This window comes from Triticum aestivum, chromosome 7A (genome assembly GCF_018294505.1).
Source record: "Triticum aestivum cultivar Chinese Spring chromosome 7A, IWGSC CS RefSeq v2.1, whole genome shotgun sequence".
Classification (NCBI taxonomy): Eukaryota; Viridiplantae; Streptophyta; class Magnoliopsida; order Poales; family Poaceae; genus Triticum; species Triticum aestivum.
In genome coordinates this window covers 607,279,546-607,351,634 of record NC_057812.1, presented here as the reverse complement: position 1 = coordinate 607,351,634, position 72,089 = coordinate 607,279,546, and the positions used below count along the sequence as shown (strand labels likewise).

The following is a 72,089-nucleotide window of genomic DNA, read 5'->3' as shown; positions in this document are numbered from 1 at the left end:
AATCTATATGTCAATTTTATTCAAGGTAGAAAGTTGCAAACTTAAATCTATATGTCATAACCGAATTGCTTGAGCAGCTGAACTGATCTGATCATCCAAATCGATAAAATATACACGTAAATAGATGAGACGAACATGGTTTCTATCATAGGATTTGCAAACAAACAAAAAAGTCACAAACAAAAAAACCCTAGATGACTTATATGGCATACCTTGGTGTCATGTAGAATTACGGAGTTGCAAAATAAACGGGGCTGTTTTGTGGCATCTTGCTATGCAAGGCCGAGAGGGATGGACGACGGCAAGGCTGCGATTGCCTGTAGGGGCAACGTCGCCTTGAGCCGGCGGCTGCATGATCGCTTCAGGGGAGAGATTAGGGCTTCGGCCGTCTCGTGCGTGCATCAGGTGCGTGTGTGTATGCTAAGATCTGGAGCGAGGCACCGAGCCACAAGGCCACTGTGATCGAGTTAGCCGAGATGCAAACGCAGGCTGCGGGCTACATGATACAGCAAATAATGGGCTGCTTCTTTATAGTTTAGAGTACGTGGGTTTATGAAAATACAAAAGAAATTGTGGCAAGCGGGGGCAAAGTATTCGGCCTAGTGGGGGCACCCACGTATTTGGAGGACTATGCATACGTGGATGAAAAAATGAGTGGGGGCAGCTGCCCCCACAACCTATAACGTGGGTTTGCCCCTGTCAGTCGCAGTAGGAAACTCTGGAATTACTTCCAAGGTTCCTTTCCTTTGACCTGATGATGAAGATACTTGTTATCTCGTCGAGTTGCATTGTCCTCCCACTTACCCTTTTGCAAGAACTATTCTCTTTAAAAGCATACCGTTTTGTGGCAAAAATCCTTTGCCTCGGTATAGTGGTGGGGGAATACCCAATGACTTGCGATAACTTACAAAGTAGCACTTGTCTAATTTGGAATAGGTCTGTAACCTTTTACACAAGGCCCATATTCCAAATGTTAAGAAAAGATATAACATGGTTGGGCGTACCATACCATGTCGTCATTTCAACAGACCTGATGGAGATCTTTTCGGTGTAAAAGCCGCAGTCACTAAAGCATTACTCTTTAAAAGTGATAATGGCAAATTTATTTATGTCATCTTTGATCTTACCATGTCATAAATGGTTTGATTACATCTTCACAGACATTCCACTCATAGTGGTGTTCCGGGAGTTCTAAGTTATGAAACTCTTTTCACAACTCATCAGACATTCGCTAAGCTTGTAACTCAAATATTCCTTTCTGCAATAAAATTGCAGAAACATAATTTCCTTGTTACAATAAATTATACTTCATTTTTGAAAACCTTTCAAAAGATCCAGACTTACGTCTCATCAAGAAAATATCCATATATCTGCTTGAGTCATTTCTGAAGATATATAAATCCACTACTTGCAACAACATTTATTGAACTACACACATCAAAATGTATGATCACCAATAAGTTTGTTGCTCGTTCCTTATGGCCTGTGAATGGTATTTCAGTCACTTCACTTTTCGGAGAAAAGTTGCAAGTGCCAGATGATTCAAAATCAAACGACTTCAAAATCCATCATAATGGAATTTTTCCATGCGGGTTTCTCCAATGTGACCAAATATAGTGCCACACATGTGCGGTATTCTCATAGTCTTGCGACATTTAGCGTCAGTGTTATGGATGTATCATTTTACCATCAATATTCATAACATACATCCCGTCTTGGATGGAAGCATGGCCCTTCATGTTATTCATAATACTGAACAACAATTGTTCTTTTATGAACAACTCTTTTGCAATAACCATTGTGCAATGGGCTAGAGTGTAAGAAACTCTAAAATGAATTATGAAAGTAAACATAGAGGTAATATATTAATATCATTATTCATAACATACATCTCATTCATAATGAAAGTATGGCCCTTATGTTTATTCATAATACTGAACATCAAAAGTTCTCTTATGAACAACCTTCTTGCAAGATACCTTATGCAAAGGGCTAGAGTGTGAGAAACTCTAAAATGAATTATGAAAGAAAATACATAGGTAATACACCGATGGAAGGTATAGTAACTTTTACTATGTTCCCAGCATGTATTAAAACCTCATTCCTGGCCAATCTTTTAGGCCATAGTAGTTCTTACATCGAGTTGCAACAAAATGCAATCGAGTGGGTATCTTTGTGATTAACTCACAATACCCTAGAATTAGTGATTAACATGTTTAACCATAACTCCCAAGAACTATGTCTTTGACCAGCCTTCTATACATCAAAAACTTGTATGACATTCATACATGAGCTAGATATTCCAGTCATCTTTCTTTCTGCCTTTATACATCTAACAGTTTAACTTTTAGTATTTCCTACTCGCAAAAGAAGCACCCAACTTAAGAGTGGCGTTATCCCCGGACTTCCTAGGCATGTAAGTATACTAACACCCTTTCGACACTTCCTTTCTCTTTAAGTTGTTGTTTTATTCACCTTTCATCATATGCAGGCGTTCTTCTGGATCCCTCTCTTATCAGTCTAATGCATAATAAATATTTTACTAATAATTTGCAAACAAACATTGCTTTGGATATTTCATATCTTTCAGCCTTTGTTTGTATCTGAAAATTAATTTTCAGTTCCATGAATATCACATAACTATCCCAAAACTTTCGAAGTTCGGGTTTCATGGAAGCAAACATATTGCACTTGACCGTAATGGAATTCTAGCTTTTGGATCGAAGGACGAGAGTCTCATCATCCATTGCCTTTAGCGGGAGTATACGAAAGGCATGTGATAGGACAAAGTCCTTCTCGGCACTTTTTAGGACAATCCTCACATTACGTTACCAATCATAAAGTTTTAACCAGATATTTAATAGCTATTCAATTTTAACAGGGAAGATGAAAACGCGAGCCATTATTCTACAACTATTTTGCAAAAAACACTTAGACAGTGTTCATAATTAATTGCATTGAGAATTAAACATGTTAATTCAACAGTGCGCTCCCACTCAAATCAATATCTCTCAAAATTGATTATGAGTGACACAAGACCCACATATCCATTCAACGCCATTGAACGAGATGAACACTGATGGCGCGAAATTCAATCAGTAGGCAAACTTGTCGATCACATCTCTATGTGACTCTTGTTCCTCTTTCGATGGGCGTGTTCCGAGCTCAGGGAGATCCTTACAAAACGTCAAGACAACCAAGTGATCTTGCTGTGAGGTCTCAACTCACTCGCCTCACACTTCCCTAATCGTTCGTACCCAGGGAGATCCTGCAATACCCCAAAAAGTTAGGTGTCGTGACAGTGCTACACTTGGGAGAACACTAACCACTTGATATTTTTTTGAGAGATCACCCTAATAAAAGCGACTACCGCGCAATCAAGAAGGGTGCATCAGGAGGGATAAACATCTCAGGCAATTCATAATAGTATGATATGGTATAGCCTCTTCTGACGGAGAAGTCAAGTATTTCTTCATCTTCGGCATTCGCGTCGGTGTTCACCTTCGCGAAGATTGCCACCACCTTGTCGATGCACCAGATAATATCGATATCTCCATAGCGGATAAAATAAATGCATTACTTAAGGTTGACACGCAGGTCATTAAAGTGCAATCATATGGCTCCAGCCATCATGTCGAATCATGACATGCAGGTCATGTTAATTACATCATATAGTCATCTCATACATAATCAAATTATTATGAGCATTGCTATACCACATCACATGCACATGCAAACCCTCCTGCAAAACCAAGTTAGACGCCTCTAATCGGTTCATGCAAAAACTTGCTTTTCGTGTCTTCTAAGGTTTTGAAACAAACCGAAGCTACCAACGTCCATCATCAAGTATGATAATTCAAGTCACTAGATCAACTTTGCGGGGTGTATGAAACACGACATAATAAAATCTCGAGCGCCATACTGAACTTCGTCATACGCATGACCCCCGTGCAGATCATATCTGCATTGCCCTTTTGTTTGCAAAATTTCATCTTTCTTTCTAACTATGGTGGATTTCAACGAATTGTTAGCACTTCGTTGATCAATCAGGATCGCGGATTGCTAGAACATTGAAAATCCACCATGCCATTATCAAGATCAGAAATATGCAAATTCCAGGGAATCAACAAGAACATCGGGTAACAGATTTCATCTGCTACCCACACAAATAATTTTTAGTAATAGAATTCATCTACTACAAATTATATTGTGCAACACTCATACATCTCTACGTATTCTAGATCACAACCTGCATCTATGCATACCACGGCTCATGATGCCACTGTAGGTTAACGCAGTAGAAAACAAAATATTTCCGACCCACGCACCAACCCAGGACCACTATGGAGACTGCATACATGGTTTGATCTTTTTCGTTACCGACTCGTAGCGCAGCGGAAGTAGAGTCGATGACGAACGGTGGTGCAGATCCCCGCAGCTAGGATTTACAACCTCCAACCACGAGGATGTATACCCTCATCCGCCCCACGGACAGCCCTCCGGGAGGCGGTCGAACAGTCCCACGGACGGTGTCGCGGACAGCCCTTCGGGAGGACCCTCAAAACTAGGACGGTCACTCGGATAGCCCTTCGGGTGGACTCACAGAACTCGGACCGTCACTTGGACAGCCCTTCGGGAGGCACTCTCGAAACAGCCCATCGGGCAAAAGGATCGAAACTGCAACCTCTCTATGGGGTTGCATACATACGGTGTCATCTATCCGATAGGGCTTCGCCATCCAGAACTAGTTCCTGCCGAAACCCAGACAGCCTTTCGGCTCTATGAAACTATTTCGCTGGGAGGGAGAGAGAGAGAGTCAGATCATGCATGGCATTTGTATGAGAGCAAGAGTGTGTCTTTAGGCATCCTCCTCCACCCCTATTTATAGGCCAAGCCCAAGGGTGGCTTCTCCAAGAAGCCAAAGGGGATAATACCAAAAGGCCCTGAAGGTGGCTTCTCCAAGAAGCCAAGCAAAAAGCACTTTCACTATTCACGACGACATTTTTCAGCGTCCGTTCGAACTGAAAATATTTATGTGGGCTCAGAACATTTCCAGTACCCACTAAAATAATTTTCATCGCATTCCGAACCAATTTCGGTTTAGTGAATTTCATCTGCGAAAAGCAAACAAGAACGCGTTTTCACTATTCATGAAGACAATTTTTCACGTCCATTAAATCCGAAAATATTTATGTGGGTCTTAGATAATTCCAGTACCCACTAAAATGATTTTGGATTCATTCCAAAACAATTTCAGATTAGTGAATTTCATGTGTGAAAAGCAACCAAACCGGTACCGACAGCTCCAGAATAATTCCAGCTTTTATCCCGGGAAATTCCAGAAAGTTTCCAGAATGACTTTGGCACCCTCCAACAATTATCAGGCATGTGCCGAAACCAATTTGACTTAATAGTATATCCCGAAACAACTTTTCGGTTTCACCAAAACTCATCCGATGACCTCTCTCTGCGAAACTTTTCCGCCGTCCGAAACTTTTTCGGTGACTTTCTCTCAAACTCCCTGTCTAGTATTCAGCGGATAGATTACCCTTAAGCGTGTGACCCTATAGGTTCACTGAAGCATAGACATGACCGGAACACTTTCCGATCAATGATCAACATCGGAGCCGTGGACACCCATATTGACCCCTATACCCACATGAATGAATATTCCAGCGAACCTCCAGTTGACGTGTGCTATTCCTGTTGCTTCATGATATGTTACAAATATCCAAGGTGAGACATGTTGGCATCCCCGTGGATCAACAACTTGTCCACTATGCCAGTTACCTCATTACCGATATTGTTCTCTTTTCTCGTTCCCGTCTTCCGGCATCCCCATGATCAAATCACAAAGTGTCTGGCCAGACGATGATGGATACCATAACACCGAGAGGGCCCAGAGATATCTCTCCATCGTCGGAGGAGCAAATCCCAATCTTGAGCTATCAAGTTACTTGACATACTTTTTCATGAACCCGTAAGCCGCCGTAATAGCCACTCATTTACGGATGACGTTTAACAAACCTCAAAGTTCATGAAGCAAACATGAAGAAACTCGATACTCTCATGGTCTAAGGAATCATGCAAACGTTAACCATCTCTGTGTTATGTACCATTAACTTGTGACGAATGAATCTCATAGCATAACATCAATCCGGGTCGATTCAACAGAAATGTTCTCTTAACATTGTGCCCTCAAAGTTGTTGGCATAGACATGCCCATGATCAGGAAAACAGAACCATCATGCAACACTTGAGCTAGTCTTAGAGGCCAGACTAAGAATACTTCTTACCGTTTATTATTCCACACGTGCATATGAGTCTTCCTCCGAGCCTCGTGTTATTGCAGACTCGAGAACCATAGCAGTTATAGCATGGAACATAAACATAATTATGAACTTGGAGATAAATAATATCATTTATTATTGCCTCTAGGGCATATCTCCTACAGCATCAGCGTTGCCGGGTGAGAGGCTGCGGTGGATCGGTGTTGCTAGGAATTGGTTTGGTTGTGTCAGGTGTGGGCTTGAAGCAAGCCTCTCTGGCCTCCTACCCAGCATTGGGGGTAGACTGAAGAGGGGTAATTAAACAAAGATATATGTAAAATTGCAAAATCAAGTGCTTTTTTCTCGCATTGTAAAATTATTTTGTTTCTTCCGTTGCAACGCACGAGCACATTTACTAGTTAAAACCTAAACGCTGAAGGAGCTCTAGCAGGTAATCCCAAGCTACAGAAACGAAGCCCCGAGATATATCTAGTTTGATGAGGAGCATCGGCTTGGTCTTCCTATGAAGGCTTCTAACACAGTTTTGCACATACAGGAAGGAGTCGTGTATGAATTTCTTCTTCTGAAAATCACTTGGCGCCAGCGATATTATACTCTGGATCACTCGTACCAAACGGATCAAAAGCACCTTTGCAAGCAGCTTGCTGATCGAGTGAATGAGGTTGATCGGCCGATAGGGCCCCATCTCATAAGGGTCGTCCTTCTTTGGGAGAAGGGCTATCATGGTCGTGTTGATTGCTGCTACATTAGTTCCCCAGGTGGTAGAATTTATGAAAAACTTGCATTATGTCTTCTTTGATGATTGCCTAGCAGGGAAAGTCAATTTTCTTTAACTTTGAGCAAGTTCAGAGCAAAAAATATCGACATCTACAATATTAAACAATAAAAGTATGGAAATTCAGTTCATGATGAATTTAGTCGTACCGTTTGATATTATGAGTTTTGATATATCTCTCTATAAATTTTATCAAACTTAAAAGGTTTGACTTTTCAAAAAATTAATAAACCTTATATTTTAAAACAGCATGAGTATTTTTATTTAAGAATATCCAACAACACCAAAGGCGCAACAAAGCGTATCTAACCCTTATGGTAAATATCTTTTTTGAATGGTCCATCAGCTCAGTCATCTTCTCAAAATTTCTGCTAAAAAAAGAAACATAGATCATTTTCTGGAAGATAACATCCTGACCAAGGATGTTATTGTTGAGAAGAGGGTGGTTGGCAAATGATCAAAGCCATTTCCTCCCATAAAAAGAAAATGGATTATTGGTTGTTTTAGTGTTATCTTGCAAAATTTGTTTGGCAGGTTATTTGTTGTGATTTTGAGCTTTACATGACTCCATTGAGTGTGGCCAGTCTCTTTGGAAATTGGTTGAGGACTTTCGCAAAAGAGCAGAGAGGTTTGGTACTCAGTGGGCTGCTGCAGTATACTAGACTGTCTGCAAAACTAGAAACACAACACTTGCTCTTGACGGATATTTCCTGGTGATCCCATTGGAGTGATTTTATCAACTTTATAATTCATTAATTCTTGGGCTTTTCTTCAGAAGGGAAAGGGCCGAAGAAGACCTGAAGAGGGCGTGAATATTATCAAGATTGTGATCAAGGAGGTGTATGATTAGAAGACTAGGATGGGCTCTAGTGGCAAGAAGAATTGAGGGCTAAAGAAAGTGAAATGGACGTCGAAAGTTTGTAATATTGAAGCGTGTTTTCTCGGGAGCTCCTAAGCCGCGCCTTTAGCGCCCGTAACGCGTACTGGCGCCCACGCGCTGCCTACCTGGGCCTGGCCCAACAAGGCCGACGCGCCTGTGCAGTGAAATTAACTAAAAAACAGCAAAAGGTGCACTTCCCAGGATCCGAACTAGAGACCATGTCTTCCTGTACAAGTGTGCCTAACCACTAGAACAACTTAACTTTGGTGTTTTATTGAAGTGCCAAAAGTATAAGAACGCGCAGCCGAGCTATTAATAACTTAATTTTATGAATTATTTACATTAAATTCGTGAATTTGAATAGGTTCATCATTTTTGAAGAAAGGTCCACAAAATTGAAAAAAGTTCATGGAATTTGGAAAAAAGTTCACCAATTTGAAAATAGTTCATCGACTTGAAAAAAAAGGTTCATTGATTTGAAAAAAGTTCATCCATTTTGAAAAAAGTTCATCCAGTTTGAAAAAAGTTCATCAAATTTGGAAAAGAGTTCATCGAATTTGAAAAAAGTTCATGGAATTTGAAAAAAAGTTCACCGATTTGAAAATAGTTCATCGACTTTGAAAAAAAGGTTCATCGATTTGACAAAAGGTTCATCAATTTTGAAAAAAAGTTCACTGATTTGAATTAAAGTTCACGAATTTGAAAAAAAAAAGGGTTCACACACTTAGAAGAAGAAGAAAGGAAAAAAGAAGAGGGAAAAAACCGAACAAAATCGTTCGTAAGAAAAAACATACGGAAACAAAAGGGTGTAAAGCTCTGACGCAACACAAACAGGTAAAGTGGTTGAGTCGCTCTAGCAGCGTGCTTATATGAGGGAGGTCACCAGTTCGAATCTTGCCCAGCACTAGCAGATTTTTGCGTTTTTAGAAGAAAAAAGGAGAATGGGCCGGCCCAGTTCGGCAGGAGGGTGTGCGCTCGATTGCATAAATAACTAAAATGGGCGCTATAAGCGCCGTTTAGGAATTGCATGTTTTCCCCACCTTCTCATTTTTTGCGAGGGGTAGTTTTAATTTCCTGGGCTCCGAGAGACATTGTGGCATGTTTTTTGTTGTTTTTTCTCTTATTTTTTCAAATTTCTATGGGTTGCTTGAGCGCCCTTCTTAATGACTTTGACGGTTTCTTTAATGGAAAACGACTAGTAGGTGTTAGACTATTACTTGGCTCTCAAGTTATCTAGTCCTAGTTGTATTGTAATTTAGTCTTAAATTGTAATAGGCCTAGTTGGCTTGTAAACTCTTATATATGCCGCTATATGCGGCCAGCAAATCAGTATCAATAGTTCTATTCAAAGCTTACATGGTATCTTAGAGTTCCTGGTCCTAGGATATGGCTCCGCCGCCCGGCTACTTCGAGCGCCGGGCCTACCCTCGCCCGCGCCACCGCCACGGCTTCCTCCTCCTCTACCCTAGCTCTACCACCACCACCTATGCCCCCCCCCCCGTGATCTCCTTCACCGATACAATCTCCGATATTAGTCCCTATATACCCATCACCCTCGATCTCAACTTTCACAACTATTACCATTGGCGCCACCTCTTCGAAGTTCACCTCGGGCGTTGCAATCTTCGCTCCCACGCTGACGCCACCATCGTGCCGCAATCCCATGATCCCCAATGGGTCAAGGATGACCTCGCCATCATCCAATGGATCTACATGCACGTCTCCACTGAGATCTTCAATCTCGTTTTCCGGAACGCCGCCATCGCCGCCGGTCTCTGGGCGGCTCTTCAGCAGTTGTTCCAAGAAAACGTTGATGCTCGCACCAATCTACTCCATACCGAGCTCAGGAATACGGTGCAAGGCGACTCCTCTCTCAGTGTCTACTGCCAATGCCTCAAGTCCATCGTCGATGAACTCCGTGAACTTGGTGATCCCGTTGAAGACCGGCAGCTCATCAACATCCTCCTCATTGGGCTCAGCGAAAAGTTCGACAAGCAGACCTCCTTCATCCCCATGATGCGGGCCCAACCAACTTTTGCCGAGGTGCACTCCATCCTCCAGTGGGCCGATCGTGCTCAGTCCAACAAGGACGCTCGCCCTCAGCTCTTTGTCGTCGTTCCGCGTGCTCCGGCACCCGTGGCGCCACCATCAACAGCGGTCCCTCCCTCCCCAGCAGCGCCCGCTCCACCGCCGGGCTAGCGCCCCAGCCCTAATTATCGTGGCAAGAACCCCATCTATAGGCCGCCTACGACGCGCTCGGTGTCTACTCCTCCACCTTCGCCGGCTCCAAGTACGCCACCAGCATCTACACCTTGGCGTCCTCCACATGATCCCTGGATGGGGCTCGTCCAAGCTTGGACCATGCCATGGTCCGCTCCGGCTCCCCTAGGCACTCCACCGTCTTATACCGATGCCTGGCAGCCTGGCGTGCGGCCCCACACTGGTGCCCCAAGATTACTCACGCCTCGCCCGCCGGCCCGCGCCTATCATGCTGCTCCAACTTATGGCGCTCCCTACTACGCTGATGGAGGTCACTACTACACCCCACCGTCGGCCCTACTGCCCTTGCCGTCGTACCAGTCGGCTCTCCTGCCGTCGCCTCCATCGTCGGCCCTACTGCCCTCGCCGTCGTACCAGCCGGCTCTGCTGCCAACATCGACCTCTGCTGCACCGCCAAGCTGGGACCAAGCCGCCTTCATCCAGGCCATGAATAATTTTGCCACCCAAGGCAACACAGGTACTGATTGGATTTTCGATTCCGGTGCTTCTAGTCATATGTCTGCATCTAATACGTTTCTCTCCTCTTACACTTCACCCCTCTTTAAATCCATCACCCTCGGTGACGGTTCTTCTATTCCCATCTATTGTGTTGGTCAGGCTCAACTTCCCTCCACCACTAAACCCCTTCTTCTTCGTGATGTACTTGTTGCTCCTGGTCTTATCAAAAAATTAATCTCTGTCCGTCAATTCACATGTGATAATCTTGTTACTATCGAATTTGACCCCTTTGGCTTATCTGTGAAGGATTATCAGACCAAGGTCGAGATCGCGCGGTTCAATAGCTCCGGCGACTTATACTCTCTCAATGGTGATCCTGTCGCCGCTTCTCCAACCTCCATGATGGCATCTGTTGATCTCTGGCATCGGCGTTTAGGGCATCCCAACCCTGCAGTTTTAGGATCTGTTCTAGAGAATTTACCATACCTTGTAATAGAGATTCTCACGATTCCTCCATTTGTGAGTCATGTCAATTAGGCAAGCATGCGCGTCTTCCTTTTAGTTCGTCTAGTTCTGCAAGCACTTATCCCTTTGAATTAATACATTGTGATCTTTGGACATCGCCTATTGCTAGTGTCTCTGGTTTTAAATACTATCTTATCATTTTAGATGATTTTACACACTTTGTCTGGACTTTTCCTCTTCGCAACAAATTCGACGTTCACGCCCTCTTTCTCAATTTTCAGCGATACGTCTCTGTACACTTCTTTCTCCCTATTCGCTTCATGCAATGTGATAATGGTCGTGAATTTGATAATATCAAAAATCGCACCTTCTTTCTTAACCATGGCATTCTTCTCTGTTTTTCTTGTCCCTACACTTCTCAAAACGGCAAAGCTAAACGTTCTTTGCGTACTATCAATGATATTATTCGTACCCTTCTTCTTCAATCTTCCATACCACCCCAATACTGGGCTGAAGCTCTCCACACCGCTACATATCTTCTCAATGTCCATCCTACCAAAGCCAATCCCAACATCACACCATATTTTTCTCTGTTTCTTTGCCATCCAAAGTACTCCAACATTCGTGTTATTGGTTGTCTCTGTTTCCCTAACACTTCCGCTACCGCCGCTCATAAGATCTCTTCCCGCTCTCTCCCGTGCGTTCTCCTCGGGTTTTCGGATGAGCACAAAGGCTATCGCTGCCTTGACTTATACAACGGCCGGGTTCTTGTGTCTCGGCATGTCACCTTCGCCGAACATATCTTTCCATTTGCTCAACGTACTACTCCATCCGACACCACTACTTCCACACCTAGCCTCCCTCCTACCCGTTTCCCTCTCTATGCTCCTCTCCTGACGTCTCAATCTCTAAATACCTCTTCTCCACCAAACCAACCAAACGCCACTATTTTTTTGATACACCGATGACTCCCACACATGTCGATCCGCCACGATCCCCTCCAGCACCATCACCCACACATGCCGATCTGCCATCATCCCCTCCAGCACCATCACCCACACATGCTGATCTGCCATCATCCCCTCCAGCACCATCACCCACACATGCCGATCCACCACAATCCCCTCCATTGTTCGCATCTTCCGCTGCGCCGGACACCAGTATAGCTCCTCTTCCCATTCATGTTGTTCCCACTATCCCATCAGTCAATGATCATTCTATGCGCACTCGTTCCAAATCGGGTTTTCGTCAACCCATCGACCGTCTCAACCTTCATGCCACACTGTCCCTGTCTCAAGTTGCCAAATCATACAAAACCGCGCTTCTCGATCCTAATTGGGCTGTAACTATGCAAGAAGAATTTTTGGCCCTTACTGAAAATAATACCTGGCAGCTTGTTCCTCGCCCTTCCAACGCCAACATTGTCTCTGGCAAGTGGGTGTTTCGCCAGAAGTTTCACTCCGATGGTACTCTTTCCCGCTACAAAGCACGTTGGGTATGTCGTGGCTATTCCCAACAGCATGGCATTGATTACGATGAAACCTTTTCTCTTGTAGTTAAGCCTAGTACCATACGCACTATTCTCAGCCTTGCTGTCTCCTCCACCTGGCCTATTCACCAATTAGACGTAAAAAATGCCTTTCTTCATGGTTCTCTTCAAGAGACCGTCTATTGTCAGCAACCTCTTGGTTTTGAAGACCCTTCCTATCCCAACCATGTTTGTCTTCTTCAAAAATCTCTCTATGGTCTCAAACAAGCTCCCCGTGCATGGTTTCAACGCTTTTCTTCATTTATTCAAACCATAGGCTTTATTCCCTCTCTTTCTGACGCCTCTCTCTTTGTCTATCATCATAATTCTGACATTGCCTACTTACTTCTTTATGTTGATGATATCATTCTCACTGCTTCTTCTCAAACTTTTTTGGACCGCATTATTACTCATCTACGTTCTGAGTTTTCTATGACCGATCTTGGTCTTCTTCACCATTTTTTAGGTATTGCAGTGATTCGTGATTCATCTAGTCTGTTTCTTTCCCAGCGTCAATACATTCTGGATCTTCTCAATCGTGCTGGTATGCTAGACTGTCATCCTTCCCATACTCCTGTCGACACTAGTTTCAAACTTTCAGCCAATGGTGATTCTTTCTCTGATCCTACTCTTATCGCAGTCTTGCCGGTGCTCTCCAGTATCTTACCATCACTCGTCCTGAAATCTCTTTTGCTGTCCAACAAGCTTGTCTCTATATGCATGATCCTCGAATTCCTCACTATAATCATATCAAACGCATCCTTCGGTATCTCAAAGGTACTCTTGATCATGGTATCCACATAAACAATTCATCCCCCATCTCTCTCACCGCGTATTTTGATGTAGACTGGGCTGGTTGTCCCAACACTCGATGATCTACATCCGGTTTCTGTGTTTTTCTTGGTGACAATTTGATTTCTTGGTCCTCGAAAAGGCAGGTAACCGTCTCCTGCTCGTCCGCTGAAGCTGAATATCGTGTTGTTGCACATGTTGTGGCTGATATGATTTGGTTTCATCAGTTGCTCTCGGAGTTGCATCGACTGCTTGCACATGCTACCATTGTTTATTGTGATAACATATCATCTGTCTACATGTCTGGAAATCCTGTTCAACGTCGCCGGACTAAACATATTGAGATTGATATACACATTGTTCGCGAGAAGATGGCTCTTGGACAAGTTTGGATGCTCCATTTTCCTTCTACGGCTCAATTTGCTGATATTTTTACCAAAGGACTGCCATCTACTTCATTTTGTAATATTCAATCCAGTCTCAACATTGTCGAGCCTCTCGTTGATACTACGGGGGATGTTAGACTATTACTTGGCTCTCATGTTATCTAGTCCTAATCATATTGTAATCTAGTCCTAGTCGTATTGTAATAGGCCCATTTGGCTTGTAAACTCTTATATATACCGCTATATGCGGCCAACAAATCAATATCAATAGTTCTATTCAAAGCTTACAATAGAATAGGCCATCTTTTAAGAAAAAAAGCTTTACTTCTTCTGCGAAGAATCCCAGTGCCATGGACCCGTGGTAGTAGGAAGTTTAGAGCATTTCTAGCCGCGCCCCCAACAGGCCTCCCCAGGCCACTTTTCGGCGCCGACGCCGAAAAAATGGCCCAGTCGCGCCCCCAGGACACCGAAAATCGCCGGTTCGGCCCTTTTTCTGCCTGGCGGTCACAGGCCGAACCTGGCGCACTAGGGAGCAGTTGGGGGCTCCGGCGCAAGAGAAAAGCGTGGCTGGCCCACACCGTCAGGGGAAAAGTCAAGCTTTTCTTCCCCGACTCGCCTCCCACCCCCCGTGTCCTCGGCCACCAGTAGCTATATCCCAACGCCGCACGCTGCCCTACACCGCTAGATAGTCATTCCCCACCGGAAAAATAGCAGCGCTTCGCCGCGGCAGCCCCTCCAACAGCAGGTGGGCGTTTCTGGCCGTCGTTTCCAGCCGCGGAGGCGTGGTTTAGCGGCGGGTACACGCCCATCGAGCGCAAGGTGTTTGGAGATTTTCCTGCCTCGGCGATGGACTCGAATGACGAGGAAGCGCTAGCCGCGCTGCTGGAGGGGGAAGCCGAGGCCGACGTCCAGGAAGAAGAGCATCTCATGGTGCTCGCCGCCCTCGCCCAGCTGCTGGCGAGCAATGAAAAGCCGTGGCGAGGTGGCTCGGCGCTTGGGCAGGTGAAAGCAAAGAACCGGCATCGTCTCGAAGGCTACTGCATGCTCTACTCCGACTACTTCGCCGATGCTCCACTTCACGGCGAGAAAACATTTCAGCGCCGTTATCGGATGAGCCGAAAGCTCTTCCTCGGGATTGTGAATTCCATCCGGGAGTTCGACAACTACTTCAAGTGCAAGATGGATTGCACCGGCGCTCTTGGATTCACCTCCATCCAGAAGTGCACGACAGCGATGAGGATGTTTGCATATGGAGCTCCCGGTGATTCACTCGACGACTATGGGCGCATGGCCGAGTCCACCAGCATAGAGTGTTTCTACAAGTTCTGTCGGACAGTGGTGGCAGTGTTTGGACCACAATACTTGAGAACACCCAATGCGGAAAACACTGTTCGGATCCTAGCACAAAATGCAGCAAGAGGATTTCCTAGGATGTTTGGAAGCATCGACCGCATGCATTGGAAGTGGAAGAATTGCCCATTTGCTTGGCAGGGGATGTACAAAGGCGCCAAAGGCGGTTGCAGTGTGGTGCTTGAGGCGGTGGCCACACAGGACCTCTGGATTTGGCACTCCTTCTTTGGTATGCCAGGAACTCACAATGACATCAACGTGCTGCAGTGCTCTCCTGTCTTTGCCAAGCTTGTTGAAGGTCATTCTCCTCCGGTGAACTTCGAGATCAATGGGCGGCACTACAACAAGGGGTACTATCTAGCTGATGGCATCTATCCGAGATGGTCGACATTTGTGAAGACGATCTCAAACCCTGTGCCAGGAGGCAAGAACGCCTGGTTTGCGAAGGTTCAGGAGGCTTGCAGGAAGGATGTCGAGCGGGCATTTGGTGTGCTCCAATCTCAATTTGTTGTTGTCCGGTACCCCGCTCAAGCCTGGTCGAAAGATCAAATGTGAGAGATTATGACTTGCTGTGTCATCTTGCACAACATGATCATCGAGAGCGAGCAAGAAGACCCAGTGTTTGACATTGAACCATACTACAGACAGGGTCCTCTAGCCGAAGTTGATCACCAGCTACCGGCAACCTGGACTGCCTATCTCAGTATGCGTCAGGAGATCCGAGACCCACAGGTGCATCATCAACTACAGCAAGATCTAATAGAGCATCTATGGAGGCTCAAGGGCGACGCCGGGCGCGACGTGTGATGAAATATGAGTTTTTATTTGTTGAACTATATAATTTGTATTGAACTATTTGTTGTTGTACTATTTTGTTGAAGTATTTGATATTTTTGTGATGAAATATGTGATAAAAAAATTTATGTGCATAATTGAACGCCGAACAACGGCGAACCACGTCGAATATGGGCCTATTGTCGCCCATATGGACCCTTTATTCGCCGAAATGAGGCTGAAAATTGGGCCAATTTCGACGCCTGAGGGCGAGCTGGGGGCGACGACTGGGCGCGAAACCGCCCCCAGCGCCGATTGCATCGCCGGCTCGTCCCCAGGGGGCGATTTTTATGCGTCCTGGGGGGGCCGAATGGCTGGAAATACTCTTACGGTATAAGTAATTCGGTAAGGTACATCTCAAGACAAGTAGCTACGTTAGTGTCCTGACTTACTGAATTTCTCTATTATTATTACCACTAGACTTAAGCTCGAAGTATCATTGGGATACGACAATTAGTTAATTCCATTATTTCGTAGGCCTTTCAGAAGATCAAATAGTATGCCATTTCCACTCTCTAAACAAATTGTTCTTTAGCATCCTAAGGACGACTAGTGATAGCGATATCCTGACGCACTGAGAAGTTTCCAGCAAGAGGATGGAAAAACAAATTACGGACCTAGTACATCATGCTTGGTTTGACAAACACTAGTGGCTGGGACGCGCCCCGGGCGCGTCTCTTGACGCGGTCATGTGCGCACCTATCTTGCTTATCCACATTGACATGTCTAGTGTAATCCTTGATGGCACTAATGTAAATTTATTTGAATTATCTGAATATAGGTGAATACGCTATCTTTGCTGACTTCAACCTCCAAAGGGGTTCTAGAATTTATGACAAACTTGCTATTATGAGGATCACAAGTGCTCAAACGCGGACATATAAGAAAAATTTAGGTATAATAACAACAAGAGAAGTTGAAAGTAAACATATATGGTTTGGCCTCAAGTCCCATCATCCTAGAAACTTCTGAATCATCATCCTTGTGATAACTAACTAAAAATGATAAATGGTTGTGGGTGAGGAGCTTCTCAGCCTTGCTCTAGAAACATATTTGTATATGTGAATTCGCTAGTCCCAATCATATGTGTACAGGCTTTTGATCCTTTTGTCTTGCTACCCGTCCATATCCAAGTTAACAAATTATGGCACAAACACCGTATAATTTGTCAATATGATGGTGTGCACTTTGTAGGTGCATAGAAAGATCAGGACCTGATTGTTGCATGGAAGCATGTCAAAATGTACAACGCGACACTGATCAAGGTTGCTTACCTCATGCCGTTGCTGCCGGCGCTCGCACCCAAGGCCAGTGTGCTCGATGAAGGCTCACAACGTCTGAACCAGCATAGCAAATCCACAAAAGACCACTCTCATGGCGCAAGAAAATGTCCAGCACTGAAAATGATGTCTGAGGGTAAGAAACATAAAGGGAGCAGGGCATGAATTATAAGTGTAGTTACAAAAGAGAAAAGAAGAATTGCATGAATTCCAGCCAATTAGTGAGCTTCTATCGGCCCTTCATATTTCATGATATGCACCTAGATCATCTTATGTAAGGCAAATAGATGAGAACAAACAGTCAAACAGAGCACACAAAAAAGGGTATTGTCATAAACTTCACAAACTGACAACATCTAAAGGCTTAGAACCATAGAACTGGAGCTCATGAAAATCAAGATCTATATATCTTCCTACCTGCCCCGACAATAGCGTGAATATCGCCATTGAATGTAATGACATGCCGATCAGAATATGTGACTTTTTAAGTACAACTGTCAAGCAATCAAAGCACCCATGTCAAGTACAATTAGCTACTCAAAAAAAAGTAAGCATCAGACATAAGATCCTCCTAATATAACCCTAGACGACATAACATCATTGCATTGACAAATAAACTTACTCGTTGGTTTGTCTACTCGCCGGTTTGTCAGTGCTTGTGGAACATCTCCTTTGTTGGCATTTCCTCAATTAAAGTTTGATTGACATGACGATGAGGGCCTGTGAAATTTTGCTCAAGCAAAATCTGTGTAAGCCATTTTACAGAAATTATTATGGAATAGAGAGCCGAATCAATAGAAATGTCATAAAACTTCGATGGAGAAATTTAGGAAAGTGTAAAGGTGTAACTAAACGGAATTACTCTGGGTGAAAATCAGAAGAGGCATTACTAAAACGCATAGCACATTCAGCATGTCATTTTGACAAATCGTGGTGGGCATTCTTCTAAAAATCAATAGTGATGCTTCAAAAGAAAATCACTAATGCATCTAATTAGAGTCTCAACAACACATTAGACAACGTGCTAGAAAAATGTCGGATAAGAGATGATGAGAAGTTCCAAAACCCTTATAGGCTAAAGAAACAAAATTATGTCACTTATTTTTGAAATGGATATTGAAGTTGCAGTTCTAGTTCAATGCAAACATATTTTATCAGTTTGTGTTCAAGTACACTTCAGGGCTCTTGGACAGAACAACTCTATGACAGAAGAATGCAAGAACTTACATCACTGTCAGTCATGGCACCCCAATGAGTATCAAGAATCTGATTCATCGAGAAGCTTTCATAAGATTCCACTAGATGAACATCATCCCAGTAATAAGAACATAAGAGTACATAAACACCTATCTCCTGCCTTATCATGATAAAGAGATATGCCCAAGAAAATCAATAGGGGATATTTAAACAGGACAACAACTACAGCGTACCGCAACAAAATTCTACTACAAATTTGCAATAGCAAGACATAGTTTTTCTCACCTGTCTCCCTGCTCATTGTGATCCATGAAATCAAGGTTCCACTGGATGACCCGCCTCATAGTTATGTAACCTCCCGTCGCGATAGCACGCAGCAAGTTGAGCATCGCCACCGACTACGCGTACGTCCTGATCATCCTATCTGGGACAGACACGGCCCTTCAGATCAAACGCGTCGCCCTTGACGTTTTTTCTCCTGTAACTGGGCAGCTTAACCCCATCCTTCTTTTCAAAGTTACCAGACCTCGGCTTGGCGAACTGGCCAGCCATCCGCCCCACCTACTATGCGCAAAGAACAGGAAACAGATAGGATCAGATCTCACAAATCAAATGACCAATAGGCGTATCTGGTTCAATTCAATTTGATTTGGGCAATCGATTTGCACCTTGACGATGGGGACATGGCCGCCGAACACGAGGACATTGCCCATCTGGAGCAGGACAGGGAAGGTGCCACGGATGTTGTTGGCCTTGAACTCCTTGAAGCTCTCGGCGCAGTCCCCTCCCTGAAGGCGCAGTGGCCGGAGTAGCGGCGCCGTGCGACAGACAGGAGGCACACCAACCATCTGTTTGTAGGCAAGCAAACAATACATGGTACAAACACAATATTTGTGTTACTGCATGAACTTAATAGAAGCATCATCATGAAGTTAGGGATAGGACTGCTGAGCACGTTGCTTCCCTCACGGCCAGCAACGCCAGCGAGGCCTTGGCGAAAACCATGTTCTGTTGTCCTTGGTTGATCTGCCTCTTGCATCTGAAAACGTCAAACAATACATAACACTTTCAGGGAAAAGTTCAGGAAACTATCCAGGGAAAAGTTCAGGAAACTATACGAATTTTCAATACGTGATTTGGGAGTACAAGCACTTGAATCTCTTCTTCTTAATTCTTATTAAATCTGAAAATGGTGTAAACAAACACATGGCATCCAACGGGCAAGTACACCCCCGAAATCCACACATAATAGGAGCAAAAAAAAACGTCCATGGATCAGCCGAGGTCGGCGCCATCGACAGACTCTGTCCGGCTTGAAGACCACCCCCAAAATCCAAACGAAATGGCGAGGTCATGGCGGGGCGCGCGAAGGAAGCCGCCGCAGGGGAGAGTGGGTTGGGGGGAGGGGGCAGTCCACTTGTCGCCAGAGGATGGCCGCAACTCTCCGTTGTCGTTGCTGCGATGAGCCTTCCTCGCCCGTCAACAGATGGCATGTGATGGCCACCTCCGCGGATCCGGTCATAGATAGGGGGAGACGGGTGGTAACCCTAGCTGGCCCGGCCGGTCATGGATAGAAGAGAGTTTGCGTGGGAAAGAGGAGAAGACGGCGGCTGCATCTGGGGAAGGAAGACTTGGGAACGACACTATTTTTCTGGCCAATACACAGGTGCGTGCGTTTTTGTCTCGCTTGTCCAGCGCCGACGTGGCATGCGCGAGCACACACTCCATCCGCGCACCTTAATGTGTTTAATATGATTGGTAACATTGCACATTTTTTCAGAGCGTGGTTACGTTGCCTTGAAAACCAGGCGCTACTTTCCTTAAAGAAACAGCAAGTGCTAAATGCGCTATAAATATACTGGCTGGAAGGTAGAAGCTGCAGTTTGGAAAATGGAGGGTGCAATCATCAGCTTGACCGAGGGCGCCGTGCGAGGCCTCCTGTGCAAGCTCGGCGGCCTCCTCGCGCAGGAGAGCTGGCCGGTGCAGCGCCTCCACGGCGAGGTCCAGTACATCAAGGACGAGCTCGAGAGCATGACCGCCTTCCTCCGTAGTCTGGCCGAATCGTCCGACGGCCACGACGACCAGGTCCGGGTCTGGGTGAAGCAGGTGAGGGAGATCGCCTACGACGCCGAGGACTGCATCGACGACTACGTCCGCGGCCGCCAGCCGTTCGACAGGGACGGCGGCGCCGTCATGGCGTCCCTCCGCCGCTTTGTCCGTCTGCTCGCCACGCTAGGATCAGGCGGTGGTGGTCGCCGTCACCGGCGCATGGCGGCCCAGCTCCAAGAACTGAAGACTCGCGCCAGGGACGCCGGCGAGCGGCGTTCCAGGTACGGGGTGCTGCCGCCAAAGACGGCGCTCGGGCGTGCCAGCAGCCACGCGTCCAGCTCCGGCGTCTCCGGCCGCCTGGACCCGCGGCTGCACGCCCTCTTCACCGAGGAGGCGCAGCTGGTGGGCATCGACGGGCCGAGGGACGAGCTCGTGGGCTGGCTGATGGAGGACGACGCGCGGCTCCGGGTGCTCGCCGTCGTCGGGTTCGGTGGGCTCGGCAAGACCACGCTGGCGAGGATGGTGTGCGAGAACCCGCGGGTGAAGAGCGCTGACTTTCAGTGCTCCCCGTTCCTCATCGTGTCGCAGACGCTAAACGTCAGGGCGCTGTTCCTGCACATGCTCAGGGAACTGATCCAGCGGCCGCGCCTGGCTGCCGGCGACGATACCATGGATGATAGCTTGCACGGGGCGGAGAGCTGGGAAACGGCGCTGCTGGCCAACAAGCTCAAACTTTACCTGCAAGACAAAAGGTACGTACATCCGCATCAGTGGACCGAGACCAAGTCACGCTCTATTGGGCATTAAGGCCCTGCTTGGAATGTCGTTTTTCAGCCCATTACACCTGTAAAACATCCCCTCCGTAAAATAAAACAGCTGAGCTTCGACTAGGTGCTTGGAACACCGTTTTCGGGCTGTAAAAAATACACCCGTTTTTGCTTTTACACCCGGAACAGGCCCGTAAGATGGATCGGTAATTTAGCTTTTTCAACTTACTTTTGCCTAGGTAATTGTTGTCAAGGGACGCAAATATCATACTAGTATACACAAACAAAATTTGCATATTCGTGGCGCTACGGTTTTAGCGAGATTTTGTACACAATCATCATAATTTACTAGTTATTTATTGGTCTCTCCGTCCCAAAATAAGCTGATTCAATACAAATTTACTATTCCATCCGTCCCATAATATAGAAGTGTTTTTCACATTAGTTTTTTTTTCTTTTTTAAAAAGGAGGCGTACCCCTGGCCTCTGCATCTCTATGCACACAGCCATTTATTAAAATTAAGTTTCCCGAAGGTTCCAACAACAAGTCTCAACATGAAACAAAGATCTTACTAAACAAAGAAAAGCCACAAGCGGCCAAAAATAAAAATCACAACCGGCGCCATAAAGACTAGGAGACTAAACGCCTATCTTATTATTGGACCATCATCCAAACCGGTTGTATGTATCCCGTGCAACCATCTCCCATCGGCTGCACCCAATATGCATATGCTCCCTGTGGTCCGCACGGCTGAGTAATGACCACGTACAGATCCAAGTAGACGCTCTGAAAATGACCTGCAAAAAGTTGGTAATGGTTTGTCTGTTGAAGGCAACGTCATTGCGATAATTCCATAAAGACCAAAGTAATGCACATGCTCCCACTCGGATATGTGCCGCGGATTTTGGCTTCACTCCAGCCAACCAGTTATCAAACAAGTGTGATATCGTGAGAGGTGGAGTTATGTTGAAAGTAACGTGAATAGTTCTCCAAAGCAATTTAGCAAGCGGACATTTGATAAATAAATGTTCTATTGTTTCATCTTGATCACAAAAGCAACATCTTTTACTTTCTTCCCACTTACGCTTAGCTAAGTTATCTTTAGTAAGAATGACACCCTTATTCACAAACCACATAAATATTTTTATCTTCAAGGGCACCTTAATTAACTTTCCAAATATGTACTGTCCTCGGGATAGTCCCGGTATTAATGAAATCCGTGTACATGGATTTAACCGAGAAGACTCCTGACCTGGAAAGCTCCCATTGCAAAGTGCCTGGTACATTCGAAATGTTAACCTCCATTAATCGATGCACAAGATGTAACCATCTATCCCAACGCTCACCTATAACAGACCGCCTAAACTGAATATTAAGCGGAATGGAACCCAACACTGTAGCAACGAACACCTCTTTCCGTTGTGCAATGTTGTATAAGGATGGATACTGCAAGGCCAGCGGTGCATTGCCTAACCAAGTATCCTCCCATAATCTAGTATCCCGTCCATTCCCGACGATAAATTTAGTCCTGCTGAAGAAGGCTACTTTCGTCCTCATAACCCCTTTTTAGAACGGTGAGCCAGACGGTTTTGCCGTAACATGGGCTAGTGTTTTGGCATAGAGATATTTGTTATGCAATATCTGAGCCCAAACTACATCTCTTTCTATCGATAAACGGTATAGCCATTTGCTAAGTAAACACCTATTTTTCACCTCCAAATTTTCAATTCCCAAGCCTCCCTGGTCCTTTGGTCTACAAATTACATCTCATTTTGCCAGTCGATACTTATTTTTATTCTCATCAATTTGCCAAAAGAATCTAGATCGATAAAAATTCAATCTTTTCCGTACCCCAACCGGGACTTCAAAGAAAGAGAGGGGGAACATGGGCATACTTGTAAGTACAGAATTAACAAGCATCAATCTTCCTCCATAAGACAAAAGTTTACCCTTCCAGCAACTCAACCTCTTTTCAAACCGATCCTCGATATATTTCCATTCTTTATTAGTGAGCTTGCGGTGATGAATTGGAATCCCTAAATACGTGAAGCGTAACGTGCCTATTTCACACCCCAAACAGTATGCCTTTTCAAAATCCACTTTCAAGACCACTCCATCGAGCTTCTTCGAGTGAATTTCGTGCAAGGTCTCATGGAGAACGACCACTCCCTCAAGAATGTGTCGACCTGGCATGAAGGCGGTCTGGGTTGGTTGTACCACATAATGGGCAATCTGAGTCAGACGGTTTGTGCCAACCTTTGTGAAAATCTTGAAGCTCACACTGAGCAAACATATCGGCCTGAATTGCTCAATGTGAATTACTTCCGCCTTCTTTGGTAACAACGTGATAGTACCAAAGTTAAGCTTAAAAAGCTGAAGGTGGCCATTAAACAGATCCTGGAACATGGGCATCAAGTCGCCTTTAATAATACCCCAACATTTCTTATAAAACTCAGCTGGGAATCCATTCGGACCAGGTGCCTTATTATTTTCCATTTGGGATATCGCGTCAAACACCTCCTTCTCAGAAAAAGGTGCAGTGATCACTTCGTTCTCTTCATCCCTCAGTTGAGGAATGTCGTCCACCATGCTCTCATCGAGGGCGACATAATTCTCAGCTAGGGCCCCAAACAGATTTTTAAAATAGTTGGTGATATACATTTTATAATTTTCATGACCAACAATCGTACCCTCATCTTGTTCAAGTTGAATGATTCTCTTTTTTCTATGTTTCCCGTTGGCAATCATATGGAAAAATTGAGTATTGTTATCACCTTGAACAACCTAGCGCACTTTCGCTCTAAGTGCCCACTTCAATTCCTCTTCTCTAAGAAGCTTTGCCAAACTAACCTCAGCTTCTCTTTTAGACACTCGCTCATCCATATCCACCGCAGTGCTTTCAGCTTTTATGTCAAGGTCATTGATAACCTTTAACAATCTTTCTTTCTCTTTTCTGTAAACACCACTATTGTTCTTAGCCCATCCTCTCAAGAACTGTCTAAGATGTCGAATCTTATACTGCCACCGATCAATATTTGACTCTCCCCTTTGTTTCGCCGCCCATTCCCTTGTGATCAACTCAAGGTAATCCTCTCTCTCGAACCACGCAGATTCAAAAGAGAAAACATTCTTGTTTCCTTGGTGAGCCGCCTCACCAGAGTCCACAAGAAGGGGTGTATGATCAGATATCCCCCTCTGTAATGCATGCACTGTCACTAGAGGAAATTTTTGTTCCCACTCTATACTTGTGAGGATTCTATCAAGTTTTTCATATGTCGGATTTGGAAGAGTATTTTCCCAAGTAAATTGCCTCCCCGTGAGATCAATCTCTCCCAGGTCCAGGCTTTCAATAATCGCATTAAACATGAAAGAGCATCTGCCATCAAAATTGTCATTATTTTTCTCTTCTTGTCTTCTAATAATGTTAAAGTCACCACCAACAAGAATAGGTAGGTTGTCATCCCCACAAATCCTAACTAAATCTATGAGGAAGTCCGGTTTTAGCTTAGGCTGTGCCGCACCATACACAGCCACTAAAGCCCACCTGAACCCGTCAGTTTTCGACCGCACATGGAACTTAACTGCAAATTCCCCTCAGAATACATCTAGCACTTCCAGAGACTCGCAATTGACACCGAGGAGGATCCGCCCCGAGGTGGCAAACAATGCCAATCAAAGTCAAGACCACCTGAGATCGTTCAAAAAAATTGCGCAGTAAAATTATCCCTACCAGTCTCTAACAAAGCAATAAAATCAAGTTTGTAATCCCGAGAGGCATCCGCCAAAAAACTACGCTTAGCCAAGTCCCTTAGACCTCTGCTATTCCAAAAAATGTCTCTCATGAATCGTCATGAAATTTCTTCTTAAACTTAAGCCTAGCACTTCGACACACCGCAGAAAGGCCATACACCTTTTTTTGCCGTTTACGCGTTGGTGCCTGAGGGAGGATCATACAGTCCGCATGACTAGTGTCCTCGCCGAGACCTATAGGTGATGACAGAGTGGCCTCATGCCCCTCTTCTTGTTGGGGAACATTGCAGAAAACAAAAATTTTCCTACGGTTTCACCAAGATCCATCTAGGAGTTCATCTAGCAATGAGTGATTAGATGCATCTACGTACCTTGTAGATCGTGAGCAGAAGCGTTCAAGGAACGGGGATGATGTAGTCGAACACGACGTGATTCAAATCACCGATGATCTTAGCACCGAACGGACGGTGCCTCCGCGTTCAACACACGTACGGAACGGATGACGTCTCCTCCTTTCTTGATCCAGCAAGGGGGGAGGGGAGGTTGATGAAGATCCAGCAGCACGACGGCGTGGTGGTGGATGCAGGGTGTCACAGTAGCAGGGCTTCGCCTATACTACGAGAGAGAGAGACGTAACGGGGAGAGAGGGAAGCACCAAAGGCTGAGGTATGAAATCCCTCCTCTCCCCCACTATATATAGGAGGGCCAAGGGGGGTTGGTGCGCAGCCTAGGAGATCTAATCTCCTAGGTGCGGCTGCCAAGGGGAGGATTCCCTCCCCCCCAAGGCACCTAGAGGTGCCTTCCACCACTTGGACTCCTTCCCCATGGAAACCCTAGGCGCATGGGCCTAGTGGGGCTGGTGCCCTTGGCCCATGTAGGCCAAGGCGCACCCCCTACAGCCCATGTGGCCCCCCGGGACAGGTGGCCCCACCCGGTGGGCCCCCGGGACCCCTCCGGTGGTCCCGGTACAATACCGATAACCCCGAAACTTGTCCCGATGGCCGAAACAGCACTTCCTATATATAATTCTTTACCTCCGGACCATTCCGGAACTCCTCGTGACGTCCGGGATCTCATCCGGGACTCCGAACAACATTCGGGTTTACTGCATATACATATCTTCATAACCCTAGCGTCACCGAACCTTAAGTGTGTAGACCCTACGGGTTCGGGAGACAAGCAGACATGACTGAGACGACTCTCCAGTCAATAACCAACAGCGGGATCTGGATACCCATGTTGGCTCCCACATGCTCCACGATGATCTCATCGGATGAACCACGATGTCGAGGATTAATCAACCCCGTATACAATTCCCTTTGTCAATCGGTATGTTACTTGCCCGAGACTCGATCGTCGGTATCCCAATACCTTGTTCAATCTCGTTACCGGCAAGTCACTTTACTCGTACCGCAATGCATGATCCCGTGACCAGACACTTGGTCACTTTGAGCTCATAATGATGATGCATTACCGAGTGGGCCCAGTGATACCTCTCCGTTATCCGGAGTGACAAATCCCAGTCTCGATCCGTGTCAACCCAACAGACACTTTCGGAAATACCTGTAGTGCACCTTTATAGTCACCCAGTTACGTTGTGACGTTTGATACACCCAAAGCACTCCTACGGTATCCGGGAGTTACACGATCTCATGGTCAAAGGAAAAGATACTTGACATTGGAAAAGCTCTAGCAAACGAACTACACGATCTTTGTACTATGCTTAGGATTGGGTCTTGTCCATCACATCATTCTCCTAATGATGTGATCCCGTTATCAATGACATCCAATGTCCATAGCCAGGAAATCATGACTATCTGTTGATCAACGAGCTAGTCAACTAGAGGCTTACTAGGGACATATTATGGTCTATGTATTCACACGTGTATTACGATTTCCGGATAATACAGTTATAGCATGAATAAAGACAATTATCATGAACAAAGAAATATAATAATAATGCTTTTATTATTGCCTCTAGGGCATATTTCCAACAGTCTCCCACTTGCACTAGAGTCAATAATCTAGTTACATTGTGATGAATCGAACACCCATGGAATTCTGGTGTTGATCATGTTTTGCCCTAGGGAGAGGTTTAGTCAACGGATCTGCTATATTCAGGTCCGTATGTACTTTACAAATCTCTATGTCTCCATCTTGAACATTTTCACGAATGGAGTTGAAGCGACGCTTGATGTGCCTTGTCTTCTTGTGAAACCTGGGCTCCTTGGCAAGTGCAATAGCTCCAGTGTTGTCACAAAAGAGTTTGATTGGCCCCGACGCATTGGGTATGACTCCTAGGTCGGCGATGAACTCCTTCACCCATATTGCTTCATGTGCTGCCTCCGAGGCTGCCATGTACTCCGCTTCACATGTAGATCCCGCCACGACGCTCTGTTTGCAGCTGCACCAGCTCACTGCTCCACCATTCAACATATACACGTATCCGGTTTGTGACTTAGAGTCATCCAGATCTGTGTCGAAGCTAGCGTCGACGTAACCCTTTACGACGAGCTCTTCGTCACCTCCATAAACGAGAAACATTTCCTTAGTCCTTTTTAGGTACTTCAGGATATTCTTGACCGCTGTCCAGTGTTCCTTGCCGGGATTACTTTGGTACCTTCCTACCAAACTTACGGCAAGGTTTACATCAGGTCTGGTACACAGCATGGCATACATAATAGAACCTATGGCTGATGCATAGGGGATGACGCTCATCTCTTCTATATCTTCTGCCGTGGTCGGACATTGAGCTGAGCTCAATTTCACACCTTGCAAAACAGGCAAGAACCCTTTCTTGGACTGATCCATTTTGAACTTCTTCAAAATCTTATCAAGGTATGTGCTTTGTGAAAGACCTATGAGGCGTCTTGATCTATCCCTATAGATCTTGATGCCCAATATATAAGCAGCTTCTCCAAGGTCCTTCATTGAAAAACTCTTATTCAAGTAGGCCTTGATGCTGTCCAAGAGTTCTATATCATTTCCCATCAAAAGTATGTCATCTACATATAATATGAGAAATGCTACAGAGCTCCCACTCACTTTCTTGTAAACGCAGGCTTCTCCATAAGTCTGCGTAAACCCAAACGCTTTGATCATCTCATCAAAGCGAATGTTCCAACTCCGAGATGCTTGCACCAGCCCATAAATCGAGCGTTGGAGCTTGCACACCTTGTTAGCATTCTTAGGATCGACAAAACCTTCCGGCTGCATCATATACAATTCTTCCTTAAGGAAACCATTAAGGAATGCCGTTTTGACGTCCATTTGCCATATCTCATAATCGTAGAATGCGGCAATTGCTAACATGATTCGGACGGACTTCAGCTTCGCTACCGGTGAGAAAGTCTCATCGTAGTCAACCCCTTGAACTTGTCGATAACCCTTAGCGACAAGCCGAGCTTTATAGATGGTCACATTACCATCCGCGTCTGTCTTCTTCTTAAAGATCCATTTATTTTCTATGGCTCGCCGTTCAACGGGCAAGTCAGTCAAAGTCCATACTTCGTTTTCATACATGGATCCTATCTCGGATTTCATGGCTTCTAGCCATTTGTCGGAATCCGGGCCCGCCATCGCTTCTTCATAGTTCGAAGGTTCACTGTTGTCCAACAACATGATTTCCAAGACAGGGTTGCCGTACCATTCTGGTGCGGAACGTGTCCTTGTGGACCTTCGAATTTCAGTAGGAGCTTGATCAGAAGTATCTTGATCATTAATAACTTCCTCTCTAGTCGGTGCAGGTGCCTCAGGAACATTTTCTTGAGTTGCGCCATTTACCGGTTCAAGAGGCAATACTTCATCAAGTTCTACTTTCCTCCCACTTACTTCTTTCGAGAGAAACTCTTTCTCTAGAAAGGATCCATTCCTGGCAACAAAGATCTTGCCTTCGGATCTGAGGTAGAAGGTATACCCATAAGTTTCTTTAGGGTATCCTATGAAGACGCATTTTTCCGACTTGGGTTCGAGCTTTTCAGGTTGAAGTTTCTTGACATAAGCATCGCATCCCCAAACTTTTAGAAACGACAGCTTAGGTTTCTTCCCAAACCATAATTCATACGGTGTCGTCTCAACGGATTTCGACGGAGCCCTATTTAAAGTGAATGCGGCAGTCTCTAAAGCATAGCCCCAAAAGGATAGCGGTAAATCGGTAAGAGACATCATAGATCGCACCATATCTAATAGAGTGCGATTACGACGTTCGGACACACCATTACGCTGAGGTGTTCCAGGCGGCGTGAGTTGTGAAACTATTCCACATTTTCTTAAGTGTGTGCCAAATTCGTGACTCAAGTATTCTCCTCCACGATCTGATCGTAGAAACTTGATTTTCCTGTCACGTTGATTTTCAACCTCACTCTGAAATTCCTTGAACTTTTCAAAGGTTTCAGACTTGTGTTTCATTAAGTAGACATACCCATATCTACTCAAGTCATCAGTGAGGGTGAGAACATAACGATAGCCACCGCGAGCCTCAACACTCATTGGACCGCACACATCAGTATGTATGATTTCCAATAAGTTGGTTGCTCGCTCCATTGTTCCTGAGAACGGAGTCTTGGTCATTTTTCCCATGAGGCATGGTTCGCACGTGTCAAATGATTCATAATCAAGAGACTCTAAAAGTCCATCTGCATGGAGCTTCTTCATGCGTTTGACACCTATGTGACCAAGGCGGCAGTGCCACAAGTATGTGGGACTATCGTTATCAACTTTACATCTTTTGGTACTCACACTATGAACATGTGTAGTAATACGCTCGAGATTCATTAAGAATAAACCATTGACTATCGGAGCATGACCATAAAACATATCTCTCATATAAATAGAACAACCATTATTCTCAGATTTAAATGAGTAGCCATCTCGTATTAAACGAGATCCTGATACAATGTTCATGCTCAAACTTGGCACTAAATAACAATTATTGAGGTTTATAACTAATCCCGTAGGTAAATGTAGAGGTAGCGTGCCGACGGCGATCACATCGACCTTGGAACCATTCCCGACGCGCATCGTCACCTCGTCCCTCTCCAGTTTTCGTTTATTCCGCAGCTCCTGCGGTGAGTTACAAATATGAGCAACGGCACCGGTATCAAATACCCAGGAGTTACTACGAGTACTGGTAAGGTACACATCAATTACATGTATATCAAATATACCTTTGGTGTTGCCGGCCTTCTTGTCCGCTAAGTATTTGGGGCAGTTCCGCTTCCAGTGACCCTTCCCTTTGCAATAAAAGCACTCTGTCTCAGGCTTGGGTCCATTCTTTGACTTCTTCCCGACAGCTTGCTTGCCGGGCGCAGCAACTTCCTTGCCGTCCTTCTTGAAGTTCTTTTTACCCTTGCCCTTCTTGAACTTAGTGGTTTTATTCATCATCAACACTTGATGTTCCTTCTTGACTTCTACCTCTGCTGATTTCAGCATTGCAAATACTTCAGGAATGGTCTTTACCATCCCCTGCATATTGAAGTTCATCACAAAGCTCTTGTAGCTTGGTGGAAGCGACTGGAGGATTCTGTCAATGACCGCGTCATCCGGGAGATTAACTCCCAGCTGAGTCAAGCGGTTATGAAACCCAGACATAGTGAGTATGTGCTCACTGACAGAACTATTTTCCTCCATCTTACAGCTGAAGAACTTATCGGAGACTTCATATCTCTCGATCCGGGCATGAGCTTGAAAAACCATTTTTAGCTCTTCGAACATCTCATATGCTCCATGTCTCTCAAAACGCTTTTGGAGCCCCGGCTCTAAGCTGTAAAGCATGCCGCACTGAACGAGGGAGTAGTCATCAGTACGTGTCTGCCAAGCGTTCATAGCGTCTTGGTTCTGTGGGACGGGTGGATCACCTAGCGGTGCTTGTAGGACATAATCTTTCTTGGCAGCTATGAGGATGATCCTCAGGTTCCGGACCCAGTCCGTATAGTTGCTGCCATCGTCTTTCAGCTTGGTTTTCTCTAGGAACGCGTTGAAATTGAATACAACGTTGGCCATTTGATCTACAAGACATATTGTAAAGATTTTAGACTAAGTTCATGATAATTAAGTTCATCTAATCAAATTATTAATGAACTCCCACTCAGATTAGACATCCCTCTAGTCATCTAAGTGTTACACGATCCGAGTCGACTAGGCCATGTCCGATTAACACGTGAGACGGACTAGTCATCGCCGGTGAACATCTTCATGTTGATCGTATCTTCCATACGACTCGTGTTCGACCTTTCGGTCTCTGTGTTCCGAGGCCATGTCTTCACATGCTAGGCTCGTCAAGTTAACCCTAAGTGTTTTTGCATGTGTAAAACTTCTTACACCCGTTGTATGTGAACGTAAGGATCTATCACACCCGATTAACACGTGGTGCTTCGAAACGACGAACTGTAGCAACGGTGCACAGTTAGGGGAGAACACTTCTTGAAATTGTTGTAAGGGATCATCTTATTTACTACCGTCGTTCTAAGTAAACAAGATGCAAAACATGATAAACATCACATGCAATCAAATAATAATAGTGACATGATATGGCCAATATCACATAGCTCCTTTGATCTCCATCTTGGGGCTCCATGATCATCCTGTCACCGTCATACTCATCGACATGTAAGTTGTGATTCCTATTACAATAGCATGAACATCTCATACATCACATATAGATCATTCATCATTCATCACAACTTTGGCCATATCACATCACATAGCATACCCTGCAAAAACAAGTTAGACGTTCTCTAATTGTTGTTTGCATGTTTTACGTGGCTGCTATGGGTTTCTAGCAAGAACGTTTCTTACCTACGCAAAGACCACAACGTGATATGCCAATTGCTATTTACCCTTCATAAGGACCCTTTTCATCGAATCCGATCCGACTAAAGTAGGAGAGACAGACACCCGCTGGCCACCTTATGCAACTAGTGCATGTCAGTCGGTGGAACCTGTCTCACGTAAGAGTACGTGTAAGGTCGGTCCGGGCCGCTTCATCCCACGATGCCGCCGAATCAAGATAAGACTAGTAACGGCAAGCATATTGAACAAAATCAACGCCCACAACTACTTTGTGTTCTACTCGTGCAAGAGAACTACGCATAGACCTAGCTCATGATGCCACTGTTGGGGAACGTTGCAGAAAACAAAAATTTTCCTACGGTTTCACCAAGATCCATCTAGGAGTTCATCTAGCAACGAGTGATTAGATGCATCTACGTACCTTGTAGATCGCGAGCGGAAGCGTTCAAGGAACGGGGATGATGTAGTCGAACACGACGTGATTCAAATCACCGATGATCTTAGCACCGAACGGACGGTGCCTCCGCGTTCAACACACGTACGGAACGGATGACGTCTCCTCCTTTCTTGATCCAGCAAGGGGGGAGGGGAGGTTGATGAAGATCCAGCAGCACGACGGCGTGGTGGTGGATGCAGGGCGTCACAGTAGCAGGGCTTCGCCTATACTACGAGAGAGAGACGTAACGGGGAGAGAGGGAAGCACCAAAGGCTGAGGTATGAAATCCCTCCTCTCCCCCACTATATATAGGAGGGCCAAGGGGGGTTGGTGCGCAGCCTAGGAGATCTAATCTCCTAGGTGCGGCTGCCAAGGGGAGGATTCCCTCCCCCCCAAGGCACCTAGAGGTGCCTTCCACCACTTGGACTCCTTCCCCATGGAAACCCTAGGCGCATGGGCCTAGTGGGGCTGGTGCCCTTGGCCCATGTAGGCCAAGGCGCACCCCCTACAGCCCATGTGGCCCCCCGGGACAGGTGGCCCCACCCGGTGGGCCCCCGGGACCCCTCCGGTGGTCCCGGTACAATACCGATAACCCCGAAACTTGTCCCGATGGCCGAAACAGCACTTCCTATATATAATTCTTTACCTCCGGACCATTCCGGAACTCCTCGTGACGTCCGGGATCTCATCCGGGACTCCGAACAACATTCGGGTTTACTGCATATACATATCTTCATAACCCTAGCGTCACCGAACCTTAAGTGTGTAGACCCTACGGGTTCGGGAGACAAGCAGACATGACTGAGACGACTCTCCAGTCAATAACCAACAGCGGGATCTGGATACCCATGTTGGCTCCCACATGCTCCACGATGATCTCATCGGATGAACCACGATGTCGAGGATTAATCAACCCCGTATACAATTCCCTTTGTCAATCGGTATGTTACTTGCCCGAGACTCGATCGTCGGTATCCCAATACCTTGTTCAATCTCGTTACCGGCAAGTCACTTTACTCGTACCGCAATGCATGATCCCGTGACCAGACACTTGGTCACTTTGAGCTCATAATGATGATGCATTACCGAGTGGGCCCAGTGATACCTCTCCGTTATCCGGAGTGACAAATCCCAGTCTCGATCCGTGTCAACCCAACAGACACTTTCGGAAATACCTGTAGTGCACCTTTATAGTCACCCAGTTACGTTGTGACGTTTGATACACCCAAAGCACTCCTACGGTATCCGGGAGTTACACGATCTCATGGTCAAAGGAAAAGATACTTGACATTGGAAAAGCTCTAGCAAACGAACTACACGATCTTTGTACTATGCTTAGGATTGGGTCTTGTCCATCACATCATTCTCCTAATGATGTGATCCCGTTATCAATGACATCCAATGTCCATAGCCAGGAAATCATGACTATCTGTTGATCAACGAGCTAGTCAACTAGAGGCTTACTAGGGACATATTATGGTCTATGTATTCACACGTGTATTACGATTTCCGGATAATACAGTTATAGCATGAATAAAGACAATTATCATGAACAAAGAAATATAATAATAATGCTTTTATTATTGCCTCTAGGGCATATTTCCAACACTTCTTCCAAGGTCTCCTCATGTAGAAGGTTCACAGGAACGAGATCCTCGCATAAACCCTCCAACTCACATATACCCAACTCATTAATCTCACATTAGTGTAGTGTAAAAAACACTTTTATATTATGGGATGGAGGGAGTACAAAGTTGTATTAAATCAGTGACACTTATATTTGAATAAATTTGTATTAAATCAGCGGCATTTATTTTTTGACGAAAGAGGTATTAATTTAGTTGAAATAGTTTCAAGACAATTATAATTGAAACCCGACCATGCCTCTGTTCTTCCTTCCCGGGGCACCATGATAGATAGCATGTTTGTTACCAAGGCGTCGTGTACTGAAATTTCTTGTTTTTAGTAAATTTGGCATACATAAAGTTCACAACACATACTTTTGTTCATGACATATCATAAGGACATTCATAACATTTCACATACATAAAGTTCATGACACATGGTAAGTATATGATATTCACGAGATCTGACATACATGAAGTTCACAAAAAGTTCATAACGTTAAGCCCTAAGGACGAGTACAACACTTCACGGCGACCTAACATCCAAGTCAATAAACAAAGGCATTTTCGTGGCCACCACCATCGCCTTGGCCATGTCCACCATCACCACCACCACCGCGACCATGTCCACGACTGACACCACCAACGATGTCTCCAACACCACCATCACCACCACCGCTATCACAAGGCTTCGCCCCATCCGTGATGGAATCCACCACCCAATCATCCATGTCACCCCAAGAAAACGTTTTGTCTTCCATCTTCCACATGTTACCACCTTCATCTCCGGATCAGGGTATAGTGAGGTTCCGTGATATTAACTGTTGTAGCTTCTATAGGAAACCAATTATGGGAACCTTCTAGAAGTTTTCGAGCCCCCTTTTTCATTTTTTTTCTTTACCGGTTTTGCTGCTTCATTTTTAAATGCTCACACAGTCCAAAAAAATGTTTACAAAATTTCAAAAAATGTTAATTTCTTCCAAAAATATTCACCTCTTAAAAAATGTTCCCTTTCTTTTTGAATTGTTTTTCAAAATATCTTTATATTTTAAAAGTATTTGCAATAAAAAATGGTCAAAATTTTCTAAAATTATTTAAATTGACTAAAGACAATAAAAACCCGAAATCACTAATTATGGTGTACTCCTTGCAAAGATCACTCCCACCTCCCCACGTTGTGACAGGTGACGCGCTGTATGTGCATCACTTGTCGCAACCTGGGAGTTTTCCCTTTATTCATAGATTTGTTTATTCAAAACGTCTTATCTCTTAAACCGTGCGTCCAAATCTCGAATCATTTTCACCATTGAATTTCTCGCGTCAAGATTTTCAAAATTAGATCCCATGTTGATGGATTTTGACAAAGTCTTTTTTCTAAAAAAACAAAAAAACCAACCCGGGACCACAGTTTTTTCTCTTTCTGGAAGAGGCACGACCGTGCCTCTCGCGAAATCATAATCGTGCCTCTCACAGAAGAAAAAACATAGAGAGCACTTTTTTTTCGTTTCCGAGAGGTACGGCTGTACCTCTCGTGAAAGCACAACCGTGCCTCTCACGGAAGAAAAAAATGTGTTTTCCCTTTCCGAGAGGCACGACAGCGAAAGCACAACCGTGCCTCTCGCGGAAGAAAAGAAAATAGTAAACGCGTTTTTTTCTGAGAGGCACGGTCGTGCCCCTCGCGAAAGCAAAACCATACCTAGGCCGAAAGGGAAAAAAATATCATAAAACACGTCTTTTTGTTTCCGAGAAGCATGACTGTGCCTCTCGCAAAAGCAAAACCGTGGCTCTCGCAAAAGCAAAAAAATGCCTTTTTCACACAAAAAGAGTGTTTTTGAAAAAAAAATTGATGCAAAAGCTAAGGAAGACCAATGAAAAACCAAAAGGCAAAAAAAGAAAAAAAAAAGAAAAAAACCGAAAACATTTGCGAAAAAATTTGGAGGAAGTATCCAAAGCGCTATACGTGACGACGGCTGAGAGCGCGCAACACTGATCACTGCGAGCCTCCCAAAAGTGCGCTCGCCAACTAGTTGCTTCTGTATAAACCTCTAGAAAAAATCATTCACTACAGCCAGTGGCTCCCAATATATGGGCTAAAAAAAATCTTAGTAACGAATTTCAGCCGACGGCCCATTTCCCAATTTGTTTCTCCGCTCAGCCACGGTCCACTCAGGCCTCACGACCCGGCCTCACCTTCCCTCTCCGGCTAAGGCCTGGCCAAACGGGCCGGCCCGGCCCGGCCCGTGTTAGTCGTGCTTGGCCCGGCATGGCCCGCCGTGGCACGTTTAATAGTCGGGCCGCGACGTGCCGGTCCACGGGCGCTGCTCCTTGGCCCACGACCTTATAATGGGCCGGCCTGTTGGCCCGTTTAGCATGTTGGGCTGCACGTTTTCAGCATGTTGGACTAATTTTTAGACCTATTAGACTATATGTTAGGTATACATATAACATATGTATTGATTTAAAAATTATATAAAAAATAAGCGGGCCGTGCAGTGCCGGCCCGTGTGCCCAGGCTCCAGGCCCAGGCACGACCTAAGGCGTGCCACGTGCCGAGCACGGCCCATTTAGCCCGTGCTGTGCCTGGCCCATGGTGGGCCGGGCCGGCGTGCTCGCGGGCTGGCCTGTTTGGCCCGGCCCGTTTGGCCAGCTATACTCCGGGTCTCCCCCGCAGCCCCAACCTGACAGCGACGCCCACGACCTCGCCGCCGGCCCGCGCATCGCCGGAGCCCGTGCCGCGGGCCACCATATCCCCTCCCGCAGGCGGCCCCTCGTCCTGCCGAGCTCGACGCGCCAACGCCGGTGATGCGGAGCTCGAATCGGACGAGGACCTAGGCGTCTGACTGGCCGTGGGGGGCTTGGAGGCGGGGCTCCGGCATTAGCGGCTGCGAGGCGATGCTCCTGTGACCGGTCGTCGTCCCTCGTCGAGCAGGTCGCGATCGCGAGCTGCGCCGCGCAGCTGGACGCGCTCGTCCCAGATCGCCCGTGGCAGCTCCATGCTTCCATGGAGGTCGAGCACTTCGCAGGCGTGCCGCGTGCGCGGGGCGTGGCCGTGCTGCTCGCGCGGGAGGAGGCCGAAGGCCGAGCTGGGTGTGAGCTACGCGCGAGTCAGCCGCATCCACTGGGTCGTCCGGACTGGGTGTGCGCCGCGCGGTGGCGACGGCCTCCCCGGCATGGACGAGGACGGGCTCGTCCTCAGCTGCTGTGCTTGCTTGCTGCTACATGTGCTGCTGTGCGTGCTCTGTGGGGGCTGGCGGAGGGCATGCTCGCCGGGGAGATGATGACGGCATGCCAGTGGTGTGCTGGTACCGCGACGTGCAAGGCAATGCCTGTGGCGGCGTGGCCTTATCATTGCTCATCCCGGTCGACGCTCAATGGCGCACACCGATTGCTCGATGAAATGTGTGCACAAATGGGGGAATCCCTTGTATTACCATGGTAAAGTCTCCACCCCCCGTTGTCCGTTTGTCCACAAAATGGGAAAATGGGGTGGACAATTGAGGATTTTCCCTTCGAGATGCCCTCGAGATTGTCCTGGACGGATGTTTCAGAAGATAGGTGTGGCTGTGTTTGCATCGGGAGAAGATGAGTTTCTTTTTCACCCAATTGATATCTGGTTCACCACTCTTTGTTCACAGGACCTACAATGCTAGGTGCTTAAAAAAATAAATCAGGTTTTTCAGAAGCACCAGTGTCTATTTCTACAGAAGAGGCACCTAATTAAGCATCTACCCTCTACAAATAAGCACCGGTGCTTAAAGAAACACTAGTTTATTTTCTAACCATCTCTCGTAAGCACCCTGCATTGTATAAGGCCTTAGTAGCCTTAAGCATGTGACGTCATTATGCTGATGATACACACGGCCTAGCACGATATTGGTCCACTCTGCACATGGCTCTCCTCAATCGTCATAAGCAATGAAGGATTGAAGGCAATTTTAATGTCCTTTTTCTTTTCGTTATTAAGCAATGTTCTTATTGTCCTAACGAACATGTCTATGATTTGATATTGTAGGTGCTGAGATTTTCTAATATAAATTTGGTCAAAATTTACAAATTTTACTTAAGACAAAACTAATATGCGAAGTAAAAAACCCGGAGGGAGCACATGTTCCTCGAGTTAAAAGAAAGTTTCCTTTTCTTTTCCCTGGTCGAGTGAATCCATGGCATGATAGCCTGGCCTCTGCTCTTTGGACATGACTAGTTAGTGTCCAAAACTAAATCTATCAATTTTTTTGATGATGGTATAGTCCTTGGACGTGAGTACGCTTAGTTACTAATATAGTTTAGGGAAAAGGAGTAATTTTTATCCCTTAGCCCCTACTCAGAGTGTAGTTTTGATCATTAAACTCTAAAACCACATAAAGACCTCTCTTTATTTGGTGTTCAAATCTTCTGGGCTGTATCATTCATATATCTCTGCTACCTGTTGTGTTTGTTATTTTGCATTAAGTAGCTCTGGATAAAAATTATATTCCAATTAATTGTACTTCATTTTTATATCCATGTGCTCCATCTCCTGAATACTGGATGTTTTGATTCTAAAATATTGTCCAGTGACTTTAGTATTGTGAACTTCATATTGTAGGTACATTGTGATTCTTGATGACATATGGACTTCATCAGCATGGGAGAACATCAGATGTGTGTTTCCTGACAATGAAAAAGGAAGCAGAATTATAGTGACCACCAGGAACGAGGATGTCGCTAATACATGTTGTTGTCATTCCCAAGATCGGATTTACAAAATTCAACGCCTATCTGAGATTGCATCACGTGAGCTATTCTTCAAGAGGATCTTTGGCTTAGTAGATGGATTGCCAAACAATGAGTTGGAAGAAGTTTCAAATGTCATACTCAAGAAATGTGGGGGGTTACCATTAGCCATAGTCAGCATTGGTAGCCTTCTCGCTAGCAAACCAAACAGAACCAAACAAGAGTGGCAGAAGGTTTCTGATAACTTGGGCTCTGAACTTGAAATAAATCCAACTCTGGAAGGGACAAAGCTAGTCTTATCTTTGAGTTACAATGATCTGCCATACCATCTGAAGGCTTGCTTCTTGTATCTAAGTATCTTTCCTCAAAATTATGTGATCAAGAGGGGACCTTTGGTGAGAATGTGGATAGCCGAAGGATTTGTCACCGCAAAACATGGACTTAGTATGGAGGAGGTTGCTGAAAGATACTTTGATGAGTTCGTCGCCAGAAGCATGGTGCATCCTGTGAAAATTGATTGGAGTGGTAAGGTGAGAAGCTGTCGAGTTCATGATATAATGGTTGAAGTCATCATGTCCAAGTCACTTGAGGAGAACTTTGCATCCTACTTCTGTGAAAATGGAACCACACTGGATTCCCATGACAAAATCCGGCGCCTCTTCTTCCAGAGCAGTAGCCACTTAGTGCAGAGAACAAGTGCTAGTGTAGCTCATGTTCGCACATTTAGAATGTCACCTTCCATGGAGGAAATCCCATTCTTCTTCGCACACTTGCGGCTGTTAAGAGTGTTGGATATGCAAGGCAGTAGCTGCTTGAGCAACAAGGATTTAGACTGTATCTGTAACTTTTTCCAACTGAAATACCTAAGCCTCAGAAATACCAGTATTTCCAAATTGCCGAGATTCATAGGTCATCTAAATTACTTGGAGACACTAGATATCAGAGAAACACTTATCAAGAAGCTACCAAGTAGTGCCAAGAGCCTGGTACGTCTGAAGCATTTGTTAGTTGGACATAAGACACATCTTACTAGGACAGGTAGTGTGAAGTCCTTCAGAAGATCCTCTGGTCTAGAAATGACACCTGGGGTTCTCATGAACATGGCATCCCTTCAATCAGTATGCCATATAGAGATAAAAAAGGACCCATCAGTGTTCCAGGAGATAAGCTTGTTAAGAAATCTAAAGAAGCTGAATGTTCTCTTCCATGGGGTAGAGGTAAACTGGAAACCTTGTCTGGAATCATTAAGCAATTTGCCAGGATCTGTGCGCTCGCTTTCCATTCAAATATTTGATGGAGATGGAAGCATCTCATCGGAGGAAATGCTATCTTCAGTGGAGTCACCCCCTCTCTTGGTTACAAGCTTTGGCCTGACGGGCAAGCTGGAGCGCTTGCCTCTGTGGGCAGCATCACTTAGAAACGTCTCGACGTTTACTCTTCGCAACAACGGGCTCCACGCCGACGCCATAGACGTCCTTGGAGACCTGCCAAGTCTGCTCTGCCTCAAGCTGTATCACAAATCATATGCCGATGACTGCCTCATATTCCCGCAGGGTAAATTTTTGAAAGTCAAGCTATTGGTTATTGACAACTTGGAGAACATTGACAAGGTGTGCTTCAAGGATGGTTCTGTGCCGTGTCTTGAAAGGCTTACATTGTCATTCCTACGGGAACCCAAGCACGGGATCTCTGGTCTTGAGAACCTTCTGAAGCTGAAGGAGATAGAGTTCTTTGGTAACATCTATTCCTATCGGCCGTTGTTAGGAGCTAGGGTTCAGGCTCCTCTAGATCGTAGGTGGTAGGGAAAGGAGGGAGCGGGGCGTGGGCTAGAACGCGGCGGCCGGCGGCGAGGCGCCGTCCTTGCGGCTGGGTGGCGGCGGCGCAGGAGAGAGAGAGCTAGGGTTTAGGGTTCCGGCTCCTCTGGGAGCCGGGCAATAGAATAGTCTTATTGCTTAATCCTCAAAATAGTCTTACAACTTGTATATATAATCATAATCTGAAAATAAACTAAGATAACTTGGGCCTTAAGCCTGCCCAGTGGGCCCCCGGCGGCCATAGACCTGGCCGGTCATAACATCTCTCCCCGCCTGCGCAAACAGCTCGTCCTCGAGCTGAAAGTCGGGGTAGTGCTGGCAGAACTCCTCGCGTTGCTCCCAAGTAGCGTCCTCCTCTGGTAGTCCAGCCCACCGAATCAACACGTACTAGGAGCCTCAGCGCAGCTGAGCCTTCAGCGCCTTCTCTGGTGCAGGAAGGAGACGCCCGTCCGCGAGCGGCGGAAGCGCCGGTGGTGCCGCGGGTGGATCGCCGCGGAAAGGCTTGAGCAGCCCGACATGGAAGACATCATGGATCCGTGCACCTGCCGGAAGCTGAAGACGGTACGCCACTTTGCCAATGCGTTCCAGGATAGCAAAGGGACCGGCATAGCGAGGACCGAGCTTCTTCCTCGCGCGGGGGTCCAACGACTGCGTAGAGCGATGAAGTAGACGCAGCCAGACCCAATCACCCACCGCGAACTCCGCCTCACGATGGTGGCCATCATAGTATCATTTGGCCAACTGCTGGGCCTGGAGGAGTCGTTGCTGGACCTCCGCGAGCATCTCATCACGGCTCCTCAAAAGAGCCCCGGCTGCCTCGGTCCGTGCCGAGGCTGGATCAACCGGCAGAATCGGCGGGGGCGGCCGGCCATACACCACCTCAAAGGGCGTAGCACGGAGGGCGGAGTGCTAAGAGGTGTTGTAGCAGTACTCTGCCCACGAGAGCCAGTCCACCCATGCGCGAGGGCGATCACCTGTAACACAACGCAAATACATGGCAATCACCTTGTTAACGATCTCCGACTGGCCATCTGTCTGAGGGTGGAAGGCGGTACTCAGGCGGAGCTTCACGCCTTCCAGTTGGAAGAGGTCGCGCCATACATGACCCGTGAACACAGGATCTCGATCACTGACGATCGAAGAAGGAAACCCGTGGAGACGGACAATGCCATCGAAGAAGGCCCGCGCGGCAGATGCCGCTGAATATGGATGGCCAAGGGCGATGAAATGAGCATACTTGGAGAAGCGGTCGACCACCGTGAGAATGATGGACTTGCCGCCCACCTTGGGAAGGCCCTCGATGAAATCCATGGAGATGTTCGCCCAAACCTGAGACGGGACCTCCAAGGGCTGAAGCATACCAGCTGGTCGCAGGGTCTCTGTTTTGTTGCACTGGCACGTCACACAAGACCGTACCCAGTCGCGGACCAGTGCACGATCACCTGGAATGTAGAAGTCGGCGCGGAGGCGATGTAGCGTCTTCTGCATGCCCTCATGGCCCGCCGAGTGGGCGAGACGCAGCACCTGCTGACGAAGATCGTCGTGGTCCGGAACGAAGACGCAGCGCTCATGGAGAAGCAGGCCGTCGGCTAGACGCCACGGCTCCTCTAGCTCGCCCGCCGCCAGCTGTTGCTGCAGGAGGAGGGCGTCGGCCGCGGCAGCGTTCGCCCGGCGAATGTCGGCGTAGAGGGCGAAAGAGGGCCCGGTGATGATGCAGAAGGCAGCCCCTTCCGCCGCCCCATCGTCCACATCGGCGTCACGCCGAGATAGGGCGTCGACGACGGTGTTGACGCGACCCGGCCAGTACTCGACGGTAAAATCAAAGCCAAATAGTTTACTGATCCACTAGTTCTGGGGAACCGTCGAGAGCCTCTGATCCAGCATGAACTTGAGGCTGTAGTGGTCCGTGCGGATCTGGAAGGAACGGCCCCAAAGATAGGGCCGCCAATGGCGTACTGCCTGCACCAACCCAATGAGCTCACGCTCATACGCCACCAATTTAAGATGGCGAGCAGCAAAGGGGCGGCTGAAGAAAGCGAGGGGTCCATCGCCCTGGTGCAAGACCGCACCAAACCCCGCACCGGAAGCGTCGTAGTCGACGGTGAAGGGAAAGTCGAAGTCCGGCATCTGCAGTACGGGTCCCGTCGTGAGGGCCCCCTTGAGGGCCTCGAACGCTGAAGTGGCCTCCGTATCCCAAGAGAAGGAGTCGCGGCGGAGGAGACGCGTGAGCGGGGCAGCGATAAGGCCAAACTCCCGGATGAACTTCCGATAGTACCCGGCAAGACCAAGGAAGCCGCGAAGAGCCCGCGGAGACTGCGGAATGGGCCAGGCGGCGACGACCGCCACCTTGTCGGCGTCCATGGCCACACCCTCGGCCGAGATGACGTGGCCGAGGTAAGCAACCGAAGGTGTCCCGAACGAGCACTTCGAGCGCTTAAGATGAAGATGATGCGCCCGAAGCTCGTTGAAGACGATGGCCACATGCTGGAGGTGCTCTGCCCAAGAGGCGCTGTAGATAAGAATGTCATCAAAGAAAACGAGCACAAATCGACGTAAGTAGGGCCGGAGGACATCGTTCATCAAGGCCTGACATGTCGCCGGGGCGTTGGCGAGGCCAAAGGGCATCACCAAGAACTCGAAGTGGCTGTGATGGGTCCGGAACGCCGTCTTGGCGATGTCGTCGGGATGCATGCGCACCTGATGATACCCCGACCGGAGGTCCAGTTTGGTGAAGAAGCGCGCACTATGTAGCTCATCCAGGAGTTCATCGACCACCGGAATAGGAAACTTATCCTTAAGTGTGAGAGCATTAAGGGCGCGGTAGTCGATGCAGAAATGCCAAGTGCCGTCCGACTTACGGACGAGGAGGACCGGCGCCGTAAAGGGTGATGTAGAGATACGGATAATGCCTGCGGCAAGCATGATGGCGCACTGCCGCTCCAAGTCGTCCTTCTGCAACTGAGGGTACCGGTAGGGTCGTACTGCCACCGGAGCCGAGCCCGGCAGGAGATGAATACGATGGTCGTAGACCCGGGCCGGCGGAAGGCCCTGGGGTTCCGCAAAAAGATCACCGTGCTGCTGCAGGAGGTGATCCAGCAGCGGATGCTCGGCCTCCGTGGTGGCCGCGGCTAGCTGGAGTGGGGGCGACGCCGGGGTGCCGCCAATGCCCTCCCACCGGATGCGGCGGCCGAGGTGCCAAAAGGTCATCGTCAGGGCGTCGAAGTCCCAAAGTATGGGGCCGAGAGTCCGCAAAAAGTCGACGCCGAGGATGAAGTCGAAGCAGCCCAAGTCGATGCCGGCACATGTGATGGTGAAGTGCTCGTCGCCGATAGTAATGGGAACGTCCCGAGCGAGCCCATGGCATCGGAGGCGGTCGCCATTAGCGACGGTGACCCGCAGCTGCTCCCCTCCCGTCGGCTGTAGGGCAAGGCGTCGCATAGTAGCCTCCGGAAGGAAGTTATGTGTAGAGCCCGTGTCTAAGAGAGCCACCAGAGTCTCGCCGTGGATCGTGACCGGAATAAGCATAGTCCGCTCATTGCGGATGCCGGCCAACGCGTGGAGGGAGACGACAAGGGCCGTAGCCGGCGCGGGCGCGGGTGCCGGCGCGACCTCGGCGGCGGCTGGGTCGCCGAGTCCATCGTCGGTGGCAGCGTCCTCGGTCTCGTCGACTGTCTCCAAGTAGAAGAGGCGCGGGCAGACATGGCCCGGGGCATAGGGCGCATCACAGTTAAAGCACAGCCCTAGGCGGCGGCGCTCGAGCTGCTCGGCCTGCGAGAGGCGCCGGAAGGGCCGCGTCGCGGCCGGAGTGGCTGTCGGTGAGGCGGCTGCAGAAGCTGGTGCGGCCGGCGGTGGTCGTGGAGGCACTCGGCTTCCCTGAGGTGGTGCGGGCCGTGTTAAGGCCTGGGCGCGCTGCTCGAACGCCCGAGCGTAGTACATGGCCGTCTGCAGGTCCTGGGGTCCCTTCATCTCGACGTCCATGCGGATGTGGTCGGGAAGGCCGCCGATGAAAAGCTCAGCCCGCTGTAGTGCTGTCACCCCCGGTGCGTGACACGCCAGAGCCTGGAAGCGGTCGGCGAAATCCTGGACCATGGAGGTGAAGGGTAGGCGGCCCAGCTCGGACAAGCGGCTGCCGCGCCGTGGCGGACTGAAGCGAAGGAGACACAGCTCGCGGAAACGATCCCAGGGGGGCATGCCGCCCTCGTCCTGCTCGAGGGCGTAGTACCATGTCTGGGCGGCACCCCGGAGGTGGTATGACGCGAGCCAAGTGCGCTCAGACGCGGGTGTGCGCTGTCCCCGAAGAACTGATCACACTGGTTTAACCAGTTAAGAGGGTCCTCCGAGCCATCATACGTGGCAAAGTCGATCCGGGCAAAGCGAGGTGGTGTCGGGGTCGATGCGCCAGTGCCCACCGGTTCATCGATGCGAAGGGCCGAGGACGGCGCGTCGAACTGTAGCGTGGGCACCGCCGGTTCGCCGGCCTCCGTGTAGACCGGCGGTGGCGACGATCCGGTGAGCCAAGCCGGAATCGGAGAGGGCGAGGGTGGAAACCGCACCTGCTGGATCGGAAGCCCCCCGGAAGGGCCTTGACTCAGGCCGGCGGTAGGCGGTGGGGACGGCGTGGGGGCTGGCGCAGCCGGCGCGGAGGGGGCCGGGGCAGACCAGACCGGCCACAAGGTTGGGGCGGACGCGGCCGATGCCGCGGGTGCTGGCGCGGGCCAGTGTGGCCAGGCCGGCGCTGGAGCGGCCGGCTGTTGTAGCGCCGGGTAGCCGCCGGCGAGCGCGGCAGGCACCGAGTGCCACGGAAGCGTCGGCGGCCCGGAGGGCACAGGCGGCGGGGGCGGCTGTGGCGGTCCGTACAGGCTGGCCAGGAAGAGCCGGATGCCCTGAACCGCGACGACCAAGTCGTTGAGGACCCCCGCCATGGCCTCCGGGGTGTAGTGGGCCGGTAGAGTTGATGGCGACGGTGGCGTAGTGGTGATGGGGGCCGGCGGATGGCCGGGTGACGCGCCGGGGATGAGGTCCAGCGACGCGGACGGGAGGACCAGCGACCCCGTGGCGAGGGGCGCTGACGCGGCGGCGGTGGTCACGGGCTGCGACGGCGATGATGGTGAGGATGACATGGTCGAACCAGAGTTGGCTGATACCAAGGTGTTAGGAGCTAGGGTTCGGGCTCCTCTAGATCGTAGGTGGTAGGGAAAGGAGGAAGCGGGGCGTGGACTAGAACGCGGCGGCCGGCGGTGAGGCGCTGTCCTTCTGGCTGGGTGGCGGCGGCGCAGGAGAGAGAGAGCTAGGGTTTAGGGTTCCGACTCCTCTGGGAGCCGGGCAATAGAATAGTCTTATTACTTAATCTTTAAAATAGTCTTACAACTTGTATATATAATCATAATCTGAAAATAAACTAAGATAACTTAGGCCTTAAGCCTGCCCAGTGAGCCCCCGCGGCCATAGATCTGGCCGGTCATAACAGCCGTGGTGACTAAAGTGGTGTCCTCTGTGAAGACACATGTAAATCGTCCCAGAGTAATAGGTGACAAAGGGAACATTGTGACAGAGTATTCTTAGGAAGCAAATAAAGTTTGGTGTATCTTGCTAGCGCATTGAAAGGTCACGTGTTGGTACTAAGTCAAGACTCTTCACTTCACAGGTAATAATTCTTTAGTAGGTAGCCTGCAGGGCAGCATGTTTTGTGCATGTACATATACTCTTCTGATTTTAAGCGAGTTGTAGTGTTGCTAGTTTCATCTGCACATTATGATTACTTGGTTGAATCTGTGCAGGCATTTGACGATGGCATCCTGTCTGTCAGCGCTGGAGTACTATATAGTGTGGTTAAGCTGCTGCGAAGGCCGGAGTGGAATGGAACTGAAGTGGCTGCCACCTGCCAGTAAGCTCTGCTCCGACCATATGTATGTGCCCGCCTTTTGATTATCTAGTGTATATGACGTAAAGGGGCTGCAGTACGGTGCACTCCTGTTCGCTCCTGATCGTATATGCTCCCCACAGTTTTCTCTAACATGCTTGCGATTCTGTGTTCTGACTAGGAACTTTTTTCTAGTCATGCGTACCACTATTTTAGCAATTTTATCGATAGTTCTGATCTGACCGTGACCAAGCATCTGCCACTTAGGAGTACTTGTTTAAGCCATGAATCTTTTAAGAGACTTTTGTGTAGGGAAAGATCGTGCCACTACGAGTGGGATGATTCCACTCACAGTACTGGGACAACGTCGAAGCACAACATAAACATCTTTGCCCCCAAAGAATAGTAATGTAGACCCCTGGGCAGCATCGACTGTACATCAAAATCCAGTGGCTCTCTCCTGATCCATCAAACTTTAGTTTCAATGTTCCTCTACTTGTTACAGCAAACACAACATAAACAATGATGACTGTGATCCCAAGAACAAACGCAACGGATATATGTATCCAGTCCTGAAATAGGTGACCAAACAAAAATACATGAGGGCCCAGTCCACCTATAAGAGCATTATTCCACGAGAAATAATACATGAGAAGCAGCTTTAAAATCCAGTAAAAAATGGTTAACTAAATTAGTAATGGATATGCCAACATGTCTTGGACATTGCATTCTTAACAAATACTCCCTCCATCCCAAAATAAGTGACTCAACTTTGTACTAACTTTATACTAAAGCTAGTACAAAGTTGAGTCACTTATTTTCGGATGGATGGAGTACCATGTTAAATCAAGGTTTATATATGTACTGTATTCCTCTAGTGTTTGATGAAGTATAAATATCCATACTGTAATATCAATTAGGAAGAAAACACGGCTTGATGTAACACCTTGATGATGATGATTTATGTAAGCCTACTCAATTTATTTGTATAATTTATTGCTTTGTAATGCTTTTACAAAACGGGATGTCCCGGGGCTCTAAATTCATGTAGAGTATCCTTTAAGAATAATTTTAAGAGCTTAAATTCCTTTTGATCTGCCAACTGTTTTGTTGCATCACCATGGCATCTTGGCCTTTTAGCATAAGATTTTTTTTAGAAAGGAGTTTGAAGAAGGGGAGCCTTGGCGCAGTGGTAAAGCCGCTACCTTGTGACCATGAGGTCACGGGTTCAAGTCCTGAAAACAGCCTCTTGCAGAAATGTAGGAAAAGGCTGCGTATAATAAACCTAAAGTGGTCGAATTCTTCCCCGAACCCTGCGCAAGGGGGAGCTACATGCACTGGGCTGCCCTTTAAAAGAGTTTGAAATCTCCGGCCTCTGCATTATTGTGATGCACACATCCATCTTTATTAAAGTTGATGCAAGAAAATAAAAAGTACTCCCTTCGTCCGGAGGTACTTGTCATCAAAGTGGATAAAAGGGGATGCATCTAGAACTATGGCAGGATCATTACAAGATATAAAATTAACATCTACGACTAAGTTGACTTCTTGGACTTCTTCCGTAGCAACGCCTTAAGAGGACTTGAACCCTGCTGGGCTGGGAATACCACTGTCCCTCTAACTATCCAACTACTGGTTGGTTCATGATACATCATGTTATTTTAGTTCTAGATACATCTCTTTTTATCCATTTTGATGACAAGTATTTTCGGACGGAGGGAGTAGTATTAAGTTTATTCAATGATTCTTTTTACAATCAATCCAATGATATGATTAGGTGAATGGATTCCTAGCCAGTGATGAGAGTGCAGTTGCGTGGTCCCACCGACGCGAGTTCGAACCCTGACTAGGCTTCCGTCCTTCATGCTGGGTACAACGCCGGCTGCCACCGCAAATCTCTTTTTAGCGAATTTTTTGGCACCACATGTAAGAACATCTCCAGCCATTGGAGCCCCAAGAACACCATCGAAACAAAAAAGTTGGTGTATTGGGGGGCCAAATGCTTCATCCAGCAGAAATAGAAATGCATGTGGAGGGCATCTTCCCAGCCACACCCCACCTCAATCAAAAGTTTGTGAGGGAAATAATTAAGTAGCCAAGAAAAAGGACATGGGAAGACACGATTCGCTGAAACTTCCGCAGGCATCCCCAAGAGCCCACCAATACGCTGGGTTTCGCTTGTGTTTGCCGGCGCTATTTTAACGTCATGGGGTGGACAACAATACATAAGTACAGTTTGACGCCCCCGCAAAAAAGAGAAAAAAAACAGTTTGACGTACGGGCGTACGGACGCACGCGAGATGTTAATTGATGATGAGAATGAGAAGGGAAAAAATAAAACATACTCCTATTACTTAGCATACGAGCTACTCCCTTCGGTCCCTTTTACTCTGTATATTAGAATTCTCTAAAGTCAAACTTCACAAAGTTTGATTGTATTTATATGAAAAAATATCAACATCTGTCATGCTAAAGTTATATAATATGAAATTTTAAGTCATGACACATCTAGTGGTATTGATTTCAGATTATGAATGTTGGCACTTTTTTCTACAAAATTAGTCAAACTTTATGAGGCTTGACTTCAATCAAATCTTATATGAAAACTAAAAAGGACCAGAGGGAGTAGTAGCTTGCTTTATTCGACCGTGTAGTGTACGATCGAGTTCTTTTCTCTTTCTTTCTTTTTTGGGCGATCCGCGCGTGACGGCGATACGATATATCAACGAATCAATCGCTCCATCCATTCTCGTGGCCGGCTCCTTCATACTGCGGAAGGTACCGCGCGTGAAGGCGTCGCAACTGTGAAAACGAGGGTTAAGCATATGCTCGTTGCAGGGACACGTGTCTGTTGATATAGGGGCCGAAGCCAGGATAGATACAAGGTTAGTTGGGCTCGGATTGATCTCCAAGTTAGCTAACAACCTGATAAGATCATATCTCATAGACCCAACTGAATACACAACACACACGCCTACTCACCTGTACAAATACAACACATATACGGTTTATATACTCTACTGTATATGTTTACAATGTTTAACACTCCCCCTCAATCGCAACTATCCAAGTTGAGATTGCGTCTAAAGGCCTCAAGCTGCTTAAGAGTAAGAGGCTTAGTGAATCCATCTGCAACTTGATCTCCAGTAGGTATGAACCTAATATTCAACAATTTATCTGCCACCCTTTCGCGAACAAAGTGATAGTCTATTTCAATATGTTTAGTCCTGGCATGAAAAATGGGATTAGCAGACAAATATGTGGCACCAAGATTATCACACCAAAGTGATGCAGCCTTTGGATGATAAACACCCAATTCTGTCAGCAGATTCTGAACCCAAATAATTTCTGCAGCGGCATTGGCTAGAGCCTTATACTCAGCCTCTGTGCTTGACCTGGAAACAGTGGGTTGCTTGCGAGCACACCAAGATACCAAGTTACCTCCAAGAAATACTGCAAAGCCTCCTATTGATCTTCTGTCATCAGGACAGCCTGCCCAGTCTGCATATGAAAAAAACACTTACTAGCATTGAATCTGACTTACCAAGTTTGAGACCATGACCCTTGGTTCCTTGAAGATATCGAAGTATCCTCTTAACTGTTGTCCAATGCACACTAGTAGGAGCATGTAAGAACTGACAAACTTTGCTTACTGAATAAGAAATATCTGGCCTAGTCAAAGTCAAGTATTGAAGTGCTCCTACAATGCTCCTATACCTGGTTACATCCTCTGCTCCAAGTGCTTCTCCATCATACAGAGACAGTTTTTCAGAAGTAGACAAGGGCGTGGATGAAGGCTTGCAACCCTTCATGCCTACTTTCTGAAGCATTTCTTGCACATATTTTCCTTGTGATAGCACAATCCCTTCTTTAACAGGTTTTACCTCGATTCCAAGAAAGAAATGAAGACTACCAAGGTCCTTAAGTGCAAACTCCTCGCCCAAGTCCTTGAGAAGAGCTTCAATAGCATTAGGAGAGCTTGTAACCACAATATCATCAACATAAATGAGCACAAAAATGGTAATCCTATGCCGATGATAAAAGAATAGTGAGGTGTCCCCCTTTGAAGGAGAGAACCCTAGAGATTGTCTTTGACGACAGTCGAGAATACCAAGCCCTAGGTGCCTGTTTTAATCGATACAGTGCCTTATCAAGTTTGCAAACGTGACGTGAAAACTTTAAGCTTTCATACCCAGGAGGTTGTTTCATGAACACTTCCTCTTCCAGAACACCATGCAAGAACGCGTTCTTTACATCTAGCTATCGAATGCACCAGTTTCTAGACACTGCAATTGAAAGGATTAATCTGATAGTAGCTACTTTGACTACAGGACTAAACGTGTCCTCGTAGTCAATCCCATACCTTTGCTTAAACCCTTTTGCAACCAAGTGTGCCTTATACCTATGAACAGTACCATCAGATTTCTGCTTGACCTTGTAGACCCACTTGCCGTCAATGACATTCCTCCCCTTGACTGGAGGCACCAAACGCCATGTTTTGTTCTTCATAAGAGCATCATATTCCTCATCCATTGCCTCCTTCCACCGACGTTCTCCAAGGGCTTCTCCCAAGTTTTGCGGTTCACTTGTGGCACAAAAGGAACCCCAACGAACACAACCATCATTATAAAGCTTAGGCTTGATAATACCACTCTGTGACCTGGTATGGGACCGTGGAGGAGGAGGCGGAGCTGGACGTGAGATATGGTGTTGAAGACGATTTGAAGAAGAAGACACAGAAAATCCAGAATCCGCAGAAAAACCACCCGAGAACTCCTGTTCGAACTCCTGTGTTGGCTCAGCGCGATCAGCCTCGAGGCGCGCACCAGCCTCTCCGAAACTGCCACTTGGAGCCATCAGCGACGCGGCAGGCGATGGAGCGGGATCGCCCAATCCAGCAGGCACGCTCGTCCCTGAGGAAAGCCGACCGAGGCCATGCAGTGGGGACCCGCCTGGTCCCGTCGTAGGCACGGCCCGTGACCGACCAATGCCCTGCAGGGGGGACCCACCTGGTCCTGCAACGGGCGCGCCCCGCGGGTGAGACTGCAGCGCAGATCCCGAAGGCGATCCACTTGACGCGCCTGCCACAGCAGATCCCGAGGGGATCCCTCCCTGATCTACTCCGGGATCAGCATGCGGATCTTCTGCGGCTGAATAAGTGGACTCCGTGGCCTGCATAAAATCATGCGGATTTTCTTTCATGTTTGCACTGTTTTCCTGCACACTTTCATCAGAGTTTTGATCAAAGGAATTATTGGGCATTGACACATGATCATCAGCATCCTCTACGCTCCCGAGAACAAAGTTGGGTGATGGCAGAAGATGGGAGGGAAGAAGGACAAGTTCTTTACGAAGTTGTGTGCCGGCGTTAGGGTGAAGTTTTGCAAAGGGAAAAATTTGCTCATCGAAAACCACATCACGAGAGACATAGATACGACCCGTGGCAACATCCAAACACTTGTAGCCTTTGTGAAGACTACTGTACCCAAGAAACACACACTGTTTCGAGCGGAACTCAAGCTTATGTTTATTGAATAGGCGAAGGTTGGGCCAGACAGCACAACCAAAAATGCGAACGAAAGTGTAATTTGGTTTAGTGCCAAAAATACGCTCAAGAGGAGTCTGATTATTGATGACTTTACTAGGAACACGATTTATGAGATACACCGCCGTGAGAAACGCCTCGTCCTAAAATTTGAGAGGCATATAGGCATGATCAAGAAGGGAGAGACCAACCTCCACGATATGGCGGTGTTTACGTTCAGCGGATCCGTTTTGCTGATGAGCATGTGGACAGGAGACATGGTGAGTGATACCTATGCGCTCAAAAAACGAATGAAGTTTTTGGTATTCACCTCCCCAGTCCGTTTGCATGGCAAGAATTTTGCGATCAAAAAGACGTTCAACATGTTGCTGAAAGAGATTAAACTTTGCAAACACATCAGATTTATTCTTAAGCAAATAGATCCAACTGAACTTACTAAAATCATCAATGGAAGTAACATAATACTTTTGTCTGCCAACAGAAACGGGTCCAGGACCCCAAACATCTGAAAAAACTAGCTCTAAAGGAGCCTTTGATTCACTACTAGAGCGAGAATATGGAAGTTGATGGCTCTTGGCCATCTGACATGAATCACACACAAGAAGATGATCTTGCTTATTTGATACTGGAAGATTAAAATCTCGAAGAATTTTCTGAACCACCGGAAAAGCAGGGTGCCCTAGGCGTTTGTGCCATCTTGAAGTGGAAGGCTTGACCACACTGAGAGCTTGTCGAGGAGGGGCATCATGGCGGCCAGAGACAGGAAACAGGCGACCCCTAGTCCTGTTTTGAAGAACGGTTCTCCGAGTGGCCCGATCCTTAACAAAGAAAATTTCGGGGTAAACTTCCAAGAAAGCATTGTTATCTTTGATAAGTTTATAGGTAGAGAGTAGGCTTTGATCGGCTTGAGGAGCATGGATGGTATTATTTAGATGCAAAGAGCCATGACGGGTAGTAAGAACTGAATGACCAATGTGGGCAATGTCTATACCTTGACCACTCGCAGTGTGGATTTGTTCCGTGCCGGTGTAGCGGTCGTGAACCGCAAGTTTCTCCAGTTCTCCCGTCACGTGATCAGTTGCACCAGTGTCAAGATACCAATTGGTATCAACTCCATAGGAGTGGGCAGCGTTGGCCGAGCGGTGTCCTCCACCACCACCGCGTCCTCCGCCACCACCGCCTCCTGCGGGGTTGCGGACGTTGTTGTTGAAGTTGCGATCGTAGCGTTTCTTGCAGCGCCATGCGCCATGCCCTTCAAGCTTGCAAATCTGGCACTTCTCGCGCTCGCGGTCACCACGGTCACCACCTCCTTGCCGCGGACCACCTCCAAAGCCGCCACCACCGTGGTTGTCAGGGTAGTGGGCGCCCGCGTTGTTGTTGATGTAGCCGCGGGAGCCACTTCCACTGTTGCCGCCGCCCCTTGAGTTGCCGCGACCTCCACCCCTTGCCGCCAGATTTGCGGAGTGGAGAGCGGTGTTTTGGGCGGCGATGCGGGCTTCAGCCGACAGCGGCAGGGAGAAGAGTTCGCTGAGGCCGATCGGCTGCTCGGTGGCGGTGCGGGAGGAGATGGCCGAGACGAAGCCACTGTAGTCGGGTTCGTGGAGGAGGCCTTGCAGGATGTGATCGACGACGTCGTCTTCATCCAGGGGCTTGCCTGCGGCTGCCAGCTCGTCGGCGATGCTCACCATCTTCGTGTAGTAGGCAGCGGCAGACATGTCCCCTTTGCGGGTGTGCTCGATGGCCGAGTGGAGCTGGATAACCCTAGCCCTTGACTGCGAGGAGAAGCTCTGCAGCAGGGCATTCCAGATCGATGCGGCGGTGGTGTGGGAGCTGACCTGCAGTAAAACCTCACGGGAGAGCGATGAGATAAAAAACGTGAGGATTTGCTGATCTTAAGTAACCCACACAACATGCTCAGGGTTCGGCGAGGATGTGGTCTCCTTGCCGGCGACGTCCTTCTCGGTGTAGAGCACGGCGGCTGGCTCCTTGATCGAGCCGTCCAGATAGCCCATCAGCCCCGCCCCCTTGATGTGCGGCAAGACCTGCACCTTCCACACTAGGAAGTTCTCTCGGGTCAGTTTTTCGGTGATGGTGTGACCAAGAGAGGCGATGGAGGGCGTGGCCATGGCAACGGCTGAGGAGGAGCTCGACATCTAGATGCGATGGAAAAGGTAGGCTCTGTATACCATGTGAAAACGAGGGTTAAGCGTATGCTCGTTGCAGGGACACGTGCGTGTCGATATAGGGGCCGAAGCCAGGATAGATATAAGATTAGTTGGACTCGGATTGATCTCCAAGTTAGCTAACAACCTGATAAGATCATATCTCAAAGACCCAACTGAATACACAACACGCACGCCTACTCACCTGTACAAATACAACACATATACGGTTTATATACTCTACCGTATATGTTTACAATGTTTAACAGCAACAAGTACCCTGATCCATACTAATCACCACTCTGCAGTCTTGAGCTTGCCTGATCCAGACTTGAACTGAATTCTGTTTTTGTGCAGGGCATGCCGATGACAGCTCTCTCCGCGTACCTGCCGCCACCAACAGTGAGGTGCTGCAGCGACGGCCGGATCGGGTGCAGAGTTGCTATTGGAGATTATTACTACTACTACTCCGTACTCCTAACTGGAGTGTTCTGATTGCCGATGGTTTGTTCCTTCTCCCTCGCCGTTTATATATAGGACGCCAAGCAACACCAACCACCAGAGCCGCCATTAAATCTGCGAGTTGGCCGACCTGCCGTTTGCCAGAATGATGGACACCGCGGCGCACGTTCTCGTGTTCCCTTGGCCACGGCAGGGGCACATCAACCCCATTCTCCATTTCGCCACCGCCCTCGTCGACGCCGGTCTCCAAGTCAGCTTCCTCCACACCGAGCGCAACCTCCGCCGTCTGGCCCAGGCGCCTCTGCTGGGCCTCCGCTTGCTTTCCATTCCCGACGGCCTCCCCGAAGACCAACCCTGCAGCTTCTTGGATCTCATGGAGTCCATGTGCACGACCGGCAGCGCCGCGTACCGTGCCCTGCTCCTGTCGCTTCTCTCCGCCGTTGATGCGCCCGTGACATGCGTTGTCGCCGATGGCACCATGCCGTTCGCCTTCGACATCGCCGAGGAGCTCGGCATCCCGGCGCTCGCCTTCGCCCCGCACAGCGCGTGCAGCTACCTGGCGCTCCTGTCCATGCCCAAGCTCCTCGAGCTCGGCGAGGCCGCCTTCCCCGCGGACGACCCGGTGCGTGGCGTGCCGGGGATGGAGGGCTTCCTCCGTCGACGTGACCTTCCTCGTGGTCTCTCCTGCGCTGAAAAAGGCGACGGAGACCCCTTGGTGCTAAAGCTTGCCGAGGTCACCGCCCGGAGCTGCAAGGCGCGTGCGCTCATAATCAACACCGCTGCGTCCATGGAGGGGCCAGCGCTCGCTCACATCGCGTCGTGCGCATGCGAGGTCTTCGCCGTCGGCCCACTGCACGCCAGGTCCACGATCGCCGAAAGCGCGAGCCTGTGGCGGGAGGACGACGGGTGCATGGCCTGGCTGGACGGCCACGAGGACCGGTCCGTCGTGTACGTGAGCCTGGGAAGCCTCGCCGTGATCACCCACGAGCAGTTCACTGAGTTCCTCTCTGGTCTGGCAGCCACCGGGTACGCCTTCCTCTGGGTTCTCCGGCCGGGCATGGTCCAGATGACCAGCTCCAAGCTCCTCGGAGCAACCGTCGAGGCAGTGGGAGGCGGCAGGGGGCGCGTCGTCGAGTGGGCTCCTCAGCGGGACGTGCTGCGTCATCGGGCGGTGGGCTGCTTCCTGACACACGCCGGATGGAACTCGACGCTGGAGTGCGCCGTGGAGGGCGTGCCGATGGTGTGCTGGCCCTTCTTCGCCGACCAGCAGACCAACAGCCGCTTCGTGGACGCCGTGTGGAAGACGGGGCTGGACATGAAAGACGTCTGCGACAGAGGCGTCGTGGAGAAGACGGTGAGGGGGGTCATGATTTCGGACGAGATCAAGGAGGCGGCCCAAGCCATGGCGCAACAGTTGAGGCTCAACATCGCGGAGGCGGGGTCGTCGTCATTCCAGTTCGAGCGGCTCGTCCGCTTCATCGGGGAGCTCAACATCAGCTCCTCTCTAATGAAGCCCAGAATGAACGAAGACTAGTACAGGCTGGTAGCAATTTGCCAGACACTGAGTAAAATAATCGCATTGTTAAGTGCCACCATCAATTATGGAGATATATGCAGAGCAATAATGTTTTTCTTAAAAAACTAGATAATTGTCCGTGTATTGCAAAGGAATATACTATTAAGTTGATCCAATGATTATTTTCTCAAAGAAAAAGTTGATCCAGTGATTAGTATGATTTGGTGGATGGACTCCTAGCCCAGTGTTGGAGTGCAGTTGCGTGCTCCCACCGACGCGGGTTCTCGAACCCTGTGGGTGTTTATCATCACTCCTAATTAAAAAAGCCACACCTTCCCTGTTGGATTCAAATAATTGCTGCCACAGACGTAGGCTTTCGTCCTTCACGCTGGGTGCACAGCCGGCGGCCACCGCAATTTTAATCATTCGTATCTTTTGAACCATATTTTTGTTTAATATATATATATATATATTGGAGCTTCTAGTGTCAATACCTTTAGAACAAGGTCAATCTAGGATAAATTTTAAACATGTCTTAATTTTGATGATTCAATCCACTTATTTCACTCAATCTGTTTCGATCCACTTATTCAAAAATGTGTTTAATTTTGAACAACAACATGAGTGACATAAGTTTTCTAAAAATAAAAACTATTTGAAAAGAAATATTGTAAACAAACCTATTTCAAAAGAAATATGTGAAACAAACCTATTTCACACATTTCACATGTTAAAAAAATTGTAAAATATTTGGAGGAGCGAAATATGTGTGGGGACTACGTACCCAAAACAAAAGAATGAGTAAAATGTGTTTTTGAGTGAGATAAGTTACTGAAACTGAAAAATTATATTTGTGAAAATGAGTGAACAAATATTCAAAAGAAACATATTTGAAAAGAAATATGTGAAACAAAGCTATTTCACATTCCATATGTTGAAACTTCTGTGAAATATGTGGATGAGTGAAATCTGTGTGGGAATTTCTTAGAACAACACAAATGAGTGGAATGAGTTAATCGAAACTGAAAAATGATATTCGACTTTAACATTTCAACCCACCTATATCAGCCATTCAATTTTCAGTGTGCAAAACAGCTTATAATAACACCAATGAGTGAAATATGTTTTTCAATTTAGTGAAATTGGTTCTTTGAAATGAGTAAAATCGGTTATTTCTGTGATGAAATCATTTTTTTATGTGAGTGAAATATATATTTTTTAAATGAGCACAATCATTTTTCCACATGGGTGCAATATGTTTTTTTGATTTGAGTGAAATATGCAATTTGGAATCTGTGCAATAAAATTAGTTGAAATGTATCAAGTATTGAACTTATTTAATGGTCTTGCCACGAGTAATTCAAATATATAAAGAATATCACCAATCGGATTTATTGTTTAAAAGATATCACTCTTCAGATATTTGGCAATGAAATTTAATAATACTCCATCCATTCCATAATTTTGTGCAGACATGCTTTTCGAGATTTAAATTTGATTATAAATTAGACGAATAATACATCAATCAAGTCACTGAAAAATTATACCATTGAAAACTTCCGTCGAATACGAATACAATGGTATCATTTTTATGACACATAACTCACATTTCATTGATTAAATTTATGGTCAAAGTTAAATCTTAAAAAACGTGTGTGCACTACATTGTGAAATGGAAGGAGTGTTATTTAAAAAATATGGGTATTCCAAATAGACTATATACAAACTAAAATGATTGAACACACACATTAAAGCACGCTTACATACATCCAGTTCCGGGAAAAATAGAATATCTTATAATTTAGAACGGAGGGAATAAAACATACGAGAAGTGGAAGTCCTAAACTGGCCAGTTTACGTCCTAAAACAGGATTGAGGACTCTAAATATACTTTTTTGGCAGATGAATAATGCAAGATTAGATCAAATAAAATTTTAATGAAGAAAGGTAGAAATTTGTAGAAGTTAAATGGACGAAAGTGGACTTTCTCCATGAGAAATACTGAAAGGATACGTCAAAGTATGCATTCTTTTTTTGCGGGGGCCAAAGTATGCATTTTGATCTTCAAAGAAAATGAAATGACAACCGGGTCCTTCAGTACTCACCGTCTATGTTCACACCTGGGGATCCTGAAACATATTTTTCTTATCAAAAATGCTAAACATACAGACCCTTACATGAGTTCTACAGGGACCTTCACTCTAATTCGCCCCCCTCCCCCTGATTTTCAGGTGGGTGGGGCTCCTTCTTCACCTTAATCTAATGATTAGTTGACAGCTCCACACCTGTCTGTAAAGCCCTGTAAAGAGCCCGTCGATGTAGCATTACTGCTTTCTTATTTAACGATGTGGTTCTTCAGCCGTCAGCACATGTGGAATTGAGGCCAAATTGTCATCAATGACGTAGCCAACCTGATTGATTGAGCAGATATTCAAAAGTAGAAGGAGCATCGTAGCTTCGTTCTTTGGCATGAGTCACGGGTTGTACCAACTCAAGTTCTATCCCACAACGACATGTGCAGAGATGCTACTGTAGATTGATTTGGAGGGCTCTTCGAGCAAATGGTTTACAAAAATGGTAAACATACAGACCTTTATATGAGTTTTACAGGGCTCTAATTTGCCCCCCCCCCATCACGCTGAGTAAATGGCACTGGTGGTCCCAGAACTTGCGCTGCGGGTGCATTTAAGTCATGGTACTTCTAAACCGGAAAAACCCGTCATTGAACTTGCATTGCGGGTGCAGATAGGTCACATATGCCATCTGAACCGGCCAGCTGCCCTATTTTCGAGAAAAACCCGTCATAGAACTTGCGTTGCGGGTCCAGATAGGTCACATTTCACATTTTTCATTCCTGGACATTTTTTTTAAAGTCACGAATCACAAAAAATTTAAATAAATATTTTCTAATTTTTTTAAAGTTGCGAATCACAAATATTTTTTTAAAATGTTCACAACTTAAAAACAATGTTTGTGAATCACAAATATTTTTCAAATTTATCATTCGCCAACATTTTTTATAGTCGTGAACAAATAGTTTTCAAATTAATCTTTCATTAACATTTTCAAATTTATTATTCACAACTATTTTCAAAATTTTTCTTCGTGAACATTTATTAAAAGTCACGAACACAAATATTTTTAATAAATATTTTTTTAATTTATCGTTCACAAACTTTTTTTTAAAGTCGTGAATCACAAATATTTTTTTAAATGATCACAACTTAAAAAAATGTTCGTGAATCACAAATATTTTTCAAATTTACCGTTCTCGATTTTTTTAAAGTCGTGAACAAATAGTTTTCCAATTTTCAAACTTTTTGTTCGTGGACCATTTTTTAAAGTCACGAATCACAAATATTTTTAATAAATATTTTTTAGTTTATCGTTCGCGAACTTTTTTTAAAGTCGTGAATCAGAATTTTTTTTAATGTTCACAACTCTAAATAAATGTTCGCGAATCAAAAATATTTTTCAAATTTATCGTTCTCGACCATTTTTTTAAAAGTCGTGAACAAACAAATTTCAAATTAATCATTCACGAAATTTTTTAAATTTATCATTCAAAAATATTTTCAAATTTTTTATTCCTGGACATTTTTTTAAAGTCACGAATCACAAAATATTTTAAATAAATATTTTTAATTTATCGTTCGCGAACATTTTTTTAAAGTCGCGGATCACAAATTTTTTAAAAAACTTTCGCTAACATTTTTTTTAAAGTCGTGAACAAATAGTTGTCAAATTTATCGTTCACGAACATTATTTAAAAGTCACGAATCACATATATGTTTAAAGTCGTGAACAAATTTATCGCGTTTGACCGTTAGAGGGAGAAAACCGGGCAGCTGGCCGGTTCAGATGACCTGTGTGATCTATCTGCACCCGTAATGCAAGTTCAATGACGGATTTTTCCGATTTGCAAGTAGCATGACTTAAGTGCACCCGCAGCGCAAGTTCTCGAACCGCCGGTGCCATTTACTCCATCACGCTTGTAGCAAACGCCGGCCGGAGCTTGCACTAAATCTGCGAGTTGGACGACCTGCCGATTTGCCGCGGTGATGGATGACGCCGCGGTGCACGTTCTCTTGTTCCCTTGGCCGCGGCAGGGGCACATGCTCCATTTCGCCACCGCCCTCGTCGATGCCGGCGTCCAAGTCACCTTCCTCCACACCGAGTGGAACCTCCGTCGTCTTGCTCAGGCGCCTCCACCGGGCCTCCGCTTGCTGTGCATCCCCGACGGCCAACCCGACGATGCGCCGGGCCCACCGGGCGTACCGGGCCCCGCTCTCTGCCGCCGATGCGCCGGTGACATGCGTTCTCGCCGATAGCACCATTCCGTTCGCCTTCGACATCGCTGACGAGCTCGGCATCCCATCGCTCGCCTTCGTCACGCACAGCGCGTCCAGCTACCTGGCGATCCTGTCTATGCCCAAGCTCGTCGAGCTCGGCGAGACCGCCTTCCCTGCAGACGACCTGGTGCGTGGCGTTCCGGGGATGGAGGACTTCCTCCGGCGACGAGATCTTCCTCGAGGACTCTCCTGCGCTGAAAAAGGGGGCGAAGACCCCTTGGTGCTCAAGCTCGCCGAGGTTACCGTTCGTTCCAGCAAGGCACATGCGCTCATAGTCAACACCGCAGCGTCCATGGAGCGGTCAGCGCTCGCCCACATCGCGTCGTGCACAAGCGACGTCTTCGCGGTAGGCCCACTTCACGTGAGGTCGAAGTTCGCCGCAAGCGCGAGCCTGTGGCGGGAGGACGACGGGTGCATGGCGTGGCTGGACGGCCACGACGACCGGTCCGTCGTGTACGTGAGCCTGGGGAGCCTCGCCGTGATCACGCATGAGCAGTTCACTGAATTCCTCGCAGGCCTGGCAGCCACCGGGTACGCCTTCCGCTGGGTGCTCCGGCCGGACATGGTCCAAATGGCTGGCTCCGCGCTCCTCGGAGAAACCGTCGAGGCAGTGGGAGGCGGCAGGGGGCGCATCTGATAGCTAATCTGTTGCAAGACTCAACACTGAACTTGTTGTTTCTCTGAATAAAAGGGACCGGGAGCGTGCACCTGTACACGCACGGTTCAGTAGATTCAGTTAGGCGTTTTCTGTCAGTAGTTTCAGTTAGTTTGTTAGCTAGAAATGCTCGCCTCACCGGGTCATGGAATGGCATGATCGTAGCGGTCTGTGCGGGCAAAGTAGTTGCTTGATCTCAGCTTGGCGTCGTGGGATGGCACGACCAGTAGGCCAGCTGAAGACGTGGGCGTTTTCCTTGTATCTCGGCAGCCGTTTGAGCTTGCTACAAATAACAGAAAAGCAGAGAAAAGCTGCAGTTCAGTGCGCAGCACAAAATACCTCTGTCAGACTTGATCTTCTCTCTCGCGAAATTCTCTCTCTCGTGCGATCGGCAGCCATCTGCAACTACAAGGGGCATCAGAGCCTCGGTGGTGTTCGATCCATCCTGGGCGCCGGCGGTGTCTGATCCGCCGGAGTGATGGCAGGCAGCGACGACGAGAAGTCGAAGAAACAGCAGGAGGAGGAAAAGGGCGCTGCCTGGCGCGTCTCTCCACAGAGGTGGGGTCGGGGGTGCGTGTGATCGAGCGCGTCGTGCACGGTGGCGGCGGCGGTGCTCCCCCGATGATGCTCACGCGCACGAACTACTCCGACTAGGCCATGATCACCAAGCTGCAGCTGCAGGCCGATGAGCTGTGAAGGGTGGTGGAAACTGGCCAAGGTACGGATCGCGACGACCGGCGCGCCATGATCGCCCTCCTGAAGGGGGTGCCGCCGGAGCTCATGCGTATTCTGGGCGCCAAGGCCACGGCCAAGCAGGCATGGGACACCCTGAAGACCATGCGCGTCGGGGTCGAGCGCGTGCGTGAAGCCAAGGCGCAGACTCGCCGTTCGGAGTACGAGGCGCTCCGGTACAAGTACGGCGAAGGGATCGAGTCGTATGTGATGCGGCTCAGGACGATCATCGACAAGCTGGAGGCGCTCGGCGACCCGGTGGACGAGCACATGGCTGTTCTCAAGGTCCTCCGGACGGTGCCGCGGCCCTACCGCGAGATGGCGGTTGGCGAATGAGTCCCTCGTGGACACCAAACAGCTCTCCCACGAGGAGCTCTGTGGCCGACTCCTTGTGGTCGAGGTGCGTGACCGCGAGGAAACACCGGTGCTCGGCGCACAACTGCTCTTCACTGCTGATGAGTGGCGCGCGCGCGAGAAGCTGCTGGATCAAGCCGGCGGGTCGTCGGGGTCCGAAGATCGACGCGGGCGCGGCAACGACAACCCGAAGAACTCCCAAGGCGGCGGTAGCCGTGGCCAAGGTGGTGTCCGCGGCAACGGCGGTCCGGCGACGCCCAAGCGCAAGGGCGACTGCCGATACTGCGACATCCCAGGGCACTGGGCGAAAGAGTGCCGGAAGAAGGCAAGGGACCAGCGCGAGCAGCAGGACCAGCAGGCCAACGTCGCCCAGGTCGACGTCGAGCAGCCAGGGTTGCTCCTAGCCACTTGCGCGGTGGTGAGCAGCGAGGTCACGGACACCGACGCGCTGCCCGGCCCCGGAGATCTTCCTCAACGAGGCGCGGGTCGTGCCGGTGGCCACGGATGACGACCGCTGGTATCTGGACACCAGCGCCAGCAACCACATGACGGGGCGCCGCGACATGCTCTCGGAGCTCGACGAGACAGTACGAGGTACAGTGTGTTTTGGTGACGGCTCTGTCGTGCAAATTTGTGGGCGCGGGGTCGTGTTGTTCACATGCCGCAATGGCGAGCATCGCGCACTCGCAGACGTGTACTTCATCCCGCAGCTACGCACGAGCATTGTCAGCCTCGGGCAGCTTGATGAGAACGGGTGCAAGTCCGTGATCGAGGACGGCAAGCTCTGTCTGTACGACAGGCAGAGGCTGTTGCTCGCACGGGTGCGGCAGACGAGCAACCGGCTTTACGCCGTGGCTCTGAACTTGGCTGCTCCCGTGTGCCTGCTCGCCGGAGCCCAGGACGAGGCCTGGAGGTGGCATGCCAGGTTCGGTCACTTGCACTTCCGTGCGCTGCACGATCTCAGAGCGAAGAGCATGGTACGTGGGATGCCGGCGATCGCGCACGTCAATCAGTTCTACGAGGGCTGCACCATTGGGAAGATGCATCGTACGCCCTTCCCGCGCGCGTCGGCGTATCGTGCCGAGCACGCGCTCGATCTCGTCCACGGCGACCTGTGCGGCCCCATTACTCCGGCGACGACTAGTGGTAACAAGTACTTTCTGTTGATCGTGGATGATTACAGTAGGTATATGTGGCTTGAGGTACTGAAGAGCAAGGACGAGGCTTTTCGGTACTTCAAGAAGATCAAAGCACACGCAGAGATGGAAGGCCGTGTCAAGCTCCGGGCGCTCCGGACTGACAGAGGCGGCGAGTTCACTTCAACTGAATTCGCCACCTAGTGCGAAGAGCTGGGGATTCAGAGGAACACAACGACGCCGTACTCTCCCCAGCAGAACGGAGTCGTCGAACGACGGAACCAGTCCGTGGTGGAGATGGCACGCAGCCTCATGAAGGCCATGGACGTGCCGTGCATGTTCTGGGGTGAGGCCGTGCGCACTGCTGTCCACATACTGAACAGGTCACCGACGAGAAGTTTGCAAGGCATCACTCCATACGAGGCGTGGCGCAAGAAGAAGCCGGCGGTGGATTACTTCCGCACCTTCGGCTGTGTCGCGCATGTCAAGCTCGTCGGACCCGGCGTAACCAAGCTAGCGGACAGGTCGCGCCCGGGCGTCTTCCTGGGGTACGAGCCGAGCACCAAGGGCTATCGGGTGTACGACCCGATCGGCAAGCACCTGTACATCACGGGTGATGTGCGCTTTGAGGAGGATCGGCGCTGGGACTGGCGCAAGGGCGGCGGCGACTCCGAGCCCGCTCACACCAGGGAGTTCACGGTCGTGTACTCCAGTGCGGGGGCGCCCGTGACGACAACCTACACGGTGTCCACTGACACAGCTGCATCGCCACACTCTCCAGCAACAACAACGGAGCCATGCTCACCTGTTGGGCCGGTGCAGTCACCGCACACGCCGACCGGGGCGGCTGACACGCTCTCGCCGACAGGCCCCGTCGCCTCTCCATCACTCACGCCGCTCACCATTGACGACGATGGGTGGGTGTCTGCACCGGACGGCGAGACCTTCGACTCGGAGGGGGTGCCGCTCCGGTACAAGACCGTCGAGCACCTGATCGATCACGCTCCGGCACGCACCCTTGAGTACAGCGGGCTGTGTCTCTCAGCTGCGGAGGAGCCCGCGTCCGTTGATGTTGCACAGAGCGAGCCGGCATGGCGTGGCGCCATGGAAGCGGAGATGGAGTCAATCCGCGCCAACAACACTTGGGAGCTCGCCACGCTCCCGGCTGGTCATCGTGCAATTGGTTTGAAGTGGGTGTTTAAGGTGAAAAGAGACCCTGCTGGCAATATTGTGAAGAACAAAGCACGGCTAGTGGCGAAAGGCTATGCTCAGAGGCAAGGGATTGATTTCGACGAGGTCTTTGCTCCCGTCGCGCGGCTGGAGACAGTGCGTGTACTGCTTGCCGTGGCCGCACACCGGCAGTGGAAAGTGCACCACATGGACGTCCGATCAGCATTCCTCAACGGCGACTTGGCAGAGGAGGTATATGTGCATCAGCCAACAGGTTTTGTCAGCAGTAACAGTGAACAAAAGGTTCTCAAACTGAAGAAGGCCCTATACGGGCTCCGGCAGGCGCCGCGTGCTTGGAACGCCAAGTTAGACTCCACACTGGTGTCACTTGGGTTCGAGCGATGTCAGTTGGATCATGCACTGTACCGACGAGGTGATGACAAAGAGTTTCTTCTGGTTGGAGTCTATGTTGATGATCTAATTATCATTGGAACATCAGACTCTGCTATCGGACAGTTTAAGAGACAGATGCAGGATCTTTTCCAGATGAGTGATCTCGGTTTGCTCAGTTACTACCTGGGAATCGAAGTAAAGCAAGATTATGGAGAGATAAAAGTCTGTCAGGCAAGTTATGCAACCAAGATACTTGAAGATGCAGGCATGGGACAGTGCAACCCTAGCTGGACACCGATGGAGAACCGTCTGAAACTGACGAAGAACAATGGTGAAGTTGTTGATGCTACCAAGTATCACAGTGTCATTGGCAGTCTCAGGTATCTAGTTAACACGCGGCCAGAATCGTGTATGCAGTGGGTGTTGTGAGCAGATTCATGGAGGCACCAGGGAAGGAACACTGGACTGCAGTGAAACAAATTCTGCGCTATGTGAAGGGAACTTTGAGCCACGGCTGTACATTCAAAGCAGGGAGGGGTGACACACTAGTCGGTTTCAGTGACAGTGATCACGCGGGGGATCCTGTTGATCGCAAGAGCACGACTGGGCTGGTTTTCTTCCTTGGAGACAGTGTGATTACGTGGTCGTCCCAAAAGCAGAAGATTGTGGCGATGTCGTCCTGTGAAGCTGAATACATTGTAGCAGCTACAGCAGCAACTCAGGCAGTGTGGCTTAGTAGGTTGCTTGCTGAGATGTTCGGGGGTGATGTTCAGAAGGTGAAACTGAGAGTGGATAACAAGTCTGCGATCGAGTTGAGCAAGAACCCGGTTCACCATGAACGGAGCAAACACATCGACCTCAGGTACCATTACATTCGTGAGTGCGTTGAGCTGGGAAGAGTTGACATTGAGCATGTTCGGACTGGCGATCAGCTAGCTGACATACTTACAAAGTCCTTGGGAAGAACTCGTTTCGCTGAACTACGGCTCAAGCTCGGAATCAACCAGGTGCAACAGATTTAGGGGGTGAATTGATAGCTAATCTGTTGCAAGACTCAACACTGAACTTGTTGTTTCTCTGAATAAAAGGGACCGGGAGCGTGCACCTGTACATGCACGGTTCAGTAGATTCAGTTAGGCGTTTTCTGTCAGTAGTTTCAGTTAGTTTGTTAGCTAGAAATGCTCGCCTCACCGGGTCATGGGATGGCATGATCGTAGCGGTCTGTGCGGGCAAAGTAGTTGCTCGATCTCAGCTTGGCGTCGTGGGATGGCACGACCAGTAGGCCAGCTGAAGACGTGGGCGTTTTCCTTGTATCTCGGTAGCCATTTGAGCTTGCTACAAATAACAGAAAAGCATAGAAAAGCTGCAGTTCAGTGCGCAGCACAAAATACCTCTGTCAGACTTGATCTTCTCTCTCGTGCGATCGACAGCCATCTGCAACTACAGCATCGTCGAGTGGGATCCTCAGCGCGACGTGTTGCGGCACCGGGCGGTTGGCTGCTTCCTGACACACGCAGGATGGAACTCGACACTGGAGTGCGCCGTCGAGGGCGTGCCGATGGTGTGCTGGCCCTTCTTCGTGGATGCCGTGTGGAGGACAGGGCTGGACATGAAGGACATCTGCGACAAAGGTGCCGTGGAGAGGACAGTCAGGGAGGTCATGGTGTCCGACGAGATCTAGGGGGTGGCCCAAGCCATGGCGCAATAGTTGAGGCTCGATGTCGCGGAGACGGGGTCGTCGTGCTCTAATTTTGAATGGCTCGTCCGCTTCATCGGGGAGCTGAAGCACTGTGTGAAGCCTGCCTCTAGGTGTGTATAGGTGTAGGGCTCGGGACGAGGGCCGGAGAGTGCAGTGGCTGCACTATGCCGAGACCACCAAGGGACTTTTCAGGGAGCTTCAGTTGTAGTACTCCCTCCGTCACAGTTTATACAAATCCTACGTGTATATCTAGGTTATCGATTTTATCATCCTAATATAAACTATATAACACAAAAATTATATCTTTTGAAAATAGAACATCTGAAGTTTATATTGATATATTTTTTGTAATATATGACTTGTATTAGGTTAGTCAAATTGACGACCTAAGGGTACGCGCACACCCTGTAAACTGAGAGAGAGGGAGTACACACAAACATTGGGGACCCAGCGACACTGGAAGCATTGGTAGTCCGGGAGACTCTTGCGCTGGCAAATGTACCTGTTGGAAATATGAGCAATTTACCAAATGATTTTATTAACAGAAATACTAGATAAAGCATGACTAATATAGAAGAGATAAAACAAGTCATGCGTTCTGACAGAGAGAATGTAAATAGCTTCTGCATATATGAACCGTAGCCTATCATATCTAAAGCAGACAGTATAACAAGTAGCATATATGAAGTAGAACCTAACATGTGTAGGACAAGGACTAGAACAAGGAACTGTGGCAGAACCTTTAACAGGAAAGACAAGAACACGTACGGGACAGCAGTAGCAGAAGCGCTGGACTTGGGGTCGGTGTCCTCTCCTGCCATGTCGTCGAGGAGGTCGTGGACATCGGGGAAGAAGTTGTCGTCGGGGAAGTAGTCGTCGATGACCGGATCGTCCGTGATGAAGCAGCCAGTAGTCGCGCTGAGCGCTCCCCAGAAACCTTATCACCCTTCTCCCGTACAGGACTCAAAAGGTGCGGTTTCGAAGGCCTACTGTCCCGACCTGCGGTGCACGCCGCAAGACGGGATGGGGAAGAACGTAGCAACAACGCAGTGCTCAGGAACTTTGTGGCGAGAGGAAGGGGATTTTCTGGTGTGTCTCTCTGGAGAGGAGCGACCTCTCTTATATAGGCACAGGAGAAGAACGCGAAGAGGCTGCGGCGGGAGCCTTATCATCCTTCTCTCGTACAGGACTCAAAAGGTGCGGTTTCGGAGGCCTACTGTCTCGACCTGCGGTGCACGCCGCAAGACGGGATGGGGAAGAATGTAGCAGCAGCGCAGTGCTCAGGAACTTTGTGGCGAGAGGAAGGGGATCTTCGGTGTGTCTCTCTGGAGAGGAGCGACCTCTCTTATATAGGCATAGGAGAAGGACGCGAAGAGGTTGCGGCGGGAGGTGAAGCAACGAAGGGAGACGAAGCGAACAGGCAGCGGCCGAAGAGGCGCGCCATTCGAATTCAGTGTCCACTACAGAAAACGTTTCAACTCCCATGTGACCTTTCGTATACCCGTCGTGCGTGACAAAAATTTAGACATCGGCTCGGCTCATTCCCGCAACCCGCGGCGCGTCGTGGCGAGGCGAGGCGGGCGGCGGAGGAGGAGCGCGCGTGGATGTCCCTCTTGTTCTCATACTCATACATGTGGGGAAAGAACCTCCCTTATAAAGAGGTCCAACTCCCTCTAAACTAGCAATGTGGGACTAAACTTTTGTTCCACCTCTTGCCTTGCACAAATGGGCTGCATGGGCCTCTAGGATTTATTAGGAATTTCTGAAACTGCTATTGGGCTAGGCCCAAAATAGACAAAATTCCAGCAATTCCCCACCAGATCCCAGAGGCACACAAAAATTTGCCTTTGGTTCCAAAACACTGTTTTATATACCGGTACTGCAGTGGAGACTGTTAAGTTGAACTTTCACCTAGAACTCTATACTACACTAGTAAGCAACTTGAACAGTGGACTGGGCCTTGAACTGCAAGTTTTCTGCGAATCTAGCTTCACATAAAGCCTTGACCGATACGTGGCTACCGTGGGTCTTCCCCGCGGATGGAGCTTATGTGTCATACTTCGTGACCTTTCATGAGTTTACTAGAGAGAACCCTTCTCTCATAGATTGCGACGTTTGACAATCAGACTCATATAGGTGTGTTCTTCAAAAGATGTTCTGCAGGATAACATCTCTGCTTAAATAAGCCACTTAGAACACATTAAGATATACATCAACCTGCCATGCAGATAAGGAGAGTATTGCATCTTCATGGAGTGGTATTGTGAATAGTAAGGATACTCTCCTCTCAGTTGACCAACAACTTGTCTTCCACATCTAATTCACGGGATCTCCGATCACAAAGAATAGGTTACCACTGTGAATAACTCATATTGTGGGTCTCATACCCATCTCCCTCGATGCATTATCTATCACATTACGTGATAGACCCTTAGTAAAAGGATCTGCCAGATTTTTAGACGTTTGAATATAATCCAATGCAATAACTCCGGAGTTTTTCATTTTCCTGACAGGTTTTAACCATCTCTGAACGTGTCTTGATGACTTCATGTTATCCTTTGAGCTGCTCACTTTCGTGATCACAGTTTGATTGTCGCAGTTCATAAGGACACCCGGTACAGGTTTCTCAACAACCGGCAAGTCATTCAAGAGCCGGCGAAGCCAATTTGCTTCAACCATAGCTGTATCTAGTGCTGTGAGTTCTGCTTCCATTGTTGACCTCGTTAAGATGGTCTGCTTGCAAGACTTCCAAGAAACAGCGCCACCTCCATGAGTGAATACATAACCGCTCGTGGCCTTTATCTCATCAGCATCTAAGATCCAGTTTGAGTCACTATACCCTTCAAGCACCTTTGGATGCCCGGTGTAGTGAATTCCGTAATTTGCAGTGCCTTTCAAATAACGCAAAACTCTCTCTAGAGCTTTCCAATGCACATCTCCGGGTTTTGAAACAAACCGACTCAGTTTGCTAACAGCAAAAGAGATGTCAGGTCTTGTAGCACTGGCTAAGTACATAAGCGAGCCAATAATCTGAGAATACTTCAATTGGTCTTTAGCAATTCTTCGATTCTTTCGAAGCAACACACTAGCATCATATGGTGTTGGAAAGGGCTTGCAGTCACTATAGCCAAAGCAACTCAAGATCGTTTCCACATAGTGAGATTGACGCAATGTAATCCCACCATCATCGTATCTCAACAACTTGATGTTCAGAATGACATCAGCCACTCCTAAATCCTTCATTTCAAAACAACGAGATAGGAAATCCTTGACCTCCTTAATAACATTCAGATTGATTCTGAAAATCAGTATGTCATCAACATACAAGCACAGGATAACTCCCTCGCCCCCACCATGGCGATAGTACACACATTTGTCAGCTTCGTTCACAACAAATCCTGCAGTTGTTAAAGTTCTTTCAAACTTCTCATGCCACTGTTTGGGTGCTTGCTTAAGTCCGTACAAAGACTTCAGCAACTTGCACACTTTCCCTTCTTGACCATCTAGTACAAACCCATCTGGTTGTTCCATATAAATTTCCTCGTCCAACTCTCCATTTAGGAAAGCAGTCTTAACATCCATTTGATGAACGAGAAGACCATGCGAGGTAGCTAGTGAAAGTAGAACTCGAATAGTGGTCAGTCAAGCCACAGGTGAGTAAGTATCAAAGAAGTCTTCACCTTCTTTTGGGTATAACCCTTAGCCACGAGCTGAGCCTTGTACTTTTCAATAGTACCATCAGGCCTAAGCTTCTTCTTGAATACCCATTTGCATCCTATAGGTTTGCACCCATAAGGACGATCAGTTATCTCCCAAGTTTCATTTGCCAAGATGGAATCCATCTCGCTACGAACCGCTTCCTTCCAGTAGTCAGCATCTTCAGATGCATAGGCCTCTGAAATAGAACTGGGAGTGTCATCTATGAGGTACACAAGAAAATCATCACCAAACGACTTTGCAGTCCTCTGTCTCTTGCTCCTAATAGGAACTTCATTGTTCTCCTCCACGGGACTTTCAAAGTATTCCATCGAAATTGTGGGTTCGGTAATTGTAACTGGTTCCTGATTCGATGAACTAGGCATCTCCTGATTAGATGAGGTAGCCATATCCTTCATGGGAAAGATATCTTCAAAGAAAGTCGCATCATTCGACTCCATGATCGTACCAACATGCATGTCAGGTACCTCAGATTTTACAACCGAGAATCTATAGCCAATGCTATGAAAAGCATATCCCAGGAAAACACAATCCACAGTCTTTGGTCCAAGATTCCGCTTCTTTGAAATTGGAGCATTGACTTTCGCCAAACAACCCCATGTTCGCAGATAAGAGAGTTTTAACCTTTTCTTCTCTCATTCCTCGAATGGAGTTATCTCTTTGTTCTTTGTGGGGACTCGGTTCAGGACATGACATGCTGTCAATATTGCCTCCCCTCACCATGCCTTGGAGAGACCCGATGTATCTAACATGGCGTTAACCAAATCAGTTAGAGTACGGTTCTTTCTTTCGGCCACCCCATTTGACTGAGGTGAGTAGGGAGGAGTCCTCTCATGGATTATACCATGTTCCGCACAAAAAGCATCAAACTCATTGAAAAAATACTCTCCACCATGGTCGGACCTAAGCCTCTTGATTTTTCGATCAAGTTGGTTTTCCACTTCAGCTTTGTAGATCTTGAAAAAGTTCAAAGCCTCATCCTTAGATTTCATAAGATACACATGGCAGTATCTAGTGGAGTCATCAATTAACGTCATGAAATATTTCTTTCCACCTTTTGTCAACACACCATTCATTTCACATAGATCTGAATGTATGAGCTCTAGTGGTGCAAGATTTCTTATTTCCGTAGTCGTGTGAGACTTACGAGGTTGCTTAGCTTGCACACACACTTGACACTTAGATCCCTTGACGGTGGTGAAACTAGGGATTAAGTTCAACTTCGCTAGTCGCGACATGCAACCAAAGTTAACATGACAAAGACGTGAATGCCACACATTGGATTCACTATTGTTGCAAATATGATTAACAACTTTATTGCAAACGTCTGATAAGGATAAACGAAACAAACCTCCTGACTCATAGCCTTTACCAACAAAGGTTCCATACTTGGATATTACAAATTTATTCGACTCAAAGACAAGCTTGTAGCCATCTCTACACAGAAAAGATCCGCTAACAAGATTTTTATTGACGGAGGGGACATAATGCACGTTCTTCAGCTGCACGATCTTCCCCGAAGTAAACTTCAGATCGACCATGCCAACACCATGAACAGAAGCACTTGAACCGTTGCCCATCAACACGGTTAAAGTCCCTGCGGTCTGATAAGACGAAAACATGGAAATATCACCGCATATATGCACATTAGAACCCGTGTCAATCAACCAGTCAGGAGAATGACATACTGAAAGAATAGTGGGAAATATACCATACCCAGCATCCTTCATGTCAGTGTCTCCAATGACAACATTAGCGGTCTTGCCGCCTTTCCCAGGATGACACTTGTCATAGCGATTAGGGCAACTAGGAGCCCAATGATCAGGATCCCCACACACATGACAAGCACCTTTGTTCTTGCCATTCTTCTTCTTGAAGTTCGTGTGTTGCACAGCCTT

At 47.8% G+C, this 72,089-nt stretch overlaps 2 protein-coding genes and 1 pseudogene across 3 annotated transcripts; all 3 read left to right on the top strand.

Annotated features, from left to right (window-relative positions):
• Nucleotides 1-20,385: 20,385 nt before the first annotated feature.
• LOC123148578 (disease resistance protein Pik-2) lies at nucleotides 20,386-43,855 on the top strand. 2 transcript variants are annotated; one of them, XM_044568013.1, is made up of 2 exons: nucleotides 20,386-21,296; nucleotides 38,497-43,855. In XM_044568013.1, the coding sequence occupies exons 1-2, from the start codon at nucleotides 20,386-20,388 to the stop codon at nucleotides 40,424-40,426; spliced, it is 2,841 nt and encodes a 946-aa protein (XP_044423948.1). In that variant the 3' UTR covers nucleotides 40,427-43,855. The 2 variants fall into 2 exon arrangements, with proteins under 2 accessions (XP_044423948.1, XP_044423949.1); XM_044568014.1 differs by lacking the exon at nucleotides 20,386-21,296 and adding an exon at nucleotides 36,555-37,346 and having other exon boundaries at nucleotides 38,497-41,892.
• A 10,599-nt stretch (nucleotides 43,856-54,454) lies between these two features.
• On the top strand, nucleotides 54,455-56,181 carry LOC123148576 (myricetin 3-O-rhamnoside 1,2-glucosyltransferase UGT709G2-like). Its single transcript, XM_044568012.1, has one exon. It carries the CDS (start codon nucleotides 54,613-54,615, stop codon nucleotides 55,999-56,001), a length of 1,389 nt encoding a protein of 462 aa, XP_044423947.1. The 5' UTR covers nucleotides 54,455-54,612; the 3' UTR covers nucleotides 56,002-56,181.
• Nucleotides 56,182-60,024: 3,843 nt separating this feature from the next.
• Nucleotides 60,025-66,594, top strand: LOC123153553 (myricetin 3-O-rhamnoside 1,2-glucosyltransferase UGT709G2-like; annotated as a pseudogene).
• The last annotated feature ends 5,495 nt before the right edge of the window (nucleotides 66,595-72,089 follow it).

Coding starts and splice junctions, on each gene's coding strand:
- LOC123148578 (XM_044568013.1), top strand. CDS start 20,386: ATGGAGGGTGCAATCATCAGCTTGACCGAGGGCGCCGTGCGAGGCCTC. Junction 21,297..38,496: donor CTTTACCTGCAAGACAAAAG/GTACGTACATCC, acceptor TTCATATTGTAG/GTACATTGTGATTCTTGATG.
- LOC123148576 (XM_044568012.1), top strand. CDS start 54,613: ATGATGGACACCGCGGCGCACGTTCTCGTGTTCCCTTGGCCACGGCAG.